This window comes from Cryptomeria japonica, chromosome 1 (genome assembly GCF_030272615.1).
Source record: "Cryptomeria japonica chromosome 1, Sugi_1.0, whole genome shotgun sequence".
Taxonomy (NCBI): domain Eukaryota; kingdom Viridiplantae; phylum Streptophyta; class Pinopsida; order Cupressales; family Cupressaceae; genus Cryptomeria; species Cryptomeria japonica.
Genome location: NC_081405.1, coordinates 203696847 through 203768935, shown reverse-complemented (window position 1 = coordinate 203768935; position 72089 = coordinate 203696847).

Genomic DNA, 72089 nt, shown 5'->3' with positions numbered 1-72089 from the left:
CATCTCTTTGAGTCATTTGCACAACACCCTACTCCATATAGAAGTCCTAGTCTACAAACATCAGGTGAAAAGAGTGCTAATAGATGGAGGAGGGGGTCTCAATATATGTACCTTAAATCTTATCCATGCATTGGGCTTCTCCGAGCAAGATATTGACCCTAAAAAGAAGATCACTATTAAAGCCTATGATGATGAAGAAAGGTCATTCGAAAGAGTAGTGGTACTACACATTTAGGTAGGACCTGTACAATGAGACATAATGTGCCAAGTCTTAGACATAGACTTGACATACAACATACTCTTGGGTCATCCTTGGATCCATGAAATGCAAGTGGTACGTTCAATGTACTGCTAATGTCTCAAGTTCCCCATACAATGGACAAGAGATTTTAATATCAGTAGGTACTAATCCCTTTCAGTACTGCAATGCTATGGAGGCAACACAAAATGTCCTGGTTCCACACAACAGGGAGGCCCAAGCTTCCTTATCATCCAACCATCAAGAAAATTTCAAGTTCCTATCCATAAACTTTGAGCAAAAGATGTAGATAAAGGACCAAGGCATGGGGGAATACTCTTTTGAACCCCTGTGTCTATCTAAATTTCCCACTTCACCAAGGTCTCATGGACAACCTTCCACATCAGTACATCAAGTGGAACAACCCATCAAGAATTTTGATGGTAAATTTATCCAAATGGGCACACTGGTGGAAGAATCAGAAGACAAGGACATCCTTAGCTGGCTATACAAGGATGAGGAAGAAGTAAGAGTTGCTGCCCTAGAAGTAGTCATTCCCACAAAACAATATGGCAATGGGTTCATAATCATACAACACATGGGATACAAAGGAAAAGGACCTATTGGAAAGAGTCAAGAAGGAATCCTAGAACCCATACAGCCTCATTCACAATTTCCAAAAGACAAAATTGGACTTGGGTATGACCAGCATGTTCAACCTATGAAAAAGAAAGATCACCATTAAAAATCCCAATGGAAAGAAAAGGTGACACATAATGAAGAATCATGGCAAGAGGCGCTACACCATGCAATAGAAAAGACAAAGAAATAACAAGAGTATGAATAAAATGAGAGACAACAAGAAGAACTCGCTATCCAAAGGGAGGAGCCTTCTTATAAAAAAGTACATCATGTACAAGCACCTGATCAAACCGAATGTGAGCCACAACTCGAGGAGATTACTACTCAAAGAAGGGAAACCGTGTATGAGAAAATCCAAAGAGTACAAGACAACACAAAATTTGAATGAGAACAAGCTACCAAACTTGTGTCAATTATCAGTGACCTTTTCTCACCCTATAACATACCTGTCAGATTCAATGAAGTTACCTGGGATAGCGATTCTAAAACAGATTCCAATGAGTATGAGTGGGACACTTGTTCTGATATTACTAAGGATATTGAGGTGGATACAATCCATGCATACACACCCATTCCTTATGAGGGACAAGACTTGAGCTCTAGATCATTTGAATTCAGACCACAACATATCTATGAGGCTAGTGAGAATGAACAACTTCAATATGAAAGAGGCAATATCGATGAGAGTACCATCGAAAACCTTGAGACTGTTATAGACCTTACCCATGCTACAAACAACTATGACAATATCTCTATCATGAACCTCACAGTGGCAAACCTTGAACCACCAAATTACTCTCTACTGCTTATATATCTTGACCTCATAGATTGTGAAGAACTGGATCATATTATATCAATATTCCAAAATGATGAGGCCATTGTTCAATACCTCTTCTCTATTAACCTGGAAACATGCTCCACCAACAAGTTGCATAATGATATCTACAATCAAGGGAGTGCCAAGTCTCTCAGTCACAAAATGAACAAAATGAAAAATCGATCTAATGGTGAAAACCATCTAATGGCAACATTAGATCACAAAAAAAGAGTAAAACAAAGGACACATCTAATGGTGAAAACCTCTTTGAGGCACTTGAAGATGGGAGACTCAATACTCTTCCTGAACATTAGCAGGAAAGATCGCCAATCTTCATTGAGCCAAATCAATCAATAAATATCAACACTCAAGTAGTAGCTAGAAACATACATCTGGTAGAATCACTCACAGAAAAGGAAAGACCAGACTTTGTCAAATTCTTCGATGAGAAGTAAATCAACTTTGCTTGGTCTTATACAGACATTTCGGGGATAGATCCAAATCTCATCATGAATCACTTGTCAATCACTCCTAGAGCTAAACTTGTCAAACATAAACTAAGGAAGATGAACCCACATGTCTCCATCTTGGTCAAAGTAGAGCTAAAGAAGTTACCTGATGTAGGATTCATCTGACCCATTGATCTCTAACATTGTGCTAGTTTCTAAACTAGATAAAAGCATCGAGATTTGTACAGACTTCAAAGATCTCAACAAAGCTTGTCCGAAGGATGACTTTCCTTGCCAAGCATAGACACCATTGTTGATCTAACTACAGGACATTCTATGTTATCCCCCATGGATGGTTTTTCTAGCTACAACCAAAGATAGCTCCTGAAGATCAAGATAAAATTGCATTCACATGTCCCTAGGGTACATACTACTGGAACGTCATGCCTTTTGGTTTGAAAAATGTTGGTGCAACTTATCAGAGGGCCATGACAACAATCTTCCATGTCATGATGCACACTTTTTATTGGCATTATATGGATGATTTGCTAGCTAAATCATTCACAAGAGTGAAACACCTAGACATCCTAGATAAAATCTTTCAAACACTAGAACAATTCAATGTTAGATTAAACCCTAAGAAGTGTGTCTTTGAGGTAACATCCGAAAAACTTTTGGGATACATAGTCTCAGAAAAAGGCATTGAGGTGGATCCCACCAAAGTTCAAGATATCATGGAAAGGCCACCTCCCAAGAACATTTGTTAGCTATGATCTCTTCAAGGTAGGCTATAATCTATCAGACAATTCATTGCTCAATTGTCTGACAAATGTCTCCCACTCAACCATCTACTTCATAAGAATGTACCTTTTAGATGGGAAGACAAATGTGCAAAATCATTCCACCAGCTCAAACAATATCTGATGAATCCACCAATTTTGGTACCACCAATAGCAGGCAAACCATTCATCATCTATATATTAGCTACTAAAGTGTCACTAGGGGAACTGCTAGCAAAAGAAGATCCAACAGGAAAAGAAAGGGCTATCTACTACATCAAAAGGACTTTGAATGGATATGAAATCAACTATACATTCATTGAAAAGGCTTGTTTAGCAGTGGTGTTTGCCTCAAAAATTTTGCCCCTACATGCTAGCCCACACAATCAAGCTACTGGCAAAGATCGACCCAATAAAATATCTACTTAGTAAAGCCACTCTCATGAGAAGGTTAGCAAAATGGGTTATGATCCTAAGTGATTTTGACATTCAATACACAAAACAATGGGCCATCAAAGGACAAGTAATTGCAGATCAACTGGCAGAAGCACCACTCCCAGACCAACACCCACTACATGTGGAATTTCTAGATATGGATGTGCTCACTATCACACCCAAGCAATGGACCCTATACTTTGATGGAACCTATACACACCATGGATCAGGTGCTGGCATCCTATTTGTTAATCTAGAAGGACATACGATTCCAAGATCCTACAGATTGATGTTCCCTTGCACCAATAACATTCTTGAGTATGAAGCCCTAGTGATTAGTATCAAAATAGTCATAGAATGGAGAATCATAGAATTGAAATTCTATGGAGATATCAATTAGATCAATAATTATTATCAAACAAAAGATGATAAGCTCATTCCCTACAAATGCATGGTGGATGATTTCAAAAAGTACTTTGTGGACATCACCTTTCAACAGATTCTAAGGTTGGACAATAGAAATATTGATGCAATGGCCACTATCACCTCTCTCTTGAAAATTATAGATAAAAAGAATCGTTATGAATTCCTGGCGGAGCAATTGTTTTTCCTGACCTATGACAATTCAGGATCCCAAGCCATCTATGCCCTGAACAATTCTGATTCCCCCTTATACAGAAATATATATGCTTATCTCAAATACAATACCCTCCCAACTGACCTATCTCGCAACCAAAAATGAAGCTTTATATGACAAGCCGTTCGCTATACCTTAACCACCGACACACTTTATCGCCGAGGTCTTGATGGTACTCTTCTTCGATGCCTCGATCATAACGAATCTGGCTCTGCCTTACATGAGCTTCACAAAGGTATTTGTGGCACACATTCAAGTGGTCCTACTCTTCCCAATAAAATTCTAAGGATGGGATATTATTGGCCGACAATGGAGAAAGAGTCCTATCACTTTTCTAGGAAATTCCCTAAGTGCCAAATTCATGGCAATCTCATACATTCATCAGCACAAGAGTTGCAACCATTCACCACATCATGGCCTTTCTGTCAATGGGGACTCGACCTAGTAGGAAATATTCATCCTTCCTCATCAAATGGACACAAGTTTATCTTCACAACCACTGAGTACTTCACAAAGTGGATTGAGGCAGTCCCATTGACTATAGTTACCAACAAGCAGATATTGTCCTTCATCTTGAACTACCTCACCTGTCGGTATGGAATCCCTGGTTCTATTATCACATAATTGGATGACCTTTCAAGAATTAGGATGTACAAGAGCTTTGTGAGCGATTCCATATCTAGCCTCATTTTTCAACACCATATTATCCGCAAGGGAATGGCCAAGTAGAGGCCTCAAACAAAATGATCTTGAAGATCCTTAAGAAGACAGTGAATGATGCTGCTAAAGATTGACATGTCTAGCTTAACCCTTCACTTTGGGAATACAGAACAAGTATCCACACACCCATAGGAGCTACACCATATTCATTGGTGTATGGATTAGAATCTATCCTACCTATTGAGGTAGAAATTCCATCACTCAAGGTATCCTTGAAAAGCCTCATTCCAGATGAAGAGTATCGAGTCAATAGGTTGCAAGAGCTAGAGATGCTAGATGGACGTCGACAATGTGCCTTTGATAATCTCAAGGCATATCAACAACGAATGTGTCAAAGTTACAATCACAAGTTCATACCAAGGGCATTCAGAATTAGTGATCTAGTCTTACAAGAAAATCCCCGAAATCTGCAAGATTGAGAAAAGAAGGGAAAATTTGAACCTAACTAGTTAGGACCCTTTGTCATCATATCAACTTCAGAAGGGGACGTGCTTGATGAACCAGCCAACAACATCCATTTGAAGAAATTATACGCTTGAGTCATCCAATGCACGGATCAAGCAAGAAAGCAAAAAAATAAAAATAAAAGTATCAAAAATCATCACTAGGGTAAAAACCTGGCAAACAGGCACCTTGTGACACAAAAAAAATAAAAAAATCGAGAAAAATGTGAAACAAAAAAAAAATGAATTAATGAAAAATTTAAAAACAAATCAAAAAGTGCAATAAAAACAAGTGGGGAAAACCTAACAATAGGCACTATTTGTGATAGAGAGACTCCTCTATCTATCAGTACTTGTATCATATCTTTGGCTCCATATGATAAAAGCCCATAGCCACTACAACACACTTATACATGCAGCATTATCCCAGACATACTTTCATAGTTACTATCCTTGACCATCTGAATTAGTTATCTCGATCATATCCCACCATGGCTTGTAATCAATGTAAATATCCATATCAAAGTAGTATCAACAACAAGTGGCAAAATCCTGATCTCGTTGGGGGTATTTTGCCTTGAGGGTTTCAGACATTATACCAAACATGTAGCAGGACAACAAAGATCAGAACAACCAACAGTGACCACAATAATGCAAGAAGGCTAGACATCACAAACTTGAATTGATTTCAACTGGACAAAAGGTCTATTTGCCAGATGTTTTATTTGACAAGAATATATTTTAGATAGCATGCATGTTTACTTATGGTTGTTGATCTTTTTGGTTATCATATCTCCTAAGCGACTCAAGGATGTCTCAAAGACTAAAGAAGTAAGGGAGGAATGTGATGTTTTCTTTGCCTATTATTTGGGAGTGAAGCCTTCTACTATACAAATTTATCTTACAATGTGATCAGGCAACATATCACTGAAGACATTTCGGATTTGTATTCGACTAAGGTTAAGTATTGTCTAATTTACGCAAGCAACACTCAGGTCGTCTTGGTTCAATTATGTACCTCGATGCTTGTGTCATCTTGCAATATGAAAAATCATTTAAGTTATACTCAGGTCATCGTGGTTCAAATATATCATGCTGCTTGTATTAACTTTCAACATATGAAAGGCTTAATGATGATAAAAAGGAACCACTCCTAATTTGATCAAAAGGATGACTATCTTAGAGGGTACACTTCATTGCATTATCATATAATTTTAAAGTGCATTTAGTTGCATTATCATATCATTTTAAAGTGCATTTAGTTGCATTATCATATCATTTAAAGTGCATTTAGTTTCATTATCATATCATTTAATTTGAATTAAGTCGTATTATCAGATCATTTAAAGCATTCAAAAGCATGTTAAAGAGCATCATCATATCAACAACACATCTGTATTTCACTATACATATCATCTGCACATGCACATCATCATCATTGCATATTAGTTACACATCATCATACATAAGCACATCAAATCACCTTGTTGCTCCCCTAGATGCACCAACATCAACACATCTAAATCTACCTACAAGGTGATATCAACAAAATGTCAATTATCTATCAATCGATCAAATCAATCAATGAGTTATCCTATCTAGTCACATGAGATCTTATTCAATCTCTTTGAGCACCTATCAGTGATGAAAGTCACGCTATCATTTGAGAGCTTCAATCATAAAATCATATCAATCAGGAGGGTTCATCTTAGCCTATCCTATCAGTGATGAAAGTCACACTATCATTTGAGAGTTTTGATCATAAACTCTTATCAATCAGGAGGGATCCTCTTCTCCTATCCTATCAGTGATATAAGTCACGCTATCAATCTAGAGTTTCGATCATAAACTCTTATCAAATCTGTCCTATTAGTGATGAAAGTCATGCTATCATTCGAGAGTTTCAATCATAAACTCTTATCAATCAGGAGAGATCATCTTAGCCTATCCTATCAGTGACATAAGTGATGCTATCATTCGTAAGTTTTGATCATAAACTCTTATCAAATCCATCCTATCAGGGGAAAATCCATACAATCATCAAACTTGGAGTTAAATCAATAACTCTTATCAATTGGAAGGTTCATCAAAACTATCCTATCAAGGGCAAAGCCATACAAAATTTAAAACCTAGAGTTAAATCAATATTCAAGTCGGTGGTCAAACAAACCTATCCTATCAGTGACGTGATCATGATCATTTATCTTTCTCTTATACAAGATGTATCCTTCCTGAAACCAAACATGATCATCTATCTTTATCTTATACATGATGTATCCTTCCTGAAACCAGACACGATCATCTATCTTTATCTTATACAAGATGTATCCTTCCTGAAACCAAACATTTTGAACTATCTTTGTATTATACAGGATGTATCTTTCCTGAAACCAGACTCAATAATCTATCTTTGACTTACATAGGATGTATCCTTCCTGAAACTAGACGTGAACTCAATCCACTCAATCCAATCAATTTTACCAATCATCTAATTAAGAAAACGCATCAATGCACTCAAGCAATTGACATTTTCTTGGGAGATCATATCAAGTTAATCAACAACATCAAGTACTTAATTGGGAAATGAATCGATTGTCCAAATCTCAAAAATTCAGAACTCATCGATTCATCTCCCGAGGGGGCATCATCATCGCATCATAATCATATCAAATCCAACAATCAATATCAACATCCAAATCAATATCCGGGGCATCATATCAAAAATTTTGGCAAACAACATCATATCAAAAATTTTGGCAACATATCAGATGATTTTTCTTTGAATCAATGTTTGCACACACATCACTTCAAAGAGGGGAAAAATGTAGACCCCTATTTATGTCCACTTGATTAAATGATTTTTATATTTGTTTAATTATTATTTATCCAACTATTAATTAAATTTATATTTAATTAATCGTTTCCCCTTTTTCAACTATTAATTAAATTAATATTTAATTAATTCATCCCAACCCTCTTCTCCTATTAATTAAATAAATTATTCAACTTATTTGACTTAATTCACTCAACCAGATTCAGACCATTAATTAAATAAATAAATCATATTTGTTTAATTAAATCTTCTCTCACATTTAAATAAATTAATATTTATTTAAATCCCCCAAAATCATGGTGCAGGGGCACAAGCCTCAATTTGATAATTTATTGATTTAACACTTCATGTTTTTGATAGCAAGGTGTTGGGAAGGATCGAAGAATCCTTTGTTTATGTTTTGTTTTGTAATAAGGTCCTAATTGTCCATTTTGTAAGGCCTAGTGGCCTAGGGTGCATTATAAACCCTATGGTCAACTATGGTCAAAGGGACATAGGATGAGTAGAATTAGGGATTAAAGGTTTTTTTGGTCTATTTAGATCCATTCCAATGTGTTTAGGTCCCTAGGTTGATGATAAAATTAGTTTGAACGGCAAAATGCAAAAATTGTCAAAAATTGACAAAAGTTGTCAATTTTGTAAAGCAACTTTTCAAAAAGTTGTTGTAATTGGTTGCCCAACATTCATAAACATATCCAATCAGTTTGAAAATTTTGGGAAAACTATAAAATGCCTCAAAAAACTCGTGTGGGGGTTGTTGTGGGTGAAAATTGTAAAAATTGCTATTTGAAAACAATAAAATCTGCATTTTTGCTGTAATTTTGCTGCAAATGTGCTTGGTGCAGATCTGTATGGCCTCCAATGTGAAAAATATTTTCATGGTAATATAGGTGGTTGAGTTACCTTTCATTTGAGCCAAGGGGGAGGTTCTGAAGTGGAGTATTGAGGGAGAAAAGGCGCTGCAAACCTCTGCAACCCGTGAAAGTGCCCTAGGCTAGGGTTTTTACTTCCTTTCCTCATTCCTACCATTTTAACCATGGGAAAAATCTGATTCTTGGTTATGTGGAGGATTGGGGAGTTTATTTTAAGATTCAAAAGGTTTCAAACCGAAAGGATGCAGTTTGGGTGAGATTTTGTTAAATTTGGCCAGGCATCTCTATGTGACTGGTTGTGGGAATTGAATAAAATTCATGAACAGTCCCCATAACTTTAGTTTCAATGAAAACCATAAGCTATAACTTGGTATTTGGTGATTATTTGGATACCCCAAGGTGATAAAAGAGTTTTTTTTATGGAGTTTCAGGTTTGGGGGGTAGTTCCTTTGTTAAGTGCTTAAATTAGCCCTTCTAGCCATAGATGAGGGTTCATTAGTAATGGTACTTGCAGGAGGTTCTAGAACCTGTCCTTTTCAATAAAGTGTTTTCATAGGTTGTTGATCAACAAAATAAAATAATATTGGCCTATCCTTTGGAGTTTTGGGTGGGAAGCCAAAAAGTGATTTTTGAGGGCTACTAGGTCTAAAGAGCCAAATTGCACTTTGTGACTTTTGGGACTTGAACAACCAAATCAAAGGGTTTTTTGGAATCATTTGAGTTTTTAGGAACCTATTTAACCTATATTGAGCCTTTTTAGGCCTATCAAACCATTTGGAGGGGTTGTGAGAAATTTGAGTCATTTTGAGCACTTTTGCCTGTGGGGTTTGAAACCAAAATTTGATAACCTTTGCATGTTTTCCCTTTGTGGGGTTATTGGGATTAAAATAGGTGATATGGGATGTTTAATTGGTACTCTTAAAGGTGTGATTTTTGGTTGGAGTGAATCCTTAAAAGGAGGGTTTGTTGTTTGGTTGAGCAAGTGAGTAACTTGGAGCATTTTCAAGTTGTTTGAACCATACCTCTACATCAATTGGTATGAGAGAAAGTGTGATCCTTAGGAGAAGTATTTTTTAAGTTTATCCATGTTAGGGGAATAAGTTGAGGGTGATTTGTCTTCAAAGATGACCAATGCACAAATAGTGAAGTTTTTGAAGGATAAAAACTTGGTTCACCAGATTGATTCCTTGCAGAAGGAGGTTGAGAGACTTAATGGGGAGATTCGTAAGAAAAGTGGTGGAAACTTTGATGTTGTTGAAGAGGGGAGTGATGAGGAACCCCTTGACCAGGGTTATGAAGAAGAAGTGCCTACTGATTAGAGGCTACTTGTGAAGACCCTGAAGGCCATGGAGAGAAGGACCATGGATGTTAGGTTGGACCTACCTTCCTATGATGGAAAATTGAATCCAAATTTTCTTTTGGATTAGATTGATTCCTTCACAAGATTCTTTCAATGTGAAGACATACCTTAAATTTAGAGAGTTAAGATTGCTAATTCCAAGTTGAAGGGACCAGCCTGGTGGAATTTCACTCAAGATGATAGGGTGAAGGAGAAGAAGAATCCAGTGACCACTTGGAAGAAGATGGTTGCATTGATCAGGGATGCATATGTTATTGATGATTATTAAGTCCAAATTCATAAGAGGAGAATGATTTTGGGACAAAAGGAGACGAGTGTCTCAGATTATACTCAAGAGTTCCATAAATTGGTGATGAAGTCCAATGTGGTGGAGCCTGAATGTGTGAAGCTTGCAAGATATTTGCAAGGGTTGAGGGTTACCATACAAGATGAACTCAGTCTAAGCATCCCTCCCACAGTCCAAAAATGATTTCAACTTGCCTTGAAGGTTGAAGATAAACCCAAGAGGAAGAGTGATCAAAGTGGAAGAGGGAGGGGACAAAAAGACTTTGGAAATAGGGGCAGAAGTATGCCTCAAGGAAGAGGACAAGGTTCCAAAGACCTTGGTGAAACAAATCAAGGAAGTGAACAAGGGGAAGGTAGTTCTAGAGGATCTTTCAGAGGAAAGAGAGGAAAATTTAGAGGAAGAGGTGGAGGAAGTGGCCTAGAAGGCATAAAGTGTTATAGATGCCATCAAATGGGGCATGTTGCATCCAAATGTCCAGAGAAGGCAAACAACCAAGGTGAAAGGAGAGAAAATTTGGTGAGAGATGAGGACACACATAGTGTTCACTCTCATGGATCCTTTGTGCATCTTGAACAAGGAGAGATCATGATGATGAGAAGGACATTGATCAAAGCACCTAGTCCACTAGAGCCACCCCAAAGGAAGGAACTTTTCAGAACTACTTGTAGAAGTGGTGACAAGTATGTAGTGTGGTGATTGATTCAGTTTCTACTGATAATTTGTTGTCCATTGAGGCAGTAGAGAAACTGAAATTGAAGAGGATTAATCATCCAATACCCTACAAGGTATCATGGCTTACAAAGGGGCAGCAAACAATCATTGAAGAGAAAGCATGGGTGGAGTTTTCTATTGGCAAGTACAAGGACAAGGTACTTTGTGACATTTTACCCATGGATGCATGCCATTTTCTTCTTGGAAGGCCATGGCAATATGACATGAAGTCAAAACATGATGGTGAGAAGAACACATACACCATCTGGTACAAAGGTGAGAAGGTAACACTACTACCCCTACCTGATAATGGTGAAGAAGAAAAAGACTAAGTTTTTATTTGTAGGAGAGAAAGATTTTTTATAATGTTTGAAGGAGGATACTCCTTGTTATTCCTTGGTGGTATTGCAAAAACAGGAAGAGAGAAAGGTGCACAAGAAAAAGGAAGAACCTACGAGGGTAGGATCAAAAGAGGTGGCTGATTTTCTTGAGACCTATAAGGACATTGTAACCAAAGAATTTCCTAATACCCTACCTCCAATCAAAGAGATTATCCATAATATTGATCCAATCCAAGGGGCTACACTCCCAAATAAGGCTGCCTATAAGTTAACACCCCAACAGAATGAAGAGATGGCTAGACAAATCCAAGAACTCTTAGATAAGGGTTTGATTTCCAAAATTTTGAGTCCATGTGCCATTCCAACCATATTAGCACCTAAGAAGGAGGGTACTTGGAGTTTATGTATGGACTCAAGGGCCATCAATAGGATTACTATCAGGTATAGGTTCCCTATGCCTAGGATTAAAGACTTGTAGGATCATCTAGGGGTGCAAGGTGGTATTCAAAGGTGGCTTTGAAGAGTGAGTACCATCAAATAAGGATAAGGGTTGGAGATGAATGGAAAAAATCCTTTAATACTAATGAAGGCCTTTATGAGTGGAGAGTGATGCCATTTGGCTTGTCCAATGCACCTAGTACATTCATGAGACTCGTGAATGAAGTTCTAGAACCTTTCCTTGGTAAATTTGTTATTGTTTACTTGGATGATATTCTTATTTTCAATAAGAATAGAGCTGAACATATGTAGCATTTGAATTTGGTCCTTAAGAGATTGCAAGAAGAAAAGCTCCTAATCAATGTGGACAAGTGTCTTTTTATGCAGGAAGAATTGGTGTATCTTGGTTTCATAGTTTCAAGTGGAAGCATCAAGATGGATCCTAAGAAGGTGGAGAGCATCTTGAATTGGCCTTCTCCAAGGTCAATGACTTAATTTAGAAGCTTCCATGGCTTGGCTTCATTTTACAGGAAGTTTATAAGAGGTTTTAGCCAAGTTTGTGCACCTATCCTGGAAACAATCAAAGGGGGGAATAAGTGCAAGTTTGTATGGACCAAGGAGGCTGAGGAGGCTTTTCAAAGTCTCAAACAAAAGATAGCAAAGAAACTTGTACTTTCTTTTCCATATTTCCAAAAGGTTTTTACAATTGAGGGTGATGCATCTAATGTTGCAATAGGTGTTGTTTTGAGCCAAGAGTGTAGGCCCATTGCATTTTTTAGTGAGAAACTCAATGAGGCAAAGAGAAAGTATTCCTCATATGATTTGGAAATGTATGCCCTAGTTCAAGCCTTGTAAAAGTGAAGGAATTATTCCTTCCAAAAGAATTTGTTGTTTTTAATGACAATCAAGCACTTAGCTTCTTGAATAGCTAGGAGAAGTTGAGTCAAAAGCATATGAAATGGGTAGAATCTATCCAAGCATATACCTTTACAATCAAACCCAAAAAGGGAGTTGCAAACAAGGTGGTAGATGCCTTGAGTAGAATATCCTTGACAGTGCAAGAGGTGAAGTTGCAAAGTGTGGGGATTGACTCCTTGAAAGGTATGTATGAAGGTGATGAAGACTTTCATGAAATTTATAAAGTTTGTTCTGATTTTTCCGAAGCATACCATGTTGAATATGTTGATTACTTGATCCAAGATGGTTTATTTTTCAAAGGACATCAACTATGCATTCCTAGGTGTTCAATGAGGGAGAATATTATGAAAGAAAAGCATTGTGGAAGCATGAGTGAACATTTTGGGTTGGATAAAACCCTTGAGCGGGTAAGAAGATACTACTATTGGCCTAAGATGAAAAGTGATGTGAGAAGATTTGTTGAAACATGCACTATTTGTCAAAAGGCCAAAGGTACTTCCACCAATGTAGGTTTGTATTAATCATTACCCATACCTACAAGGCCTTGGGAAAGATGTAGTATGGATTTTGTAATGGGGCTGCCTAGGACTCAAAAAGGCTTTGATAGCATCTTTTTTGTTGTAGATAGGTTCAGTAAGATGCCACATTTCTTTCCATGTAAGAGTACTAGTGATGTAGCCTATGTAGCAAAAAAAAATTTCAAAGAGATTGTGAGGATTCATGGACTTCCCCTAACAATTGTGTCTGACAGAGATGTGAAATTCATTAGCCACTTTTGGAGAACCTTATGGAAGAGGTTGGGAACAAACTTGAACTTTAGATCAACCTACCATCCACAAACAGATGGGCAAATTGAAGTTGTGAATAGGTCCTTGGGAAACCTTTTGAGATACTTGACAAAACAATATGAAGAGAAGTGGAATGTTGTACTTCCACAAGATGAATTTGCATTCAATGACTGTGAATAGGAGTACAGGAAGGAGTCCATTTTAGATTGTGTATGGGCAGAATTCAAGAGGCATCTTGGAGTTGAGAGACCTCCCACATGATGGGAAAACAAGTGCTCATGGAGAACAATTTGTTGATAGCATGAAATAAGTGCATGATCAAGTAAGTGTTGGCATTTTTGATGATGATGTTGTGATTGTCATTGATGGACACACACTTGCTTTGAGATCATTTTTTGTATGTATGAGTTATGCTCAACCGGTATTTGTTCCAATCGGTATTATGTATTATAGTCTTTAGACTATTGGTGTTTTGCCAGAAGTGTTTACCGATCTCAAGCGGTATGAAGACCTCAAGCGGTTCAAGGATCCCAAAGCAGTACAAATGAACAAATAGGTTGTTATTATTTTTCCCATTCTTCATTTTGACAAACCGATAATTGGTAAAATATGTGAACTGGTAATTGGTTAAATGTATGAACCGGTATTACTCTGTGATGAGTTACCAACCGATATTTTTGTGATGAGTTATCATCCACCGACACTTTGGCGGTGATTTTGTGCCATGTTACCAAATGTGTCCAGATGCACTGAACCTAGGAACTTGCAATGTAATCCTATTGGACCGACATGAAATCATATTCCTTTATAAGGACATCATGTCTCGGGTTTTAGAATTGTTAGGGTTTTAGGTGGTTGATGAGGTTTTTGTATGTGCGATTACAGAAGAAGATTAGGTCTGTGTGAAGAAACAGAGTGTGGAGATATTGAAGACTGAAGTAATGCTACGTGTGAGTTAACAATGAGATATCAAGGATCTAGCCAAGCATACTATGCTAGTATTTAGATCACTCACTTGTTGATTACTCATATCTTCGACAAGTCTAAAACCCTTAACTGGCCTGGAAAAGCCTTTGTAAATCCTCTAACAAGGTCGTTCACAACTATGGATCTGAAATCCTCTCACAAGGTAGTCTTTAATTGGACTTATCTCCTAACAGAGATTGAGATTCCTAATAGGATTTGTTCTGGTGAAGAACATTGTATGACCTTAACCGGTTTGGTTACTATTCTACAGATAGTTACTTGTGAGTTTCATCTCACCATGGTTTTTCCCATTTGGTTTTCCATGTCAAAATCTCTTGTGTTATGGTGATTGTGCTCTTGTGGGTGAATGCTTTATTTGCTATTTGGTTTGCATTTGTCTTAACTAGGTTGTTAGTAAATCTGTTATACCGGTTAACTGCTAAATTGTTTAAGTGTTTGAGTTCAGTAATTTTTGGTATACTAATTCACCCCCCCCTCTTAGTATTCATCAATTGGTATCAGAGCCAACCTTTCTAAAAGTCTAACCACTTGGAAGGAGATATGGGGGAATACACTGTGAGGGAGCTTACTCACGATCTCACTCAGACTAAGAAAGCCTTTGATGAACTCAAGGTCAAATATAAAGCCTCTCTGGAAAAAAGAAGAGAGCATGCTGAGAAACTGATGGAGCTTACTGAAAACAGTTCTTCTGATGAAGCAGACATGGAAGCCCTAGTTGAAGAAGTTGAAAAAATGAATGAGTCTAATTCTAATCTAAGAAGGGAACTAGAAGGACTGACTATCATAATGTGTCAAGAGCTTGAGAACCGAAGGAAAGCTGAAGATCTGGTAAAAGACAAAAATCATGAGATCTCCAAACTAAAGCAAGAAATCAGTGCACTTACCGCTCATCTCCAAGAGAGTAAAATGGAAAAAGAAGAAATGCAAGGTGAACTAAACATGGCTATTTCTGAGAATGCAACCTTGAAGGAGTCCAATGCTTCTATTACCAAGGAACTCACTAAAACAAAGGAGATACTTGCTAAATTCAATCAGAGTGTTGCTAAGTTAGAGAAAAAGCTTGAATTAGCCAAACTGGTAAATAATACTAATGGACTTGGCTTCTCTAGTTATGAGGTAGGTGAGACCTCTGAAGTAAAATATGTAGCATCAAAGAAGCAACCGACACTAAAGGATAAAGGTAAGAAAATTTTTAAACCTATTTTCTTTAATTATCTCAAGGAAGGACACACTACCAATGTATGTAGAAATAAGGCTTACAATAATTTTCCCTATTTTCTAAACAATAAGCCTAGATCCAATAGATTCAATGGTAACTATTATGCATGCAACAAGTTTGGGCATAGAGCATTTGAATGCAGGTCTATTGTGCACAACAATGGAAGATATCCTCAAAGGAGTCAAGGAGTTTTTTCTGAATCCTCTATGAACCGGAATCCAAACTGGTATAATTCCTATGACCATCAGTCAGGTAGTGGTGGCTATCAAGCAGCAACCGGTTGCAGAGCAACCTATTTGATCTGTCATGGTAGCGGTCACACTGCTGCAACATGCAGAAGGAAGAATGGAAACATGAATAATGGACCATGGAGAGCACCTAGAATGGTATGCTATCACTGCAACAAACTAGGTCACACAGCTAGAATCTACAGGATGAGAAAGAACATATCAGATGATATATCGGTCACTCCGGAAGGAAAGATTGATGTTGAAACTGTTCAAGCGGATATGAAGACAACATGGAAGAAGAAACCTAAAGAAGTGTCATAGGAAGAATCGGTTTCTGCACCTAGTGTAGAAGTCTCTGAACCGACAAACTGAGCTTCAGAAAAGCTTAGGGGGAACAAATCGGTGAAATGTTTCAAACCCCCTGTTTACACCAGTAAAAGACCTTAACTAGTATGTGTTACCTGTCAATCGACAGAAGACTGGAAATGGTAAAAGGCAAAATTAGGGTTTATAACCTAATGGTGGAGCATTTATTATGGTAGGTGAAGAATTTGTTTAAAAGGGATTTTCAAGTCATTTTCACTTATCAATTTGCAAGCGAAGAAATTCTCAAGAGCAGAGTGACCAAAGACGATTTGTTTTGCGATTTAGAGAGATTTCAAAAACTTTGAAGTAGAATTTGGAGATAGTATTAGTCAGTCAAGTGAAGAACACTAAGTGGTGTTCCAAGTGACCGAAGTGGTGTGTTGACAGCTACAGTATCAAAGCCCTAAATCTCAATTCGCGAAGGTATTTTTCTAGTTTCTTTGTTTATCATGGCTTCTGCTTCGCACTCTAGTTCAAGTGCACCTATTGATTCAACAGATTTCATACAAAGGAAGATGAAATATAATACCCTATCCCAGATACCCACTGGTGTTATAGTTGAGGAAGGTATTTCAGATTATATTGATTGCAAAATAGAAGACCTAGGATCCCTAGTGATCCATTCTCAGTTAGGTCTATTCTGTGGGGATGACAAGAAGATCAAACTAGAATATAGCATCCTTGAAAGAAAGAAACTTCACAATGCGGTCTATTTTCTTGAAGAATTCATAGAAGATCACATCCGCGTCATCCTAAGAAGAGTGCACAGTGAAAAAATGTATCTTGAGCAAACACATGACATCACACTAGAAGTGATTCATGTCATCACCAGTTTCTATAACATTGGAGAAGTGCGAGCCCTAAGGAAAGTCATTAAGATGGAAATGACCAAGCTCACTGGTTTTGTGAGTGACTAATGGGGAATGACCATCAACACCATCAAGGATGATTTGGTCAAGTATGCTGCATGGTGATCGGATACCGGACATTCTATGCTAGTAGAATAAACTCTGTCTCTATAGCTACAATGAATGCTGACTATAGAATGATCATGGAAGATGCATCATTTGATCTATACACTTGTATGCAGAGGCAACTTCTGGTTAACCTGAAGTCTATCAAACAAGACAATGCCTTAAGATTTAAATTTGGACAACTATTGGTAGGTTTGTTTTTTCTATTTTCAAGGCTATTTTTTAGGAGTCAGTGATATTCAATGGTCTGTTGACCAACCGGTTACCAAGAAAATTAGAGAAAGTCTTCAAGTGGTGGGAACCAGTTATCCTGAAGTCTTGAACAAATACTTTGATGAATTCAAGCAGAAGATGAGCTAGAGGATGAGGATATCTGGTGATATTGTCAAGAAGTATGAAGAGGACATATGCTTTACCATCAGAGTAGATGAGTGCATAATGGAGGTGGTTGAGCCCGGAAAAGAAAAAGTGGAGCCCATGGGATATGAGGTGATGTATGACATGCTCGATGGGTATGCCTCAACCCTAATCGCCTCACCTCTTGATCCAAAGAAGAAGAGAACTGGCACCTACTTAGAAAGAGTAACACTGGTTGAAGAACCTTCAGTGAAGAAGGGAAAGGCAGTGCCATCAGTATCAGGACCGGTTACTTTAGAAAATCCTAAAGTGACCAAGCGGTCACCTACCAAGAAGAAACCAGAAGTTGCACCCACCAAGGTTTTTGAAAAAAAGCGGAAAACTAAGAACAACTCACTAGATTCTAAGGATACAAAACTTGAAGTGCAACCTAAAAAGACTAGGCAAATGAGGAAGAAAGCAAAGACAACCAGCAATGAACTGACATCATCAGCACCGGTAAATATAGACATTTCCTCTTACGAACCATTGACACATTGTCAAAGAACTATCAAGAATATTAGGAGAAAAGTGCTAAGTGATTTAATAGATCATTTTGATGATTTTAATGACAATGAAAAGGAGGAAGTTGAATAGGAAGTTATTCAATATCTATGTATTAATGACTAGTCGCCATCAGAAATTAGATCTGTGACATCGGATTCTTTATACAATTCTTTAGATAACAAATGGCACATTTCCATAGAAAAGGAATAGGAAATAAGAGAAGAAATTTTTGCCCAATATTTTCCTCATGTGTCAAATTCAGAGCTCTATGAAATTATGGATAAGTACAAAGGCCTCTTCTTCATGAGAAGAAGAAGATTCTTGTTACTAGAAGGGAAAGTCTTTGAAGTGGTGAAAGATACACACTCACATGCCAAAGCCACTCTGAGATTGCACCAAGTGTCTGAAGCCAACAAGAACTAGAAACCAGAAAACTAGATGAGGTATATGACAGTGAAGAAGAACCGATTACTGAACAGATGGACACAATTGACGTTGATGCTTTGGATGGTGAAAATGTCACTCTAGATGCAGCAAAGAAAAAGGTTGATAAAGAGAGAGCGGACAAGGAAAAATAGGACAAAGAAAAGGCTGATAAAGTGCAAGTGGAGAAAGAGAAAAAGAATCAAGAGGAAGAGAAGAGGAAACAAGAAGAAGAGGAGAAAAAGAAATAGGAAGAGGAGAAGAGAAAAGAAGAAGAGAAAAGGAAACAGGAAGAGGAGAAGAGGAAACAGGAAGAGGAGAAGAGAAAAGAAGAAGAGAAAAGGAAATAGGAAGAGGAGAAGAGGAAATAGGAAGAGGAGAAGAATAAAGAAGAAGAGAAGAAGAAGGATGAAGAAAGGAAGAAGGATGAAGAGAAGAGAAAGAAAGAAGCAGAGGAACAAAAGAAAGTGAAGAAGGAAGCGACAAAGAGCACACATGTGGAGACACCAAAGGAAACGGGTAGTCAAGCCAAACTGGCTAACATTACTAGTCCTATTGACCTCCAATCTGCAAATGAATCGGAGCTTCTCCAAAGCATTAATCTTGCATAGGAGCGACTGGAAAAATTAAGGAGGAAAAAGGAGCAAGATGTTATTCAAACTGCGGTTGAAACTCTTACCAGTTTGATTCTCGGTACTAACCTCCCCAGTACCGATTCCTCTCTAGCCCAACTAAAACTTCTATGCACAGTTGTGGAGGACTAGGTACAATGCCTGGAAGAGGTTGTTGAAGCTAATGCACAGTAAAAGCATCAAAAGGCACTAAACACTGCCTTAACCGAGTGGACTTAACAGTCTTATATGTAAATCCTCTAACAAGGTGACATTCTGATTGAGTGTTTGAAATCGTTTGACAAGGTCACTTCTAACAAAGTGAAGATCCTAACAGATTTGAGGGAAATCCCTTAACCGGGTCACATCTAGCAATGTGTTTGTAATCTTTAACAGGATTTGCTTTTAACTGAGCATACTCTAGAAGAGTATATTTCTTAGTGGGTCCAAAATCCCACAGTGGTTTTTCCCTATTTGGGTTTCCACATTAAATCTGGTGTTATGAGGTTTATATTGTTCATATGCTTTTGAGTTTGCATGTTTGACGGTTTTTGGTTATATGACCGATATATATGTTACCGAGGTTGAATCTGATGTTTTTATGGAAAATTAAGTTTCTATAATTCACCCCCCCCCCTCTCATCTTGTTGGCTATTGGATCTGTACTTATATTAAGTATCAGAACCATCAAAGACACCCTGTGATTCCTTCACTACATATGGGCAAACTGTTCATTGGTTTCAGCTCCAGTCTGCTAGGATTGAAGTAGAGATTAGCAACTGGATGAGAGATTTGTAGGAACTTCAACTGATTCTACTAGCCAGACTGCAAATACTTCATAAATGCTATCTCAATCTAGATGCCTTAATGGTCACTCGAGATGAGCACAATTGATGCCATCAAAGAACATGTATCCCAAATGCAAACCGAAAGTGAGGTGGCTACCTCATTACTTGAATCATGGTCTTTATCCATGAAGACTTTTATGCAGGATTTTAAATCGGTTTTTGATAAGTTTCACTCATTATTGTCATAAACATTTATTATATTAATGATAATGAGAAACAGGGGTTATTCTGTAGTACTTTGTCATTGTTGGCAAAGGGGGAGTACTATTTTGTATTTAAAATTTTGGTGAATGCTATGTATACTTTCATGTTATCTCCTTAAGCAAGTAGTATACATTGTTTTTTCTACAAAAGGGATAGTGTATATGCTTAGGGGGAGTAATTTTGATTATGACATTTTTTTTGTTGTTGTAAAAACACTTAGATGTCAAAATTTTCCTAAGTGTTGCCATCAATGCCAAAGGGGGAGATTGTTGGAATTTTTGATGATGATGTTGTGATTGTCATTGATGGACACACACTTGTCTTGAGATTAGTTTTTGTATGTATGAGTTATGCTCAACTGGTATTTGTTCCAACTGGTATTATGTATTATAGTCTTTAGACTATCGGTGTTTTGCAGAAAGTGTTTACCGGTCTCAAGCGGTATGAAGACCTCAAGCGGTTCAAGGATCCCAAAGCGGTACAAAGGAACAAAGCGGTTGTTATCATTTTTTCCAGTCTTCATTTTGACAAATCAATAATTGGTAAAATTCATGAACTGGTAATTGGTTAAATGTATGAACCAGTATTACTCTAAGATGAGTTACCAACCGGTATTTTTGTGATGAGTTATAATCCACTGACACTTAGGCGGTGATTTTGTGTCGTGTTACCAAATGTGTCCAGATTCACTAAACCTAGGAACTTACAATGTAATCCTATTAGACCAACATGAAATTAGATTCCTTTATAAGGACAGCATGTCTAGGGTTTTAGGTGGTTGATGAGGTTTTTGTATGTGCGATTACAAAAGAAGATTAGGTCTTTGTGAAGAAATAGAGTGTGGAGATATTGAAGACTGAAGTAATGCTAAATGTGCATTAATAATGAGCTATCAAGGATCTAACCAAGCATAATGTGCTAGTATTTAGATCACTCACTTGTTTATTACTCACATCTTTGACAAGTTTAAAACCCTTAACCGGTTAGGCCTAGCAAAGCCTTTGTAAATCCTCTAACAAGGTGGTTCACAACTATGGATCTGAAATCCTCTCACAAGGTAGTCTTTAATCGGACTTATCTCCTAACAGAGATTGAGATTCCTAACATGATCTGTTCTGGTGAAGAACATTGTATGTCCTTAACCGGTATGACCTTAACCAGTCTGGTAACTATTCTGCAGATAGTTACTTGTGAGTTTCATCTCACCATGGTTTTTCCCATTTGGGTTTCCACATCAAAATCTCTTGTGTTATGGTGATTGTGCTCTTCTGGGTGAATGCTTTATTTGCTGTTTGGTTTCCATTTGTCTTAACCGGGTTGTTAGTGATGAATACTAAGAGGGGGGGGTGAATTAGTATGCCAAAAATCTTAGTACTTAAACACTTTGTTAGACTAACAGTAAACCAGTAAAATAGTTTAGCAAACAAATCGGTTAGCAGACATGCAAACCAAATAACAAATAATGCATTCACCCACAGAAGCACAAACACTATAACACAAGAGATTTTGACATGGAAACCCAAATGGGAAAAACCACAGTGAGATGGAACTCACAAGTAACTATCCGCAGAATAGCAACCAAACCGATTAAGGTCATACCAGTTAAGGTCATACAATGTTCTTTACCAAAACAGATCCTATTAGGAATCTCTTCCGATTAAAGACTACCTTGTTAGAGGATTTTAGATCCACAGATGTGAACCACCTTGTTAGAGGATTTGCAAAAGGCTTTTGGACCTACCCGGTTAAGGGCTATAGACTTGTCGAAGATGTGAGTAATCAACAAGTGAGTGATCTAGCTAATGTCATAGATTGCTTGATTAGATCCTTGATAGCTCATTCCTAATGCATTCCTGCATTACTTCAGTCTTCTACATATTCATACTCCCTCTAACTCATCAACCACCTTAAACCCTAGCAACAACATCAACAACCTAAAACACTAGACATGATGTCCTTAAAAAGGAATCTGATTTCATGTTAGTCCAATAGGATTACAATACTGTAGACGTATAAAAATGACCATATTCCTAAATGAATATTTTATGTTCATTTCTCTATTTTAATTAAATCCAATTTAATTAAATTATCCACATTCTTCTATTTTATTAAGTAAATTACTCAATTTATTTAAATAAAATTCACTATACCCATTTAATGAATAAATCATTTTATTCAATTAAATCCCCCTATCCACTTTTAATTAAATTCAAATTTAATTAAATAGTTATCCTAAATTGAATAAATCTAATTTATTTAATTTCCCTAAATTACAACCAAATTGAATTAAATTACTTTATTTCAATTAAATCCTATTATCCCTCCATCCACTTGCAAAATCCCAAACCCCTTTCTAATCCCTTCTAGAATCTTCTAAGCACTTCTAATTAACCTAACCCCTCCTCTAAACTTTGTCACATCCCTAAGCAAAGGGAAGTCACTTCTCAAAAACCTCAAAGTTTTTGATAACCATTAAAGGCTTTCAACCTTCAACCACTAAATTTCTTAAAGTCTTTGATAACCTTTGAAAGCTTCCAACCTTCAACCACTTAATCCCCCAAAGTCTCCAAACACCATTAATGGTTAACTCAAACCCTCCTACATGGTTAAAACATTTTTTTTGACTCAACCTTTACCCAACCCAAAGGTCTCATCAGGCCTTTAATGCTTTGACCATGATTATCTCTTAATCATTTGCACAAAGGTTTATCCTTGGATTAACTCTTAATCCAGTGGGTAATCCTAACTTAGACTTGACCCTTAGCCTCTAGATAACCATGAGGTTTTCTCAGGCATTCAATGTCTCCAACCCCTTCTTTCAACCCAATCTTATGTTGACACTTGTCACCATTTCATTGGTGCAATTTTCAAACATGGATCCCCAACTTTCAAACTCAACCCTTGATTAAACCATTCAATCTTGACCATCCATTGCCCTATTTTTTCTATAAATAGAGCTCTCACTCCTCCATTTTCATAGATCATCCTCCAAATTTGAAGCATCACACCTATGCTCAAATACTTTCAAGCTTTCATATCATTTTTATGCTCATCATTTTAGCCTCTTTTAAATTAGGAATTAGACTAAATATGCATGTTTAGAATACTCTTTTATCATTTAGCTCAATCATAGACTAAATATATCACATTAGGATAGTATTCATACTAATCTTGTCATCTTATCATCTAGTTTCTTGCATTTTTAGAATCATACATAGCTTAAAACACATCTCATACTAAAATCTATCAAAGCATCTCTCGTTCTCACATTTTCCATCCCTAAACCATTTTGCTCAGTGATCTGAGAGCAAAAACATTGGTTTGAGGGACATTGTGAGATAGAGAACCATGGGACCCTCCTTGGAAGCTGAGTAACACGTCGTTACTCCATAGCTTGCATCAAGAAGTCCTGTGTGTGTGAGTGGACTAGTATTTTATTAAATTTTCACATATTTAGTTTTATCAGCCCACTTTTCCCGCATACAAATACAATTTCCTAGGTCCAATGCATCTAGACATATTCTGTAACACGACACAAAAAGAACCGTTAAAGTGTCAACACCATCAAACAATCAGTGGATGGTAACTCATCACAAAGTATTACCGGTTCATACAAGATATTGGTTTAAGAAAAATACTGGTTGCCGGTTTGACAACATGAAGACTGAGAAATATGTGTTTTGCTACTTTGATCCTTCGTACTGCTTGAGATCCTCTAACCACTTGGGGTCAACATACCGCTTCAGATCGGTAATCACTTTTTGCAAAACACCAATAGTCTGAGGACTATAATGCATCATACCGGTTGGAACAAGTATCAGTTAAGCTTTAACTTATACATACAAGAATGATCTCAATGAAAGTGTGTGTCCATCAATGACAATCACAACATAATCATCAAAAATGCCAACAATCTCCCCCTTTGGCATTGATGCCAACACTTAGTAAATTTTGACATCTAGGTGTTTTACAACAGAAATATGCCAGAATCAAAATTACTCCCCCTAAGCATATACCCTATCCTTTTTGCAGAACATACAATCTATACTACTTCTTAACAGAAATAACATGAAAGTATACATCAAAACATTCAAAATTTATACTTCTCCCCCTTTGCCAACAATGACAACAAAATATTACAGACTAACACCTGTGTCATTAGTATTAAAAGAATGAGAGTTTATTACAATAAGGAATAAAACTTGTCAAAAACAGATTTAAAGTCCTGCAAGAATTGTTTCATAGATAAAGACCAGGACTCAAGGAGGGAGGTGGCTACTTCTTTCTATGTCTTCATCTGGGAGACCTGTTATTCCATGTCGTCTATTGTGCTCATCTCCTGTGTCACCATTAAGGAATCCAGATTAAGATAGCACTTCTGAAGTATTTGCAGATGTGGGAGTAGAACCAGTTGTAGCTCATGCAAATCTCGTGACCGAGTGTTGATATCATGCTCTATTTTATTAGACTGGATATGAAACCGGTGAATGGTTTTCCCATAAGCTATAAAGGGGGTTATATGGCGGCTTGAAGGTGCTCATGTATGACTGTAAATCAGATTGAAGCTTTTGCTTCTGTGCAAGCACATCATCACAGAACAAATGGGGTTGGCAAATCTTGCTGAGTAGAAGATTCCCCTCATCTAGAGTATCCCTTATATCCTTTTGAGATTTTTGTAGATCGGACCGGAGCTCATTTAACTTTTTCACCAGAGCAATGTTTAGATCTTTTTTATGCTCTTTCTTGGCATTTTCCTTTGCTGCCTCTTCTAGGCTCTGCACCTGATCATCACTACTATGCATTGGAGCTTTAGTTGAGCCAGTGATGAATCAGTATTCAAAAGGTTTGTACCGGGTATCAAACCAGTAAGAGTGTCCACCACCGCTTGGATCACATCTTGCTCCCTTTTCCTTCGTATCACTTCAAGGCATTCTTGAGCAACCTTGATGCTCTGCAGTAGCTCCATTTCACTTGTAGACTGGAGGTCAATGAGATTGGTGAGGTCAGCTGGTTTGGATTGACTACTGGTTGCCTTAGGTGTCTCCATTTGTGTGCCCTTTGCCGCTTCTCCTTCCTTGTCCTCCTCTATTTTCTTCTTTGCCGCTTCTCTTCTCTTTTCCTCTTCCTCATCCTCTTCTGCCTTCTTCTTTTCTGCTTCCTTCCTCTTCTCCTCTTCCTTCTCTTCCTCTTCCTTCTTCCTTTTCTCTATTTTCTTCCGCTTCTCCTCTTCCTTTTCTTCCTCTTCCTTCTTCCTTTTCTCTGTTTCCTTCCGCTTCTCCTCTTCCTTTTCTTCCTCTTCTTTGTTTCCTTCCGCTTCTCCTCTTCCTTTTCTTCCTCTTCCTTCTTCTTTTTCTCTGCTTCCTTTCTCTTCTCCTCTTCCTTTTCTTCCTCTTCCTTCTTATTTTTCTCTGCTTCCTTTCGCTTCTCCTCTTCCTTATCCTCTTCTTCTTTCTTCTTCTTTGCATCTTCTTGTTTCTTTTTCTCTTCATCCTCTTCTCTTCATTTCTTCTCATCCTCTTTTCTCTTCTCCTCCTCTTTCTGTTTTTCCTCATCTTCTTCCTTTTTCTTCTTCTCTACCTGTTTCTTTGCTATCTCCTATTTGTCTTCTGCTTGCTTTTCAGCCTATTCAGCCTGCTTCTCCTGTCATGTTGCTTCAGATGGAGTGCCCTGAGCAACATCTTCTACCTCTAGAGCATCGACATCAATGGTGTCGATAGGTTCAACAACCGGATTTCCTTCATCATCAAACACTTCATCTGGTTCTGTCACTGTTGGTTCTTGCTCAGCCTTCTTGCTAGCTTGAAACACTTTATGCATATGAACCATTGTTGTCATATGCAGATGAGTGTCTTATTCAACATCATCAATTCTTCCTTCCAACAACTAGAGTCTTCTTCATCTGGTGAAGAAGAGTCCTTTATTTTGGTTGATGACATCAAATAACTCTGAATTGGACAGGTCGGGAAAGTATTAAGCAAAAAATTTCTCCTTGATTTCCCATTCTTTCTCTATGGCAATGTGCCATTTATTATCTAGGGACTTATACAAAGAATCCGGTGTCTCAGACCTAATTTCTGAGGGCAAACGGTCATTAGCACATAAATACTTTATTATTTCTAGCTCTACTTCTTCATTCTCATCATCATTAAAGTCATCAAAATGATCTACCAAATCATTTAACAATTTTCTTCTAATATTTTTAATTGTTCTTTGACAATGTGTCAAAGGTTTGTAGGAGGAAATATCAATATTTATCGGTGCAAACGATGCCAGTTCATTCTTTGTATTTTTTCTTGACTGTCTCACCTTCTTGGGTTGTTCCTCAGACACTGTTTCTTCTAAGTCCGGTGAGTTGGTTTTAGTCTTCCTCTTCCTCTCGAAGACTTTAGTAGGTGCCAATTTCTAATTTTCCTGCAGTCTCAATGTGGGAGAGAGAAAAAGACAGAACAACACTTCCGACATACAGAATAGCGCATTCAAAGAACAATGTAGCGCGTTGATTCTTAAGTTTAGTGCATCAGGAATATATTGTAGCACATGCAGTCTATTTTCTAGCGCATCAAGGACAGAAACAAAAAAAAAATTGTAACCAAAAAATGAAATTTTAGACTTGTTGAAGTCCACAAAATCCTTTATTTTTCTAACTATTGTGTTGGTATTTTGCAGGATTTCTAACATTTTATTGCAGGGGGGGGAGCTTAGTGATTTTTTTATTTTTTTTTAGAATTATAAATTGTTTAAATTTTACTCGTTTGTTCAAGTTAGTTAAAATTTAAAGTCTTTTTAATTCTAGTTAAATAAAATTGAACTCACCTTACTTTGGACTGTAAAAAGAACCACAACAAAAATCTTTATTTTCAACAAAGGGATTTAAAACGAACTTCACCATCCTTTGATGCATAAAAGGATTCACTTCAAATTTCTATCAAGTCAAAGAATCACACAAAGTTTAGAGTCAGTTACAACTAAAGAGGGAAGATCTTCCCCTTTTATGCGATTTCTTTTGCTGACCAAAAACATCGAATTTGCTTTGTTGACCATTCCTTTTCATAGATCAGACAATCATTTCTTTGACAAGGTAAAATGAACATCATATTTTTGTGGAGCAACATCTCCGCATAGATTTTAGCAAATCACTGAATTGCAAGAATAAAATAAACCAAATTGATTGCTTTGTCTCGAAAGTGGAAGGAATATGCTCTCCCCTTAACTGGGTGATCAAAAATCCAGATTACTCTTACAGCTTTCTTTAAATTCAAGCAATAAATCCTTTAGCAGGCCTGCCTTCCCGAGGAGTTGCAATAAACTCTTAAAGCCATTTATGGTCGGTGTGAAGGGAACGACTTAAGTGGGAAACGGCTTTGATGCCAAGAATTCCAACCCACTATAATCAAATGTGGAAAGTGATGAAAGTCCTTTTCAACAGTTGCGCGCAGTGATTAGCCTTCCCCCAGTATCCTCGAGATACGTAAAGCCTTTGTTCTAAAGGTTGGGAAGCCTCCTAAGGGAGTTTATCACCGACGGCCGAACGGAAAGCCTGATTACGAACCATAGAAATAGAAACTTTGAGCCGAGTCAGTAACCAGACATTTATAACATCATAGTGCAAGGGTGGGGAAGAATCTGCCCCCAAGATTACTCACCATATAGCCCCCAAGATAACTACTCAACTGTGAAGCGATTCACTTTGGGTTAATTTCTAGCAAAAGGTAAAAAAAACAAGCACCTTCTAGGGGGTGACACGGCTGTTTGAGCTGATGGAGTATCGAGACTAGTGAGCTATGATGTTATTTATGACCCTTGACTAAAGAGTCTTTCTGAAGTGTATTACTTGTATCCAAACCTGTTAAAACATTGAGGATTTGAACACATCCTCACAGAACATACACTTTTGTTAGATTAGGCAAAAATGGTTGTAATTTTTGTGCCATGCTTACATTTATTATTTCAGAAAATCATCCATCCAGCTTGAAAAATCCACAAAAAAATTCAAAATCAACAAAAACCGGATCATAAAAAAATCATTAGGGCAGTTTAGTGCATCAGAGCAATCTCTTAGCGCATGGAATACCTCTGTTAGTGCATCCAAACCTCAAATTAGCGCGTGGGGTTAAAACAGTAGCGTTTCCATCCTAAAGAAAAACAGTGTAACATCCTTTAGCGCATCCAAACAACAGTCTAGCATGTGGAAGCAACAACTCAGCGCGTAGGAACCAAACATTAGCGCATAAAGTCTAAAAGTTAGCACGTAGAAGACCTAGGATAGCGCATAAACTTTTTCAACTATTAGACCACAATTTTCAGAAAGTTCAAACTTTAATGCATGGAAGCAACAGCTTAGCGCATGACATACAAAAATTAGCGCATAAAGTCAAACAGTTAGTGTGTCGAAGACCCAGGATAGCGCATAAACTTTTTCAACTGTTAGACCACAATTTTCAGAAAGTCCAAACTTTAGCGTGTGTGCTTATTCTTTTAGCACATCGAGTAAATTCAGTAGCGCATGTAGACTCTGTTCTAGCGCGTGATCCAAAGCCGAAAAACAGAGAACAAAAACCGAATTTTTTTTTTGAAATTTCAAAAACATTTTTGAAAGACTTTTTTAATCAAAAATCATCTTTTATCAAACCAGAGTGACAAAAACAAACCATTAAAACTTTCTCTCAAGCTAAATTTGTGTCAAACGAAGTTGTTAGAATCCTAAACAAATCGCGCAATAGAGGATGTCTCTCCTATCATAATCCGGAAAATTTCATCATCAGTATCAACAGAATCCTTTACCATGTTACGGATTTTTATCTCAAAACACTTGTTTAAAATTTTCAAATTGTCAAATCCAGTTTCTAGATCGGGAAACTTTTATCCATATCATTTGACACGCTTTGTCGTGAAGGGGCATCTAAACCTTCACTTTGATAAAGTACAATTTCAAATTTTCAAAAACAAGAATCAACTGAATCCAAACCAATCAAAGGAAACCATTGATCACTCATGCATGACTAATCCCCTTATTCTGAGAAGAAAGAACCTCTATCGTAACATCACGTTGAAGAAACAGCAACCTAGTTTTTCCAAATTCATCAAGAGAAATAAGTTTTTATACATCAATCATCAACTCTTCAAATCTCATCGGGTATTCCTTCATCACGTCAAAAAGTATATCCAAAAAAAATCTAGCGAATTTGACAAAGAGCCCTTAAAGACAAGAGCATACTGTCAAAAGTCTGCTTTTAATCAAACCATAAACCACGGCGGAAAAATCAATCCAGCATTCTTGCCTGACGAGTGCATCACATATAAAACATATCGACCAGAACCACCAACCCCCGAACAACACATCGAAGAGACTTTTGTCCCTTTCATCACTAAAAGTTTCTACTAAAATGCTTGTTACTCGCTCTCAACGAGACAAACAAAGCGAGACACACGCTGAATCAAGTATGAATCGCATATTATCAAATCCTTTTGAAGTTCCACCCGTAGAAGAACCTGAAATTACTAAAGCACTTCTTCGAGAATGTCAGGAAAACCCCTCATTCCAAAAACTTGTAGAAAATCTCATGGAAAATGACAAAGAAAAGTATCTGCTCATGCTTACAAGTAAAGGCGTTAAACTTCTTGAAGATTTTGACGCAAACGTTTTTCAAACCGGGTCTCGACAATATACCTATCAAGAACAACAAAGAGAAGAAGAAACTCACATACCTGAACAACACGTTCCAGAACAACGCATGCCAGAAATGCGTATACCTGAGCTAGAAACTCTAGAACAAAACATACCGTTTACCACACCTTTTTAGCTAAGAACAAATACGAGGGAAGAACTCTTCCCTCGGCAAGATAATGTGCCTTTGGTTGCTCTTACGCAACAAATGCAAATGTTGCAAAGGCAAATACAAGATATGCAACAAGGGAAAACAGTACGGTACTCTTTAAACGAAATCTGTCCTTATCCATTTGACAGAAGATTGAACATGGTGCCTTTTCCTCCAAATTCAAACGTTCCCAAATTTGATAAATATGATGGGAAAAGTGATCCCCGGGATCATGTTCGAGAATTTTGCACACTGAGCCTTGAATTTGTTCATGATGACACCTATTTGATGAGGTTATTCCCCAAAAGCTTGGGAGGGCAAACCATGGAATGGTTATCCAAAATTTTGCCACCTGTCAGATCATTTGATGAATTGGTTAACAAATTCATCACGCACTATTCCTACAACATCCAACATGCCATAACTATGCTAGATGTTTGCAACACCAAACAAAAGAACAACGAAACATTCATGGTGTTCCTTCAACGCTGGCAACGCATGGTATCCAGATATCCTCGAGATATTCCTGAAAAGGAGAAAATGGAAATCTTCATCGATAACCTGAATGGCGAAATGAGTTACAGACTAAAACTTCAATGCATACCATCTTTCGCTAAATTGATTGAAAATGGCATTCAGGTAGAAGAAGCATGTGTCAAAAAGGGGACACTCAAATTCTACAAGGAAGGAACAAACTCATCAAACTACAATAATCAGAATAGCACCAACCTTGACAAATCTAAACAACCAGTGCTTGCCTTATCCGGAAATCCTCAAAATGTGAAAAATCCTAAAAATGCTACTCCCAGTGCTAACACATATGCACCAAACACTGATCAGGGACAACTCAATACGAACAACACCAATGATGCTCAAAGAAAAAACATGAATCCAGGACCTAACAAAAATTCACGCAACAACACGAACAATTTCCAAAAGCGTATCTTCACACCACTGGGACAATCATTAGAATCCACATTCAGAGAACTTTTGGCAAACAAGATTCTCTCTTTGCCTCCCATCAACAATTATGAACCCCCAATCAAACCACCTTGGTGGAATGATTCACACTATTGTGATTTCCATTGCAACAAGGGTCATAGAACAAATGAGTGCATGAGATTGAAACACATAATACAGGACATGATTGATCGCGGTGACTTAACGGTGGATGGTCTCAAAACAAATGGTGATCACGGAGCCTTCAAAAATCCTCTCCCAAATTACAACAAAGATGGAGCATCAACTTCAGATGATACATGCAGAGCTCATATTAATCACATCTACAACAACACCATCAACCACATATCAGTTGAAGATCATCAAGTCAATGTCATCACCATTCGAGATCGGCAAGATCATGAATCTGTCAATGTAACAACCCGAACTCAGAAATATGTCTTGAAGGGACATATTGCACCTACAACTGCCACACCAAAACTCCAATATGACTTGGTTAGCCAACTATGCAAGACTCCAGCTCAGATATCTATCCTGGAATTATTGAAACTATCACCAAAGCATAAAGACATCTTGGAGCAAGCACTTTTGGAAACAAATGTACCTCAAAATCTAGATACAGACAGATTTCAAGCCATGGTCGCCCATATGACAGGGCCTCATAACCTCACCTTCTCGGAGCATGACAATACTTCCTTGAGTCATCCGCATAATACTCCTCTCCATATTGAAGTCATTGTTTGCAAACACCGCGTCAAAAGAGTCTTAATAGATGGAGGAGCTGGACTTAATATATGTACTTTAAAGCTTATCCGTGCATTAGGCTTCTCAGAAGAATCTATTGATCCTTGCAAAAAGATCACCATAAAAGCATATGATGATGAGGAAAGGTCCTCTAAAGGAATAGTGATATTACCTATTCAAGTAGGACCAGTACAAAAGGATACTATATGTCAAGTCTTAGATATTGATCTCACCTACAATATCTTGTTAGGATGACCTTGGATACATGAAATGCAAGCAGTACCTTCTACGTATCACTAGTGTGTCAAGTTTCCTTATGATGGACAAAAAATCTCCATATTAGCTAATCATAATCCATTCTAGCATTGCAACGCCATGGGGGCAGCCCAAGACAGTTTGGTTCCTCATAATAGAGAAAAGCAGCAATCCTTGACATCAGCTCCACCAACAACAAAATCCAACTCCTTATGGGGAGACTTCAAGCAGAAAATGCAAATCAAAGACCAAGGCATGGGAGAATACTCTTTGGAGCCTTTATGTTTGGCCAAATTGCCAACATCACCTAGATCGCATGGTTTGCCCACTACATCAACACATCTGGCTACTCAGCCTATCACTAAATTTGATAGTACCTTCATCCAATTGGGTACTCTAGCACATGAATCAGAAAACAAGGACGTTCTTAGCTGGTTATACAAAGATGAAGAAGAAGATAATAGAGCAGCCGCTCTGGACATTGTTCTACCAACACACCTGTATAGAAAAGGCTACTTAATCATGAAGCAAATGGGATATGGCAGTAAAGGACCTATTGGGAAACGCAAGGAAGGAGTCACTGAACCTATAGATCTTCCTTTGCAACCTAGCAGAAACAAAGCAGGATTGGGCTCTAAACTCACATTCCTATTGAAACGGCCGCCACACACACCTACAAAACCTCAATGGAAGGAAAAGAAGAAGTACAAAGAAGAATCCTGGCAGGAAGCACTCTTTGAATCAGCAGAAACAATCCGCAAGGCACGGGAACGTCAAGATCAGAAGTTACATCAGGAAAAGATTCTAAGTCATAAGAAGACCCTATCTGCAGCAGTAGCTCATATTCAAACACCAATATCTCAAGCACAAATCATACCATCTCTAGATACCGTTATTCCTCCCCAAAGAAGCACAGTCTATGAACAAATCCAGAAAGTAGAAGACGGATCTGATACAGAATCAACAAAAACCATCAAAATGGTATCCATCATCAAAGATTTGTTTTCACCATACAACATACCTGTTTATAGCACCGATAGAATCTGGGATGGTGCCTATGAGACAGATTCAAATGAATATGAATGGGGTACCTGCTCCAATGCTACTATAGATATCCTTGATGATACTGATTCTATATCTCTTTCTTAAGAAGAACATAACGTAGAAGATAGACCCCTTGAATTTGGACCACAGCATATCTATGACGCCACGGAAAGCGAACAGAAATATTATGCGCAAGTCTATGTGGAAGATAATACCATCGAAGACCTCAACGAAATCCTGAACTTCTTTAAAAACAAGACCCATCACAATGAAAACTCTATCCTAACACTTACAGTAGCCGAACTTGATCCGCCCAATGATTCCTTACCGCTTGTCTTTCCTGACCTTATCGACTGGGACGAACCTGAAATACACGATATACGAATTTTCCTAGATGATGAATCTATTATCCATTACCTATGTATCGTAAATCCAGAAACAGGCTCTATCAGTGAACAAAATAATGATGTCTGTCAATCAGGGAGTGCCAAGTCTCTCAGTCGCAAAAATACAACAAATACAGGATTTGATGCTGAAAACCAAACAATGGCAGCTCTAGATCACAAAAAAGTAAAAATAAAGGACGCATCTGAGGGTGAAAACCTTTTTAAGGCACCTAATGATGGGAGACTTGACACTCTTCCTGAACACTTTCATGAGCGATCACCCATTTTGATTGAGCCCACTCAATCAATCAACATTAGTACCACAGAAGCAATCGGAAACATACACCTTGCAGAATCCCTGACAAAGGAAGAAAGATCGACATTCATCATCTTCTTTAAAGAACAACAAATTAACTTTTCTTGGTCATATGCTGATATGCCCGGAGTGGATCCACACTTAATCATGCATCACTTATCCATCTCTTCAGGAGTTAAACCAGTCAAACAAAAGCTACGAAAGATGAATCCATAGGTGGCACTCATGGTCAAAACTGAACTTAAGAAATTATTGGACGTCGGATTCATTCGACCCATTGACTATGCAGAGTGGATTTCCAACATTGTTCCAGTATCAAAACCAGATGGTAGTATCAGAATCTGCACTGACTTCAGAGATGTTAACAAAGCTTGTCCAAAGGACGACTTTCCTCTGCCCAGTATCGACATAATTGTAGATCTCACAGCAGGCCATGCCATGCTCTCACTAATGGACGGTTTCTCAGGCTATAATCAAATCAAGATAGCTCCTGAAGATCAAGATAAAATAGCATTCACCTATCCTTGGGGAACGTACTGTTGGAATGTTATGCCTTTTGGCTTAAAGAATGCAGGGGCCACTTATCAAAGAGCAATGACAACAATCTTCCATGACATGATGCACACATTTATGGAAGACTATGTGGATGATTTACTAGCTAAATCCTTCACTGGAGCTGAACATCTCGGCATCCTAACAAAGATCTTTGAACAATTGGAGAAATTCCAAGTCAGGCTTAACCCTAAGTGTGTCTTCGGGGTAACATCAGGCAAGTTAGTAGGCTACATAGTCTCAGCTAAAGGTATTGAAGTAGATCCAGCAAAGGTCCAAGCTATTATGGACATGCCACCACCACAGAATATCAGTCAACTCAGATCTCTATAGGGACGACTTCAGTCAATCAAGCGATTCATCGCTCAGCTAGCAGATAAAATTCTACCATTTAACCATTTGCTACACAAAAATGTACCATTCAAATGGGAGGCTAAATGTGCAGAATCTTTTTACCAAATCAAATAGTATCTAATGAATCCACCAGTTCTGGTACCACCAGTCCCTAGAAAGCCACTTATCCTATATATCTCAACAACAGATATATCACTGGGGGAACTATTGGCACAAGAAGATCAACAAGGGAAGGAACGGGCTATATATTACATTAGTAGAACATTGAATGGCTATGAGCTCAACTATACATTCATTGAAAAGGCTTGCCTAACAGTGGTCTTCACATCTCAGAAGTTCCGACATTATATGCTAGCACACACTATAAAGCTAGTGGCAAAAATTGATCCTCTCAAATATTTACTCAGCAAGGCCACTCTTACAGGTCGATTGGCTAAATGGGTGATGATTCTCAGTGAATTTGACATCCAATATACAAAAATACGTGCCATCAAAGGACAAGTAATTGCAGATCAACTGGTTGAAGCACCGCTACCAGGAAAACAAACCACGGATGTCGAATTTCCAGACAGGGACGTTCTTGCTCTTTCTACTAAACAATGGACCCTATACTTTGATGGATCCTATACACAACATGGTTCAGGGGCCGACATTCTATTCATCACTCCTAAAGGACACACTATGCCAAGATCATATAGGCTTATGTTTCCATGCACAAATAATGTAGTTGAATATGAAGCATTGGTCATAGGCATCAAAATGGTCGTTGAATGGAAAATCACAGAGTTAAAAGTCTATGGAGACTCACAACTAGTCATCAATCAAATCAACGACAACTATCAGACAAAGGATGACAAGCTACTACCCTACAAGCGAATGGTGGATGACTTCAAACAGTATTTTGTGCACATCACCTTCGAGCAAATACCAAGGTTGTACAACAAAGCAGCTGATGCAATGGCTACTATTGCTTCATTACTACAAATTCTAGAGCAACAGAGTTGTTACGAGTTCCTGGTAGAGCAACTGTTCTCCCCCGCCTATGACCACTCTGAATCCCAGGTTATCTATGCCTTGACTGGTTCAGATTCTCCGTTATATGGACCAATATACGACTACCTCAAGCACAATATCCTACCAATTGACCAATCCCGTAACCAAAAATGTAACGTTATCCGACAAGCTGCCCGTTACACCCTTACTGCTGATACTTTATATCGTCGAGGTCTCGATGGTACTCTTCTTTGTTGCCTTGATCGTAATGATTCCGATTCTTCTTTACACGAGCTTCACGAAGGTATTTGTGGCACACATTCAAGTGGCACTACTCTTGCTAAAAAGCTTCTACGGATGGGATACTACTGGCCTACAATGGAGAAAGACTCATATCATTTCACCAAGAAATGTCCTAAATGCCAGATCCATGGCAATCTGATACATGCACTAACACAGGAACTGCAGCCATTTACAACATCATGGCCCTTTTGTCAGTGGGGACTCGACCTGGTTGGAAAAATTCATCCTTCATCATCAAATGGACACAAGTTCATTATAATTGCAATAGAATACTTTACCAAATGGATAGAAGAAGTTCCCATGACCATAGTGACAGGGAAACAAATTGCCTCTTTTATCCTCAATTATCTGATCTGCAGATATGGTATTCCAAGTTCAATCATCACAGATAATGGATGACCCTTCAAGAATCAAGATGTCCGAGAACTATGTGAAAAATTCAAAATCCAACATAGGTTCTCTACACCATATTACTCACAGGGAAATGGTCAAGCGGAAGCATCTAATAAGACAATACTAAAAATCCTTAAGAAAACAGTAAATGATGCAAGCAAAGATTGGCACGTACAACTCAATCCAGCACTTTGGGCATACAGAACCAGCATTCGCACACCTACAAGAGAAACACCATACTCCTTGGTATATGGATTAGAAGCCATTTTACCCCTAGAGGTAGAAATCCTATCTCTCAGAGTCTCTTTGAAAGGCTTAATCCCAGATGAAGAGTATCGAGTTAACCGGTTGCAAGAACTTGAACTATTAGATGAAAGATGCCAACATGCTTATACTCATCTCAAAGCATATCAGCAATGCATGTGCAGAAGCTACAATCACAAGGTCATTCCTAGAAACTTCAAAGTTGGTGACCTAGTCCTCAAAGAAAATCCAAGAAATCAGCAAGATCGAGAAAAGAAAGGGAAATTTGAACCTAACTAGTTGGGTCCCTATGTCATCATATCAGTCAATGGATCGGGTGCCTATTAGCTAACAAATTCTGAAGGAGATGTGCTTGACGACCCAACTAACAGCATTCATCTGAAGAAGTACTATACTTAAAGTAGCCTAGTGCACGGACAAAGCCAAAAAAAAACAAAAAAATCCAAAAAATCCAAAAAATCCAAAAAAAAAAAAAAAGAGCAAAAAGCAAAAAGCACAAAGTGCAATAAAACCAAATGGTGAAAACCTGGTAAATAGGCACCCTTGTGAAAGAACGGCTCCTCTATCTAATCTCCATACCATTTTATCCGTCAAAACACTATCGGCCATAGCCCGACACTTAGCTTATATTCATTCAGGATATACTTAATGTAGTCACTATCCTGGGTTATCCGTCTGTATCTATCCTCTTCCCATATCCCACCATGGCTTGGTAATCACTGTACATGATCATATCCAGAGGCACACTCAACTAGGTGCATTAATTGGTTCGCAAACTTGCAAACATTCCAAACATCACAATTATCGCAAAACTCAGAAGCATGACATCCAACAAACAAAACTATACTTCATCGCAAAAACCAAAACACAACAATTCACAAAAATGCCAAGGATGGATGATTTTCTGAAGTACTAGATGTTGCATTCTTGCATAAAATCTTAAACTAGTTTTGCATTTTGAACTTTTTACATTTTTGGATTCTCTTCCTTGTCTCAATAAAATGCTTTACAGCTAGAGATCATGGGGAAACTCCAATATTTTCTTAGTCTTCTGTCTGGGAGGCGATCACTTGTACTGTGTGAATACTTGCCTTGAGACGTGATACGTCGAATATCACTAAAGGCCTGATTCCACTTCACGCATACAAATGATCAAATCTTGTCTGTTTCCGCAATACGCACTCAGGTCGTCCTGGTTCAATTATACCTTGATGCTTGTGCTATCTTGCAAAATCAAAAATCATGTAAATTTTTCTCAGGTCATTATGGTTCAATTATACCATTATGCTTGTATAAATTTTCAACATATCCTAAACAAATCATTGCTCAATGATGATATTTACTAAGAAACCAAACAAATGGCTATATCGGATGGCAAATACAGAATGAGGATGCTACCAAAAACATAGTTGCATATCATTTTATTGTTAGTTACATATCATTTTACTGTTAATTGCATATCATTTTACAATAATTGCATATCATTTTACTATTAGTTGCATAGCATTTTACATCATTTTAAAATCATTACATATCATTTTACATTTAGTTACATAGCAAATCATACATCTCATTTTTAAGATACATCTCATAGCATATAAAAGCATACATCCTGCATCATACATTATATCATCTATGTAAGCATTGCATCATCATAAAGAAAGGAAATAGCCCACATAACATGCATCCATATACACACATCACATGATCAAAAATGGTGCCATATATATATATATATATATATATATATATATATATATATATATATATATATATATATATATATATATATATATATATCTCAAAAATGATCAAAAGGTACAATATGTGTCAAAACTATGTCCAGTACAAAGACTAACACTGATCCAAAAATACAATGGAGACCATGTCTCTCAAGTATGACTATTTCTTGACGAAGATGGTCTCGCTCCAGATGCACCCGCCCCTGGATCTCCCAGAGGGTCCTGTCTCGGTGGTCTCGTAACACCTCGGCTCTCAGACTGTGACCCAGTAGCTCGAGATCGGCTGGATCTTGACTGAGAAAAACTCTGTACGCGCCGGTCCCTAGGTACTGCCGCCTCATAATGCCGCCTATAGTACTCTGCCTCTTGGGCTCTCAGCACCAGCTCTCTCAGGGTGTCTCTCATGGGACCACCCGTTGCTGCTCTCTGCATGCTGGCCACCACCTCCTCCACTCATCCCCGCCTCTCTATCTCAGTATCTCACTCAGTAGTCAACTGGGAGATTTGCCGCTGATAAGTCAAAATCTGTGCCTGCAGGCACAGTAATCTGTAACATCCAGATTTGAGCGTCCTCCATATGACTCGGGACCTGAACCCGTAGTGGTACCTGTGCTGGAGGAACCCCTCCCACTCGGCCTTTCCTCAATGCTAGAGGTGGGAGCACATCTGTCCTCCTCCTCTGAGCTGGTCGCACGGCCTCCTCTGCACCACCCACTGTAGCTAACACCTCTCCCCCTCTCTATCCTCCCCTGTCTAACAGCTCTATCCACACCTCTCCTCCCTCTATCTCCCCGCCTCCCTTTGGCTCCTCTACCTCCTCCATCCTCTCCATCATCTCCCTCGTCTCCCCCGTCTCCCTCCTCCTCATCTGAATCAAAGGCTAGCCTCATCTCCTTAGGATCAGAGATCCTAGCCACCGCCTGTGCAGCAAACAAACTGGCAAACTCATCTGTCATCCCTGCATCCTGGATCTCTAGGGCATAGTCCCATATTTGCCCAGCTAACCCCACAAACTCCTCAACCGCCACCGCACTATCAATAGTCAGCCCTCAATCCGCCACATCCTGCTGCCGCCGTGCATATAGGCACACTCCCTAAGGAATACCCTGTTGGTGCCCAAACTGCCTCAAAACTTAGGTAGCCACAAACCTCTCAATAACAAACGGGGTCCTCCCAATCAGGTACCTCATCATAAATACAAAGGGCATCTCCAGCCCATCCTCAGCCCACACCTCCCATCCTATGTACGGTCTCTAGGTGACTGTATCTATGTCATCCAGCACTCTCCTCCAATGCTCTAGTTTGCCCAGCTTGCGCTGGACAACTAGGCCCCTGTATCCATAGGCATAGGCACATCCTACGGGCCTATCCCTGTTTGCTAGTGGCCTCGCTGCTGGAATGTGCTCCCAGCACCATACTTGTAATAGGGTCACGCCAGCTGACAAGCTACCGTAATCGAGGTATACTACCTCATGCAGAGCCCTGTATAAATGAGCCAGCATCGCTAACCCCCATGCAAACCTTCGGCCCTATGTGACTATCTCCTCCAAAACCAGCCCCCATCCCACTGAGAATCCTTTTGACCTATGATCAGGACAAAGGAATCCCCCAATGAATCCTGTCAGTACGAATGGCAGCGGTGCATAATCTAGGTCTAGAAACTCCTGCCATGGAATCTCATAGCCACAGACTGTATCATCCTGGAAGATACACCTCAGTGCCTCTGTGCCACCCTCCTCTGACTGCTCATATGGTAGTAGTGCACCTACCACCGGAATGTGCAAAATCCGGTAACAGTCCTTAGGAGTGACTGTCATCTCTCCTGTGGCAAAATGGAAGGTGTTCGTATCACTGTGCCACCTCTCTGCCAAAGTTGTCAAAAGCCCCCGGTTCACAGTGAACCGAGGCATATCCAAGAGTCAGGTCAATCCACATCTCTCAATAATATCCAAATCAGCCTGCGACAACCGCGGTATCAATGTCCACGGTCTGGGAAATCTCTCCCGTGACTGTACCACACCCAATCGCTCCTATCAACAAGCAAAACAAATCCAATATCGGTTTCCACATCAAAACACAGATATCAAAATCAAACTTACATCAACAACATGAAACAATTTGCTCATCTATATCAAAGTTCAAAATCCTATCATTTCATATCAACTTGTAAAACAACTCAAGTTCTCAAAAACCATATCAAAACTTGTAAAACAACTCAAGTCTCCACAATCACATAAACTTGTAAAACAACTCAAGTTTCCCACCCATATCAGCTTGTAAAACAACTCAAGTTTCCAACCCATATCGGCTTGTAACACAACTCAGGCTTTCACACACATTGAACTTGAAACAGAACACGCAAATAAATCATATTTTGATCAATACAACACATTGATATCTATACATAACTTGGAAAATCGCCAATCAAAACAAGTTATATCAACACTCATATTGGATAAAAGCATAACATCATGACAAGCAAGCCACACAAATTTTCAAATCGGCCCCTCCTACAAATTTTTTTCAGATGTGCTAAATAGATCCTCAATGCGCTAAATAACTCCCACGCGCTAGGTTGTCTCTCCTATATGCTATTCTTTCTACCCTATGCGCTAGGTAACCCCTACGCGCTAATCTTTTCCCCCCATGCACCACCTAACCTACCCTATGCGCTAGAATGTCTCTATGCGCTAATCTATCCATCCTAGGCGCTACCTGTCTGGCCCTATGCGCTAGGTTAACCCTACGTGCTAAACCCCCTTACCTATGCGAACCCCTGCGACCCCTATGCGCTAGGTCTACACTATGCGCTAACCTTTTGACTCGACGCGCTACCCAACAGCTGCCATGCGCTATTTTACCTGCACGCGCTAAACTATGAGTTTTATGCACTATCCTATCTAGTTCGGATGTGACCCCTAATATTAAACTTGATGCGCTACTCTAAACTTCGTATGCGCTAAACTAAGCCTTAGACGTGCTAACACGTTACACCCGAACTTTAAAATTCAAAAAATGACTAAAAACGACGAAATAAAAAATCAAAAGAGGGTCAAAAACGTTGACTTATTGGTGGTCCCCGCACTGCAGGTCTCCGATACCTCCGAACGCGCTTGAACCAGTGTCTGTGATAAGGAATAAGCATTTTCTCTGCAGAGCAAATTCTCTTTCTTCAAAGTCAATAAAGCACAAATAAATCTAAATCAAGCCCTTTTCCCCTTTTATAGGACGAAAATGAAATTAGGGTTAGCCAAATGGACCTGTAATATGGTCGTGGTCTTCCCTATACCAAAACATTTGTAACTTATCGAGAGATGAATCAATTTACACACATTCTACATACACGAAATCATACACATCATCCGCACTTCATCAAATTAAATAAAAAAATTTCAAACAATATTGATTCATCTCCTGAGGGGGCATCATCACATCAAATCAAATCTGGGGAACGACTGGCAAATCATAAGAGCGACACAAAAATTGCATTTGATCATAAAATCATGATAAGGCATCATTTTCTTTGAAATAACATGTGCACACACGTCACTTCAAAGAGGGGCAAAATGTAGACGTATAAAAATGACCATATTCCTAAATGAATATTTTATGTTCATTTCTCTATTTTAATTAAATCCAATTTAATTAAATTATCCACATTCTTCTATTTTATTAAGTAAATTACTCAATTTATTTAAATAAAATTCACTATACCCATTTAATGAATAAATCATTTTATTCAATTAAATCCCCCTATCCACTTTTAATTAAATTCAAATTTAATTAAATAGTTATCCTAAATTGAATAAATCTAATTTATTTAATTTCCCTAAATTACAACCAAATTGAATTAAATTACTTTATTTCAATTAAATCCTATTATCCCTCCATCCACTTGCAAAATCCCAAACCCCTTTCTAATCCCTTCTAGAATCTTCTAAGCACTTCTAATTAACCTAACCCCTCCTCTAAACTTTGTCACATCCCTAAGCAAAGGGAAGTCACTTCTCAAAAACCTCAAAGTCTTTGATAACCATTAAAGGCTTTCAACCTTCAACCACTAAATTTCTCAAAGTCTTTGATAACCTTTGAAAGCTTCCAACCTTCAACCACTTAATCCCCCAAAGTCTCCAAAAACCATTAATGGTTAACTCAAACCCTCCTACATGGTTAAAACATTTGTTTTGACTCAACCTTTACCCAACCCAAAGGTCTCATCAGGCCTTTAATGCTTTGACCATGATTATCTCTTAATCATTTGCACAAAGGTTTATCCTTGGATTAACTCTTAATCCAGTGGGTAATCCTAACTTAGACTTGACCCTTAGCCTCTAGATAACCATGAGGTCTTCTCGGGCATTCAATTTCTCCAACCCCTTCTTTCAACCCAATCTTATGTTGACACTTGTCACCATTTCATTGGTGCAATTTGCAAACATGGATCCCCAACTTTCAAACTCAACCCTTGATTAAACCATTCAATCTTGACCATCCATTGCCCTATTTTTGCTATAAATAGAGCTCTCACTCCTCCATTTTCATAGATCATCCTCCAAATTTGAAGCATCACACTTATCCTCAAATACTTTCAAGCTTTCATATCATTTTTATGCTCATCATTTTAGCCTCTTTTAAATTAGGAATTAGACTAAATATGCATGTTTAGAATACTCTTTTATCATTTAGCTCAATCATAGACTAAATATATCATGTTAGGATAGTATTCATACTAATTTTGTCATCTTATCATCTAGTTTCTTGCATTTTTAGAATCATACATAGCTTAAAACACATCTTATACTAAAATCTATCGAAGCATCTCTCGTTCTCACATTTGCCATCCCTAAACCATTTTGCTCAGTGATCTGAGAGCAAAACCATTGGTTTGAGGGGCATTGTGAGATAGAGAACCATGGGACCCTCCTTGGAAGCTAAGTAACACGTCGTTACTCCATAGCTTGCATCAAGAAGTCCTGTGTGTGTGTGTGGACTAGTATTTTATTAAATTTTCACATATTTAGTTTTATCAGCCCACTTTTCCCGCATACAAATACAATTTCCTAGGTTCAATGCATCTAGACATATTTTGTAACATGACACAAAAAGAACCGTTAAAGTGTCAACACCGTCAAACAATCAGTGGATGGTAACTCATCACAAAGTATTATTGGTTCATACAAGATATCGGTTTAAGCAAAATACTGGTTACCGGTTTGACAACATGAAGACTGAGAAATATGTGTTTTGCTACTTTGATCCTTCGTACTGCTTGAGATCCTCTAACCACTTGGGGTCAACATACCGCTTCAGATCGGTAATCACTTTCTGCAAAACACCAATAGTCTGAGGACTATAATGTATCATACCGGTTGGAACAAGTACCGGTTAAGCTTTAACTTATACATAAAAGAATGATCTCAATTCAAGTGTGTGTCCATCAATGACAATCACAACATAATCATCAAAAATGACAACAATCTCCCCCTTTGGCATTGATGCCAACACTTAGTAAATTTTGACATCTAAGTGTTTTACAACAAAAATATGCCAGAATCAAAATTACTCCCCCTAAGCATATACCCTATCCTTTTTGAGGAACATACAATGTATACTACTTCTTAACAGAAATAACATGAAAGTATACATCAAAACATTCAAAATTTATACTTCTCCCCCTTTGCCAACAATGACAACAAAATATTACAGACTAACACCTATGTCATTAGTATTAAAAGAATGAGAGTTTATTACAATAAGGAATAAAACTTGTCAAAAACAGATTTAAAGTCCTACAAGAATTGTTTCATAGATAAAGACCAGGACTCAAGTAGGGAGGTGGCTACTTCTTTCTCTGTCTGCATTTGGGAGACCTGTTCTTCCATGTCGTCTATTATGCTCATCTCCTGTGTCGCCATTAAGGAATCCAGATTAAGATAGCACTTCTGAACTATTTGCAGATGTGGGAGTAGAACCAATTGTAGCTCATGCAAATCTCATGACCGAGTGTTGATATCATGCTCTATTTTATTACACTGGATATGAAACCGGTGAATGGTTTTCCCATAAGCTATAAAGGAGTCATATGGCGGCTTGAAGGTGCTCATGTATGACTGTAAATCAGATTGAAGCTTTTGCTTCTGTGCAAGCACATCATCACAGAACAAATGGGGTTGGAAAATCTTGTTGAGTAGAAGATTCCCCTCATCTAGAGCATCCCTTATATCCTTTTGAGCTTTTTGTAGATCGGACCGGAGCTCATTTAACTTTTTCACCAGAGCAATGTTTAGATCTTTTTTATGCTCTTTCTTGGCATTTTCCTTTGCTGCCTCTTCTAGGCTCTGCACCTGATCATCACTACTATGCATTGGAGCTTTAGTTGAGCCAGTGATGAATCAGTATTCAGAAGGTTTGTACTGGGTATCAAACCGGTAAGAGTGTCCACTGCCGCTTGGATCACATCTTGCTCCTTTTTCCTTCGTATCACTTCAAGGCGTTCTTGAGCAACCTTGATGCTCTGCAGTAGCTCCATTTCACTTGTAGACTTGAGGTCAATGAGATTGGTGAGGTCAGCCGGTTTGGCTTGACTACCGGTTGCCTTAGGTGTCTCCATTTGTGTGCTCTTTGCCGCTTATCCTTCCTTGTCCTCCTCTGTTTTCTTCTTTGCCACTTCTCTTCTCTTTTCCTCTTCCTTATCCTCTTCTACCTTCTTCTTTTCTGCTTCCTTCCTCTTCTCCGCTTCCTTCTCTTCCTCTTCCTTCTTCCTTTTCTCTATTTTCTTCCGCTTCTCCTCTTCCTTTTCTTCCTCTTCCTTCTTCCTTTTCTCTATTTCCTTCCGCTTCTCCTCTTCCTTTTCTTCCTCTTCTTTGTTTCCTTCCACTTCTCCTCTTCCTTTTCTTCCTCTTCCTTCTTCTTTTCCTCTACTTCCTTTCTCTTCTCCTCTTCCTTTTCTTCCTCTTCCTTCTTATTTTTCTCTGCTTCCTTTCGCTTCTCCTCTTCCTTATCCTCTTCTTCTTTCTTCTTCTTTGCATCTTCTTGTTTCTTTTTCTCTTCATCCTCTTCTCTTTGTTTCTTCTCATCCTCTTTTCTCTTCTCCTCCTCTTTCTGTTTTTCCTCATCTTCTTCCTTTTTCTTCTTCTTTGCCTGTTCCTTTGCTATCTCCTATTTGTCTTCTTCTTGCTTTTCAGCCTATTCAGCCTGCTTCTCCTGTCATGTTGCTTCAGATGGAGTGCCCTGAGCAACATCTTCTACCTCTAGAGCATCGACATCAATGGTGTTGATAGGTTCAACAACCGGATTTCCTTCATCATCAAACACTTCATCCAGTTCTGTCACTGCCGGTTCTTGCTCAGCCTTCTTGCTAGCTTGAAACACTTTATGCGTATGAACCCTTGTTGATATATGTAGATGATTGTCTTTTTCAACATCATCAATTCTTCCTTCCAACAACCAGAGTCTTCTTCATCTGGTGAAGAAGAGTCCTTTATTTTGGTTGATGACATCAAATAACTCTGAATTGGACAGGTCGGGAAAGTATTGAGCAAAAAATTTCTCCCTGATTTCCCAGTCTTTCTCTATGGCAATGCGCCATTTATTATCTAGGGACTTATACAAAGAATCCGGTGTCTCAGATCTAATTTCTGAGGGTGAACGGTCATTAGCACATAAATACTTTATTATTTCTAGCTCTACTTCTTCATTCTCATCATCATTAAAGTCATCAAAATGATCTACCAAATCATTTAACAATTTTATTCTAATATTTTTAATTGTTCTTTGACAATGTGTCAAAGGTTTGTAGGAGGAAATATCAATATTTACCGGTGCAGACGATGCCAGTTCATTCTTTGTATTTTTTCTTGACTGTCTCACCTTCTTGGGTTGTTCCTCGGACACTGTTTCTTCTAAGTCCGGTGAGTTGGTTTTAGTCTTCCTCTTCCTCTCAAAGACTTTAGCAAGTGCCGCTTTCGGTTTCTTCTTAGTCGGTGACCGCTTGGTCACTTTAGGATTGGCTGTAGTAACTGGTGCCAATGTTGAAGGCACTGCCTTTCCTTTCTTTGCCGCTGGTTCTATGATCGGTGCAACCCTTTCAAGATAGGTGTTGGTTCTCTTCTTCTTCGGATTAAGAGGTGAGGCAATAAGGGTAGAGGCATACCCGTCCAGCATATCATTCATCACCTCATAGCCCATAGGCTCCACTTCTTTCTCTCTAGGCTCAACGACCTCCATTATGCATTGATCCACTTTGATGATAAAACAGATGTCCTCTTCATATTTCTTGACTATCCTCAGGCTCATCTTGCCTCTGAATTCATCAAAGTACCTGTTCAGAACTTCAAGGTAGCCGGTTCCAACTGCTTACAGGATTTATTTGATCTGCTTGGTAACTAGTTGGTCCGCAGACCACTGAATATCTCCCACTTCGGGGAAGTAACAAAAATAGTCCTACTAGAAGTTATCCAAACTTGAATTTTAATGCATTATCCTGTTTGATTTATTTAAGATTCAACAGGATTTGCCTTTGCATACCGGTGTAGAGGTCAAATGATGCATCTTCCTTGATCATTCGGTAGGCAACATTTACTACTGCAACAGATACAGAGTTGATTCTGCTGGCAGAGAACATCCGTTATCCAATCACCATGCACACATATTTCACAAGGTCATCCTTGATGGTATTCACCATCATTCCTCGTGAGTTACTCACTGAACCGGTGAGCTTGGTCATTCTGGTTTTGATGATCTTCCTCAGGCCTGGCACTTCACCGACATTGCAGAAACTAGTGACGGCATGAACAACTTGTGGTGTTATATCATACGTTCTCTCTAGGTACATCTTGTCACCATGAACTCTGCTCAGGATGATCCTAATATGGTCATCTGTGAAATCCTCTAGGAAGTAAACCGCATTGTGAATTTTCTTCTTCTCCAAGATGTTGTACTCCGGTTTGATCTTCTTATCTTTTCCACAAAATAAACCTAGTTGTGAGTGGATCGCTAGAGACCCTAGGTCTTCAATCTTACAATCTATATAATCGGAGATTCCCTCTTCTACTATTACTCCAGTAGGAACTTGTGACAGGGCATTCTATTTAGACTTGCATTGAATGAAGCTTACTAAATCGACAAATTCACTAGAGCTAGTATGAGGTGCGGAAGCCATGATTAAAACTAAAAACTTGAGAAATACCTCTTGGAAATTGTGAATTTAGGGCTTTCAGATTCTACTTCACCTCACACTCCATCGGTTGCAAAATCACCGCTTTGCTTTCTTCTCTTGACCGTTTGCAATTTGCTTTCCTTCAAGGTTTCCAACTTTCTCTGAATCACAACACAAATCACTTTATCGTCGCTCTGCACTTGAAAACCTTCTTCGCTTCGAAAAATGATAGTGAGAAATGATTTGAAAAACTCCTTTTAAGCATATTCCTCACCAACCATAATTAATGCTCCATCATTAGGGCGTAAACCCTAATTTGCCTTTTACCATTTTCGGTCTTCTGCCAAATTATAGGTATCGCATACTAGTTAAGGTCTTTTACTAGTGTAAACCGAGGGTTTGAAACATTTCACCATTTTCTCCCCCTAAGCTTTTCTGATGCTTAGTTTGTCGGTTCTTTTATTTCCACACTAGGTGCAGAAACTGATTCTTCTTGTACCGCCGTTGGTTTCTTCTTCCAGGTTTTGTTCATATCCGCTTGAACAGTGTCAATATCAATATTTCCTTTCGAAGTGACTGGTATATCATCTGATATGTTCTTTCTTGATCTGCAGAGTTTGGCAATGTGACCTAGTTTGTTGCAGTGATAGCAGACCAATCCAGGTGCTCTCCAAGGTCCATTATTCATGTTGCCATTCTTCCTCCTGCATGTTGCAGTAGTGTGACCATGATTATGACAGGTTAAACAGTTTGCTCTCCATCTGGTTGTCGCTTGATAGCCACCATTTCTTGACTGATGATTGAAGGCATTAAATCGGTTGTGATTCCGGTTCACAAAAGGTTCAGGACCAGCTCCTTGAGTCCTCTGAGGATATCTTCCAGTGTTGTTTATAACAGACCTGCATTCAAATGCTCTATGCCCAAACTTGTTGCATGCATAATAGTTACTTTTGAATTTATAGGATCTAGGCTTATCATTTAGAAAATAAGGAAAATTATTGTAAGCCTTACTCCTACACAAATTGGTAGTATGTCCTTCTTTAAGACAGTTAAAGCAAACAGGTTTAAACCTTTGCTTACTTTTATCCTTTGATGTCGATTGTTTCTTTGATGCTCCAGCACTTGTACCAGAGGTCTCACCTTCCTCATGACTGAAATAACTAAGTCCATCAGTATTCTTGATAGGTTTGGTAGATTCAAGCTTTTTCTCTAGCTTGACAGTACTCTTGTTGAACTTAGCAAGTATTTCCTTTGACTCAGAGAGTTCTTTGGAAATAGCAGCATTTTTTTCCATCAAGTTTTCATTTTTCAGAGATGGCAATGTTCAGTTCTTCTTGCATGTCTTCCTTTTCCACTTTGCTCGCATGGAGTTGAGAAGTTAGGGCACTGATCTATTGCTTCAGCTTGGAGTTCTCATGATCTTTGTCTTTGACCAGATCTTCAGCTTTCCTCCGATTCTCAAGCTCTTGACACATTCGAATAGTTAGTCCTTCCAATTCTTTTCTCAAGTTGGAATTGGATTCATTTAGCTTTTCTAATTCTTGAATCAGGGCTTCCATGTTTGCTTCATCAGAAGAACTATTTTTAGATAGCTCCATCAGTTTTTTAGCATGTTCTCTCCTCTTTGCTTGAGATGCCTTATATTTGACCATAAGATCATCATAGGCTTGCTCAAACTGAGTGAGTTGATGAGTAAGCTCCCTCAATGTATATTCCCCCATATCTCTTTCCAAGTGGTTAAACTTATAGAAAAGTTGGCTCTCATACCAATTGATGAATACTAAGAGGGGGGGGGTGAATTAGTATGCCAAAAATCTTAGTACTTAGCACTTTGCTATACTAACAGTAAACCGGTAAAATAGTTTAGCAGACAAATCGGTTAGCACACATGCAAACCAAATAGAAAATAATGCATTCACCCATAGAAGCACAAACACCATAACACAAGAGATTTTGACGTGGAAATCCAAATGGGAAAAACCACGGTGAGATGGAACTCACAAGTAACTATTTGCAGAATAGGAACCAGACCGGTTAAGGTCATACAATGTTCTATACTAGAATAGATCCTGTTAGTAATCTCAATCTCTGTTAGGAGATAAGTCTGATTAAAGACTACCTTGCTAGAAGATTTTAGATCCACAGATGTGAACCACCTTGTTAGAGGATTTACAAAAGGCTTTTGGGCCTACCCGGTTAAGGGCTATAGACTTGTTGAAGATGTGAATAATCAACAAGTGAGTGATCTAGCTAATAGCACAGATTGCTTGATTAGATCCTTGATAGCTCATTCCTAATGCATTCCTGCATTACTTCAGTCTTCTACACATTCATACTCTCTAACTCATCAACCACCTTAAACCCTAGCAACAACATCAACAACCTAAAACCCTAGACATGATGTCCTTATAAAAGAATCTGATTTCATGTCGGTCCAATAGGGTTACAATACAATTTCCTAGGTTCAATGCATCTAGACATATTCTGTAACACGACACAAAAAGCACCGTTAAAGTGTCGGCACTGTCAAACAATCAGTGGATGGTAACTCATCACAAAATGTCGGTTGGTAACTCATCACACAGTATTACCGATTCATACAAGATGTCGATTTAAGAAAAATTCCGGTTGCCGGTTTGACAACATGAAGACTGGGAAATATGTGTTTTGCCACTTTGATCCTTCGTACTGCTTGAGATCGTCGAACCACTTGGGGTCAACATACCGCTTCAGATTGGTAATCACTTTCTACAAAACACCAATAGTCTAAGGACTATAATGCATCATACCGGTTGGAACAAGTACTGGTTGAGCTTTAACTTATACATACAAGAATGATCTCAATGCAAGTGTGTGTCCATCAATGACAATCACAACATAATCATCAAAAATGCCAACAGTTAGTAAATCTGTTATACTGGTTAACTGCTAAACTGTTTAAATGTTTGAGTTCAGTAATTTTTGGTATACTAATTCACCCCCCCTCTTAGTATTCATTAGTAAGGCTAGCCCTCCAAAAGAGTTCACAAAAATACAAAGAACTTGCTGATAAGAAGAGGAGGAATGTACAATTTCAGATTGGTGATATGGTGTGGGTGTACCTGAGAAAAGAAATATTGCCAAAGGGGAAGCATACAAAGTTACTCATGAAGAAAGTGAGTCCTTGCAAGGTTTTGAAGAAACATGGGTTGAATACCTATGAGATATCCCTCCCCTCTAACCTTGGTATTTCTCCTATCTTTAATGTTTGTGATCTAACACCCTATAAAGGGCATGTTGCTGCAGGTACAGAGTTTCATGTTGAGGAGATTCAAGAGGACATTGCTGATATACCTCCTCATGCACCAAAGAGGCCTGAAAAGATGATTAATGAAAAGGTCATTAAGAAGACCAGAAATAAAGAATACAAACAATCCCTTGTGAAATGGGTAGGACAACCTATTGAAGAGGCAATATGGATGGATGAGGCAAGAATTCTGAATCATGGCACTTCATTGGACCAACTTATCTCATGTGAAAATGAGATCAGCCCACCCTGGAAGTATGGTGCAGGGGCACAAGCCTCAATTTCATAATTTGTTGATTGAACACTTCATTTTTTTGATATAAACATGTTGGGAAGGATCAAAGAATCCTTTGTTTATGTTTTGTTTTATAATAAGGTCCTAATTGTCCATTTTGTAAGGCCTAGTGGCCTAAGGTGCATTATAAACCCTATGGTCAACTATGGTCAAAGGGACTTAGGATGACTAGAATTAGGAAGTCAAAGTTTTTTTGGTCTATTTAGATCCATTTCAATATGTTTAGGTCCCTAGGTTGATGATAAAATTAGCTTGAATGGCAAAATGCAAAAATGTCAAAAATTGACAAAAGTTGTCAATTTGTAAAGCAACTTTTCAAAAAGTTGTTGTAATTGGTTGCCCAACGTTAATAAAAATATTCAATCAGTTTTAACATGTTGGGAAAACTATATAATGCCTCAACAAACTCATGTGGGGTTTGTTGTGGGTGAAAATTGTAAAAATTGCTATTTGAAATCAATAAAATCTGCATTTTTGCTGTAATTTTGCTGCAAAATCGCTTTGTACGGATCTGTACGGCCTCCAATGTGAAAAATATTTTCATGGGAAGATAGGTGGTTGCGTTACCTTTCATTTGAGCCAAGGGAGAGGTTCTTAAGTGGAGTATTGAGGGAGAAAAGGCACTGCAAACCTCTGCAACCCGTGAAAGTGCCCTAGGCTAGGGTTTTTACTTTCTTTCCTCATTCCTACTATTTTAACCATGGGAAAAATATGATTCTTGGTTAGATTGAGGATTGGGGAGTTTATTTTAAGATTCAAAAGGTTTTAGACCAAAAGGTTGCAGTTTGGGTGAGATTTTGATAAATTTGGCCAGGCATCTCTATGTGACTGGTTGTGGGAATTGAATAAAATTCATGAACAATCCCCAAAACTTTAGTTTTAATGCAAACAATAAGCTATAACTTGGTCTTTAGTGATTATTTTGATACCCCAAGTTGATCCAATAGTTGGTTTGGCGGAGTTGCAGGTTTGGGAGGTAGTTCCTTTGTTAAGTGCTTAAATTAGCCCTTCTAGCCATAGATGAGGGTTCATTAGAAATGGTACTTGCAAGAGGTTCCAAAATCTCTCCTTTGGTAGAAAGTGTTTTCCTAGTTTGGTTATCAAAAAAATCAAATAATTTTGGCCTATCCTTTAGATTTTTGGGTGGGAAGCCAAAAAGTGAGTTTTGAGGGCTACTAGGTCTAAAGAGCCAAATTGCACTTTGTGACTTTTGGGACTTGAACAACCAAATCAAAGGGTGTTTGGAATCATTTGAGTTTTTAGGAACCTATTGAACCTATCTTTATCCTTTTTAGGCTTATCAAACCATTTGGAAGGGTTGTAAGCAATTTGAGTCTTTTTGAGCACTTTTGCTTGTGGGATTTGAAACCAAACTTTGATAACCTTTGCATATTTTCCCTTTGTGGGGTTATGGAAATGAAAATAGGTGACATGGGATGTTGAATTGATACTCTTAAAGGTGTGAGGCTTGGTTTTAGTGAATCCTTAAAAGGAGGGTTTGTTGTTTGGTTGAGCAAGTGAGTAACTTGGAGCATTTTCAAGTTGTTTGAACCATACCTCTACATCAAATCACATCTATTACATTTAAATAAATGTTAATTTATTTAAATAACCTTTATCCTCCACCCACTTTTATTTTCCTACAAATGCAAGTTGCACCAATATTTTAAATAAATAAATCCTATTTATCCTCACCCACTTGAAACCTTTAATGGCTTCCTTCTAAGAGTCTCATCAAGCCTTTAATTGTTTCCCTTAAAGTTTTCAAACTTAATGGCTTCTCTTAAAGTCTTCAAACCTTTAATGGTTTCTTTTTAAAGTCTTCTTAAGCCTTTAATGGTTTCCCTCAAAGTCTTCAAGCATTGAATGCTTTATCCCCCTTTTTCTCATTTAAATAAATTAAGATTTATTTAAATAAAATCCAAAATTCACATTCACATTTAAATAAATTAATATTTATTTAAATATCTATCCAAATGCAAATTGCACCATTTAATTGAAATAAATGATTTTATTTTAATTGTGTTGGTAAACGGATTTGTTGCTTTAATAAATTTTCTTGAAAAACTTTGTTTTGCCCTATAATTAGCAACAAAGCGTTCACAATAGTTGAAGAATCACAAAGAAATGGTAATTCTTCTCTGCGTTTGAGAGGGGCAACTCCCTTGTGTAATGGGGGTATTTGGATTTTTCAAAAATTTAAAGAATGAACAATAAAGAAAGATTGAATGCCAAATAAGGTATGAATCTAGATTAAAATAAATTCCATATAATCAAGTTTGAGATACCACAACTTGAAATAAACTTCTTCACATTCAATGTTAAAGGGAAAGCATTAGGTAATCATCAATTAAACATAAGAACATTGATAATAACCCATGAGAATAAGTTGAACACACATCCAAATTGATCTCTATTGCTTAATTTCTTGAATAATACTATCCAAGTCTCTCATACAAAGCTTGTGAAAAAGTGGAATCCCCTCACATTGAATAATAATGAGGTATATATATAGGTGAAGTGGTAACCACCTGAGGTAACTACCCTAACCACCTTTATAACTACTTTATAACTTCCTCAACTACTTGAAATAACTTCCTCAACTTTGGGAGAAATAACTACTTAGAATAACTACCCAAAATGAGAACTTAGGATAACTACCTCATATGAAAAGAGCCAAGATTATCCTTTATTACAATACAGAAATAGAGATGAGAGAAAGAAAACTCGATCATGAGAGTTATTTACAAAGAAAGACAAAAAAATGATGCGAGTAACACAACAAAAATGAAGACTATACAAAATGCAACTCTACACTTATTCTAAGCTAACTCCTTGCATTGCCAATGAGGCTGTCGTTTCTGTAGGCACATTATGTTATCCAGGTCCTTTGTCTCTGAAGATTCTGAAAAGTCAGATGGCTGAAGTGACAGATTTTCCTTTGGGAATTAGGATGTTGGCTATCCTCATTTTCCATGTCTTCAAGTTTCTATGAATGCCACTTAGTTCTGTCACCATGCTAAGTATCTGAGACATAGAGATTCTCAAGGAAGAGTAAATATCAATCAATTTTTCCATGGTATTTTCATTGAAGTTTGTCCTGTTAAAAAGCTGTTGATCTACCATTTCCTGGAAGCTATTCTGTAACACCTGCAAATCTTCCATCAATGTCACATCTGGGAGAAGAGTAGTGAGTTGTCCTTGGAGTTTGGTACACACTTGATCACATAAAAGCATGAGCTTTTCTAATTCTGATGAAACTTGATCTATGATCACTAGTTTCCAGTTAATGATTTCTATCCATATTTCTAGATAATCTTTTTCATTACTAGGCAGGATTTTCTCAGTTGCAAGGGTGTCCATTCCAATTTCTATCATTTGTTTGAAATCATTCACAATTTCCTTCCAAGTTGTTTCCTCTTTCTTGACATTCTTCAAGTCTTGCTCAATAGTATTTTTCTTTATTAAGGCCTCATCATGGATAGATTTTGCTTGGACTAGGAAATCACATGCAAGAGCTTTGACCTTTTCTACCCAACCTTCAATTACCTTTCCATAGGCTTGGTACTTTTGAAGATTATCCATAACATTCCTTTCAATTTCTCCTTCTGGTATCAATATAATTGGTTGACGATCTACACTTAGTGGCATAGTGGAGGTATCAACCACGGATTTCAAGTAAGAAGACAAAGTGTGCACTTGTTGTTTCAATTGATCCTTGGATTGCTTATCCTTTTCAGTTCTCTCCACCATTTTGGCTGCCATCGCATTAAAGTTCTGAATATTAGACTCATGAGAAGAAGGTCCCATATCAATCTTTGTCACAACAAAGTCCGCAGAGGTGGCGTCATTTGTATCCTTCTCAGATATGGGTTGAGCAATCTCTAAGCACATATTCTTTGAATTTGGATCAGTCTTTATTCTTGAGGATACTTTGAATTTCTTCGGTTTTTCAGCTCTTCCAAAAAGATCAGATATGCTACTAAATTCAGGTACCACTAGCTTTTCTACCTTCCTCTTCTTCAATAGACTTTGTTCTAACCATGGGAAAGAAGAATTTTCTGTAGACTCTTGGATGATTTCTTGTCTTGCTACCAGTGTTGTTGTCACCTCTCTGATTTCTTCAAATTGATCGCTTGAATTGCTTGGAAATGATGAATCCATGACTAAAGTATTTTGTTGTGCTTCTTGTCGTAGGGATTCAATAGGAACTGAGGGAGATATGGAATGCATTCCATCATCAAATCTTATGTCATCCAGAATTTCCACTGGAACTTGATCCTTTACTTGACTTGCAATGGAATTTTCTTCTATGTCTTTTGCTCTAGATTTCTTCCTCTTTTGTCGAGGTTCATCACCACATGTGTTCTAAAGATTGTTCCTCCTTGGAGGGTCTTCATCTCCATCACTTCCTTGAGTATTCTGGTAAGAAGGAGTATCCCTAGCTGGAGTATGGGAAGAATGCAGTGATGTAGAGCTCTCAAGCTGACTTCCTTTCCTTCTTGGAGTTTCCTTTGTTGGTCTGGTAGCAGTCATTTGAGTAATCTTCTTCTTAATCCAGGCTTCAGAATTCTTGATTACAAAACTTGTTCTTTCTCTAACATCTCTCATTTCTAGATCTACCCAATTCAAATTGGGAAGTGGCTAGGACTAGACTTGCTCAAAATAGATAGGATCAATCAAATCAGATCCATCATCTTCAATGCCTTGTATGGTCCAATCCATCTTGAAATAATTCATTTGCTTCAAATTCAACCTTGTCCAATCTCTTTTTCTAACCTCGAACTCATCTTCGCAATCCTCCCAAAAGTCTTCGAGATTAGGAAAATGAAAATAGCCAGGACCTAACTTTAAGCTGCTCTTGACATAATCCTTGCTATCAAAAGGGAACCTCATCTGGTATGGATACAAATTGATCTTGGATAAATCTTTTTCTGTCTCATCTGCTCTTGAACTTGAATCACACCTATAGTGCCCGAGACAAATGGGAAAGGCTACCCCTTTATTCTTTCTATCTCTACATTTCTTTTGAACTGAAACCAATTGCCGACAAAGCTCAACTAAAATGAGCTTATCATCAACATATCTGGGTAGCTTGTGTGGGTAACCTTCAAATCCTCCTACTCGAAGATAGGTAAATCTTGAAAACTGGATGAAGAAACTTCCATATTTCTTTATCAATTTAGCGGCTTCCTTTGATATTCTAGTGGCAATGTCTCCTTGTAATAACCTTACTGCCCACATTGTGAAAGCATCATTCACCCGCCTGAAATACACAAAGCTTTCCTCAAGTTGCAATTGCTTTTAATAATGGTAAACTTGAGTTTCTTGATTTAGGACACCATTAGTACTTAACCCTGGTCATGACCTCAAATTAGCAATAGCATATATCAAGTAAGAGATCATATGGAAGCGTTGACTTGTTTTGAAGTGCACTAACTGGTCATGTATGCAGTTGCTGATGAGATGGCCCCAGTCAATGAATTGCTTACTGACAGAGATGACTGTTATGAAGAGATACATCCACATTTCAAACTCAGTGGAGTCAGAACTTTCTGTCACTCTATGGAGTAACAAAATCAAGTAACAAATCTCTTTGATGAAAAGAGAACGATGGAGTGTTTTTGGAAGTTGAGACTGTCCTCCCCGTGGCACAACCATCCATTCTTTAGCCAGATTGTTGAGGCATTTGCTTCTATTATCGCTGAAGTATTTGTAAGCTTTTTGCTTATCGATGTGAGTGAACTTTTCCTTATATGGCAAACGAAGAATAATAGCTATTGAAATTCCATCAAGTTTGGCCATTAAGGATCCGTCTGCAGCTCTTATCTCTCTCGCATCTGGATTATATCTTTTTGAGCATTCTAGTACCAAATCTGTACATTGAATTGATATGGGAAAACATGCTGCTTCAATCAAGCCGCTTCCTGCCACTCTACATGACAACTTTGATCTGTCGCCTTCCATGAAGAACTTTTTGATTTCTTGCAAATTAATATGCCCAATCTTGGTATCATGAACCTCTGGAATCATGGTGGTGATCATCGAGGCATACTCATACTCTTGAGCCTTGTATTTCCTGTTGATGTGTTTTGCAGATTCTTATACTAAGAAGTTCTTAAAGCATCTTGTTATTACCAATTGCAGCAAATTAAACAATGTTTAAAAATATCTCTTGACTCCCTCTTATCCCATAGGTTTGAAAACTTGAAAGATCATTTAAAACAATATCATGCTACTGCTAGAATCATTGCATTATGTTTCTTTGAGATAATTTATTAAATAAATCATATCTCTCATTCTCCATATTTCATGGTATATGACACAACTCCTTCAATTTGTATTTGAAAAGAATACTCATAACATATTTAAAGCTCTTTGAGATAGCGAGCATGGGTTTTGAAGTAAACCGACCCAATATTCTTCAATGCATGAATGATATTGATTTGAACTAAAACTTACACAAGTTCTTCTTTAATCAATGTCGATGTCCCATATCCTACAGGGACACCCGAATCATAATCATGGTGTCCTATATCGTGTTGATCAAACCACATTTCAAGAACCTAAACCCCGCCACCAGTAGCTCGAGTTCCCCTCCCCCGAGCAACACATCAACAGACCCGGGTGATCATACGCCCCAGTCAGTGTCCAATCCGATAAGGATAGGAGTGATAGGAGTTTTAGAGGGGGGTAACCAGCACGCTAGAGAGTTGTTTTCTCATAGGGCATGTTCCACTCGAACCACCGTTGTAAGGTGACATCTTCTCTGAAATGCTGCAAGTAATATCATCGATGGCTAAGGAGAAACAATATCGCCTAAGGTGGCGGAATACACACTGCACTTTTCTCAAACTCTTATCAACATATTTACATCGCGTAGCAATAACAATCATGTGCTGAGAATGACAACCATTTCTTTAAGATTATTTCAATCAAACTATCTATTTCACCGAGCCAGAGGATTCATGCAATGCTCATGTAAACAGAGATGCACAACATACATTCTTCTATCTTGCATATCATCGATAATCTGCAGAATACACATCAAAACATAATACTTCATCTTTGACGTTTGCAAGTGCAAGTGGAGTTAGGGGGCACGATAGCATGAATCTTTATCGGCATGCAAAGCAAATGGCAGAAGTAGTTAGAAAACCGGTTTTCGCCTTCCTTCCTGGCCACGTGGTAGGCTTCTTCCACCAACTGGGGTTTCAAGCAAGCTTGGTGTAGCGATTTTCCAGTTAGAAAAGTATCGGCATGTTAGTCAACTTTGCCAAGTTGCCAGTAGCAACCAGAACATAACTTAAAACTGTTAGTTGGTTATTGATATTTATATTCGGCTTGTTTATCCTTTTGGTCAACTTGTCGATATCTTTCATGCATAAGTGAGTTCGATGCAGTTTCCGATTTGAATGGAGAGAGAACTTCAGGTTTGAATGCAGACTGAATGCTCAGCATACGTATCGGCCAAGGCATTGCAACTACAAAAATTGATAAAAATATCTGCAAATGTACATTCCTAAATGAATCGAAGAGGTGTTGAACCATTGGGCAGTCAAGAGTTGATATGTAACATGAGTTTGCCGACAGTTGGGAAGAATGTTCAACGTAACGACTCCACCGCTAGCCCGAGAGTAAGATTCAATAGGCATTGGACTCCAAAGAAGCCGGGTGTCAATGCTCTACATTTTCAATTCGAAGTCTTCCATTTTGACATCAGTGGAAAGAATATTTGAAAATAATTTGGTTTTACACCGACCAATTACATCAACTTGAAAATTTCTAAAGACTTCTTAATTTTAACAAATCGATTTGTGCATATTCTACAATCTTTGCTTGTCATGAGACCACATTTCTTTGAGTTATGTCGCCAAACTGTCCAAGAACCATGTCTACATTGTCAAATGATTTCAATGCTTTGTCTATGATTCCTCATTTTGCATACACGCCGACTAGAGCAATTCCAACAATAATATATGTGTGTTGCATTCTTTATTTCATTGGTGGGTTCTTGAAAAACCATTAATGGCCGATAGATAGAACTCATCGAACCACTTACCTTATTCTTTGCGGCTTCCATCATTGGTTTGCATAAACATCTTCGGCAACTTAGAAGTTATTATCAAAATATCAAATTGTTTTGAAATGATACCGGTGACTTTTTTTTTTTTTAAAAGTAGCACAAGCAACCATTAAGTTTTCTTCAAATGTTTTTTGGTGCCTTTGGAAACTAGACAAAATTTGCTGATGGATAAATGAAACTTTGGAAACATGCCACATGCAAGTATATTGGCCCTTTTTGAAAGTAAACCAGCTCGCAGATGATGAATTTCTCACTCGAAAGTGTTTTAACAAACCTCCAACTTTGCAAACTTAGGTGAATTGTCGATGATGGTGCAAATAGAATGAGATTGCCAACCTACCGCAAATACATATCGGCCCCTTCATCCTTCACTCTAACTCGTCAGTGTATCCTTCTATTGTCGAAGTTTTCCACATAGGCAGTTTCATGTATGCTTGTTAGTTGATTGAATTGGCTTATTTTATTCTTTATTCAGCTCAGCAGTAGGCCGATTGGAGTTAACCTTCTCTTGCTATTGGCATTTGATGAACTTTCCACAACTTGTGTTAGAAACTCAAGTCAATTTGGCAATAAAGACCAATCCAACATATCTTTGTCCACACTTGGAATTGATTCCACAAGTACTTGAAATGGAACATTGTCTTGAACGAGATGAATACTCATTACCATGATGTCTAACAAAATAAAAGTTTTTTTTTTGTTTTTGGAAACTCTTTATATCAACATGATTCCATTCTTGGATGATAGGAAACTTTCTAGGCGAACATTTATCATACGCAAGATTTCAAAGGCCAAAATTTCAAAATTTTCTAATTTTAAAATTGGGGTTGACAAATTGAAAATCCCAAATTCCTCCCACTTGCATTCTCCTACAAAATCCACTTGCATGCCTAAACCCCTTCTAGATTCTTCTAATCACTTCCAATTTAGCTTAATCTTATCATAATCATTGTCACATTCCTAAATAAAAGGAAGTCACTTCTCAAAAACCTCCAAAGTCTTCAATAACCATTAAAGGCTTTATGTCTTCAAATGGTTAACCTCTAAAGTCTTCCAAACTATTAAAGGCTCTTACATAACCATTTATGGTTAACTCACCTTTGACCTTTGGTTAGAGACTTTCCTCTAACTTAACCATACTTTTAACTCATGGATCTCTTCAAAGAATTTATTTCTTTGAATAAGGTAACCATTTAACCCTTGCACATTCATTTATCCCTTGGATAAAAGGAGTATCCATTAACCTAACCCTAACCCAACCCCCCAGGGTAACCATCATGTCCCCTCAAGCATTTAATGCTCGTTATCTCTCCTCTCAAGCCTCCTCATGGTGACACTTGTCAACATGGGATTGGGTTGAAAGTGTCACATGGATTGAAGATCATTCAATCCTAACCCTTGTTAAGATTACTCAATCTTAACCATCCAACTCCCCATTTCTTCTATAAATAAATCTCATTTCCTTCATTATCATCATCCCAGGTTTTTGCATCCAAGTTATGCTATTTTCTTGTGTGTAGGTTATCAAGGAGTCTCATTTGCCTCTCTTTTCAAGGTTAAGCATTTAGGAGCATTCTAGTATTAGAATTATCATGTTAGCATAGCATATCATGTTAGCATAGTATAATAGCATTATCATAGCATGTTAGTTTTTTTTTATCATAACTTAGTATTATCATAGCATTATCATGTTAGGATAACATATCATACTAGCATAATCTTCATTTTAATCTCATCATCTTGCACCATATCATGCTAAGATCTTAGTTGCACTTGCATTTAGATCTTTTATCATATATCCATCATTTTTGAGGTAGTAATCCTAGAGATCAAGTGCTCTTCCAAGCTGAGAGCCACCTTGATTTGAAGGATCCTTGGAGATAGAGAACAGTGAGATGTGCTTAGAGATTTTGTTTCATTTACTTATGTTTTATGTTTCATTGATCTCTAACATAATGTTTCATTGGTGTGCTTGAGTTGTTTGTGTCTTGTTTTGCAGATTCCACACTTTTCAGCATACAATAATAATACAAACATATTGTTTTAGAAATGTGAGTGGATAATATGGTTGTTCAATTTATTATTAAAATTAGATATTGTTTTTTATATTAGAAGGAACAAACAAGGGTGTTGACCCTTAAGATATTGTTGAAATAACTAGACAGTGTATAATAATTGTTTCTAAATGTTATAATATAATTTATTACATTAAATTTTGTGACTTTTCAATATTGAAATCATTGGCTTGAAATTCATGGAGAGCTTCCCTTTACTTTTTTGTAATACATGTAAAGAAATAGGCTTTTACTTCTATTATGATGTTGCAGTCTCTTAGAAGTATAACTTAACACTACATTAATAGGAAATTCTGAAAGCATTATAAAACAATCCACTCAAGTTACACAAGTTCAAGCGAAAAATTTCAACTGGAAGTTTGAATTTCTTATCTAGATTCTCTTTCCCACACCAGAATTTTTCTTTAGTAACACTTACAGTTGTTGAAATATGTTAGTCATATCAAGTTTCGAATGTGCATAGTGTCAATGTCAAGACTTCTTCTAAGCATATTTCTTCTTGTGCGACTATGTCAAGAAATTGATCAAGTATTTATACCCTTTATGATCAATTATAAACCTAATTTTCATAAAGTATTTATACATTCACTTATAAACTTTCTATCAAATTTATAGTTATATAAATTGCTATCAAAATAATGTTACATTTCATTTAGATGCAAGTGCTAGTCAGATAATTAACTTGGACTAACACCAAAAAAAAATCAATTTTTTTTTTTCTTTTTCGAATCCTCCAATAAATAATTGCCAAGTGTTCAGCGGCATAAATAACATACGAAATTGAAATTGCTTTTTAGGCAGTGTGGAATTTTATGATGGTAATGTTGTTGACCACGATACGCTTGTCGCCCACTTGAAAAAATAACGACAAAAAGTTTTTCCTTTATGTGGCCACCATTTGATAATAACACCCAACTTAGGAAAAGTCCCAATATACACGTTTAATACCTATCCTAAGCCCTTCTTTATTCATCTGTCAAATTTGTTATTTGCACGATAGTAAAGTGTCTCATTTTTTCCCCTCCCCACTATGAAAAATTAAAGATAAAGCATACCTTATTCTAACACCCTTAAGTTAATTATCATAGGACACATATACCAAAGATCATTATTACACAACCTTTATGGATAACATTCCACTTCATCTTGTTAGTGGAGAAATAAGATAAAACTTCTCATCTTTGTTTATCAAGTATGTCTAGTCTACATGTATACAATATATCATGAATAAATTTATTTAGTATTTAAATAGCAATATTTTATTTACTTTTGGTATAAAAGTGTAAAGATGAAAGATATATGTTTTGTATTTGTATTATATATTAAATGTGTTCAATGAGTTCAAATTAAATTGATATTCAAAAATATAATTCAATTTTTAAACAATTTTCATATATTATAATATTAGATCTTTACTAATTTCAAAGTTATATGTATGTCAATCCAATAGAAAGGTGCTTGACCCACATGTTTAAAAATAGATTTAATTCTAGCTTCAAGATAACTTAATTCTATCTAGACATATTATGCTTACTGTCATGCCAAAAATATTTAAATTGTGTGCCTAATGAATATATAAAAGGACAACCACTGGGTCATCCCAATTATTATTTATTGTCCATGAACACCCAATATTATCTAGAATCACTCACCACTAACGTTTGTGCTACTCATAATCATTGGTACCCCTCTCATAACACTATCAAATATCAACGATTTCTAATTGTATAGATATTTTTGTCAAAAAATAATTGAATCCCTAGATCTTGAACTATATTATTTCATCGCCTATCATGGTTTATTAAAGTATCAAGTTATCATTATCACAACCACATTTTTTGCATTTATTACTCGTCATCCAACTATATAAAAATTAGTGAATTGATCAATCAATCTTGATTATAGGTGCAAGGAGATAACACATTGAATTCTTGTCCCTGGCACAACAAGATCAAGTGATTTTCTTCAACACAACAACATTTACAACTACAAGTGCAAGCATAGGAAAATCTTTGTTGCAAGTATCTATATTATGAGGATCATAGATTCATAACCACATTTAAATTTTAAAACCCAATTTTATTTCCAAACTATAGGTGTGGACATCAAGGAAATCATTATAAGGTTAACCCAAGTTTTTTTATAGTCACATATTTCACATAGTTGAATTATTTTAGTGTATTTGTCTGATATCCAACATATAATTTTTGGTAGAAACATTTTGTGTATTTCTCTGACATTGAGGTATAAATTTACATTTTTATTTTATTTCTAGTTCAAATTCAATTGAAGGTGCGTGTTCTTAAACCCTACACTCTTATTTATATGCTCGTTATTAAACTTACCACTTTTTTATTTCATTAGCTCATGAATATTTATATGAGGGTTTCTTATTTACTTACATATATACTGGTTTGGTCTTGGGGTTTTACATTTCTACATCGTCATTTAAGATTATTTGTATCTTTCATTTTAGATATGATTAAAATTTGGATAAGCCCCCAATATGCTTCATTGATTTATATTGATTAATGTTTGGATTTTCATTATTGTTACCTCCTTTCTCTCTACCTACCTACATACCATTTGATTATACTTTAGATATTTTAAATTATAGCTTGTATTTATCCCCTATCATTTCCATATGTATATTACTATATCAGGGATCCTATTGTTTTTCCACTACTTGATATATATCACCTATGAATCCTTGAGGAAAATATCTCTTTCTACCACATGGAGGCTGATTTATAACATGTACATTCATTACTTGATTGTGTGTCTCATTTTTTAACTTACATAGCTTTTTAGCATGTTTGCATCAATTTTAGATTTTTTTTTTTTATATTATTCATGACTATTATATTCTTATGTGATAAATGATGATAATAAATTAGTCTCATGTTTTCATGATACATCTAGAGATCTTTCTTTAGGTGTCATGTTCTATGTAGTGATCATATCATTCAAAGCTCTAGATAGTTCTCTTGCACCTATTAAATCTTTAACATGTTCCAATCTTGATAAACACCTTTCATTGAGGAGCCTATTGATGTGCATTATATTTTTCATATTCTTGATATGTCTTTTAGAGATGATTTGAGATTACATTCATATGATGATTAGCCTACTAAGATTATTTATGATTAGTATATCATCTCTATTTTATTATATGATGATAACATATTTCATATTTATAACAATTAATATATTCTCAGTTATATGTTATCTACTTCTATTAGTCTTGACCTTACTCCTAGGGATACATATATGGTTTATGATTCATACGATAATGTTTCCTATTTACAACTTATAATATTAATTTGTCCATTGAGGATATCAATAATAATTGTGTGATTGATTATGATGTTTTACCTTATTTATCACATGGTGTTCCACATTATTACTAGTGATAAACATCTTTAAATTGTATCTCATATGTTTTGGATCCTATTCTTTGGAATTTGAGTTTGCTAGAGATCCATGTTGATGTGTTTAGTGATGATATAAAGGGACATCATATAGGTGCATAATTATATGTTAAAATATTATTCATCATTTATTATGTCTATATGACTAATGAGACGTTCCTAATGTATTTGATCTACATCATACTTCTTATGCTTTATTCATGGATATAATATATTTTCTCATATAAGATTTAACTATTAGTCTTTAAGCATGATTATATGAAGGATAATATTAATCTTTCAACATTAATTAGGGGGAAGTGCATAGATATGGGGCACCAAAAATTGGTCACTCATCATTTTGGGCCAATAGAGACCATAATATGAGCATATTATAACATGCTCATATTATCATTTTTTTAACCATAAAAATTAGAAACCTTTAACCTTAGAGAAAGAGAAGAGAGAGGGAGGGTGAAAGTGGGAGAGAGAAAGGGAGGGAGGAGGAGAGGGAGAAAAATGGAGTGAGAGAGAGGGAAAGGAGGGAGGGAGAGGTAGACCATCAACCCTCCATTATCAATTGTAAACAATAAACCTTAAACATTAGGCCCTAAACCCTAAACACTAAAGCCTAAGCCCTAATCTCTAAAAGATAAACACTATGCACTAAATTAATCCCTAAGCCCTAAATATTTAAACACTATACACTAAACCCTAAACCATGAACCCTAAACAATATATAGTTAACCCTAAATCATGAACATAAGCCCTAATCCCTAAAAAATATGTGTTGAACTGTAAACCTTAGACTATAAACTATAAACAAAAATTACATCCATGAAAAAACGTGAACCATATAGAGAGAGGTAGGATTTAAGGAGGGGGGGAGGTAGTGGTAGAACCTCATCCCTCCATCCTTAATCATAATTCCTAAACCCTAAACCCTAAACATTATACATTAAACACTAAAGCATAAGATATAAACCTTAATCCCTAGGAAATAAAACCTAAACACTAAACCATAGACCATAATTCTTAAACGTTAAACCCTAAACCATGAATAATATATACCTAGAGAGGGGTGAGAGAAGTGAGAGACCTAGAGAGTGTAAGGAAGTTAAGTAGCGGAAACAACTTCCTACACTAACCTTGAGAGGAGGGTAATGCAAAACTTTTCAGATCATTACAACAGTTACAGAAAATAGAAATAGATATAATAACAATCATACCACAACACAATGATTTATGTGGGGAAAACCCTTTCGGGAGAAAAACCCCACCCTCCAAAAGCAGCTCAATATTTTATTCAGCAATCAAAAACAGATTACAAAATACTTGCAGAGCAAGCTCTTCGCAGGAGTACCATTAATCAGAGATTCAGAGGCAACTCAATAGCCATAAGACTCTTACACACAACCTCTATCTCACACACCTCATAAATAGGAGATACAATACAAGAAACCGTCAAACAGTATTACAAAACCATGGGCTAAAACCACCCAACAAGGTGTAGCCGACCTTATCTCCCTTCTATGACATGTTAAAGCACACATCAACACGTGTCGCTCCCTTTTATAGCTCATTTATGTATCCGATACAAATTATTTTTCCTATTTCAGAAGTACAAACTTTCGGAGGCCATAACTTGAGAACCGGGTGTCCGATTGACGAACCGTTTGAAGCGCCGGAAAGCTCGCAAAGTGCTCTATCACCTCGTAACCCGCTTCGCCGGTTACGGCAACTTTTCAGGGCGTTTCGGAGCCTCTAAAGTCCCCAAAATTAAGTTTAAACATTTTATTGCACCCCTCCAAGACGAAAACTTTAATATCTTCAAAACTAGCTATGACCTTGCGACGAAACTTTACCGGAATGCTTATCTAGCCAACCAGAAGCTTCAGGGAGAGTTTCGCACCATTTCGTGCTCAAATGAAAACTTACTATAAATAGTAACCTCGCATAAATGCAAGGTTGAGACACCATTTTTCCCAACAAATCTCCCACTTGTCGAACACCTTGCATGAGCGGAAGGGAATGTCAACACAATGAATCAATTGCTAGGGGCCATAAGGCCCATAGATTTTGAACACCATCTGAACTTCGCTGTGCTCACAGCCTTAGTTAAAGCATCTGCAACATTCATCAAAGTGTCCACCTTAACCAGCTTCACCCTACCATCTTCGACCATATCTCTAACAAAATGATACTGAACATCAATATGTTTGGTCCGGGCATGAAATGTCGGGTTCTTAGCTAGGCTAATTGCACTCTGACTATCACAGTAAACTGTCACTGTACCTTGTTTTATTCCAATATCCGAACACAGTCTCTTAAGCCAAATGGCCTCTTTACAAGCATGAGTAGCTGCCATATACTCTGCTTTAGTAGTGGATAAAGCAACCACAGCCTGTCGCTTACTCATCCAACTAATTGCACCACCAAACAAAGTAAACACATAAGCACTGGTGGATCTTCTGCTATCAATATCACCTGCCCAATCTGAATCTACATAACCATGGATATCAAGGGAAGTCATGTCTCCAACTGAATTACCATGATAACACAAAGAATACTCTGAAGTACCCTTCAAATATCTGAAGACTCTTTTGACTGCATCCCAATGAACTCTACCAGGATTAGACATATATCTAGAAAGTACTCCCACTGCTTGGGCAATATCTGGTCTAGTACAGACCATAGCATACATCAAGCTTCCAACTGCACTCTGGTAAGGCACTCTGCTCATGTCTTCCATCTCCAATGGGGATGTAGGACAATCTGAAACGGATAGTCTCGTTCCAACTGTAAAAGGAACACTCAATGGTCTACAATTCTGCATGTTGAACCTCTGTAACACTGAATTCACATACTTACTCTGGCCTAGCCATAGCTTTCTGTTCACCCTATCTCTTCTAATTTCCATCCCAAAAATGTGTTTTGCTGCACCAAGATCTTTCATTTCAAATTTAGCAGCGAGCTGAGACTTTAGTTCTGAAATCATACCTTTCCCTTTGCCAATGAATAACATATCATCAACATACAATGCAATGAATAAGAAATGATCACCATAAGATTTATAATAAACACAGTGATCTGATTTAGAACGTTCAAATCCCAAACTCAACACATATGTATCAAATTTCTGGTACCACATCCTAGGACTTTGTTTGAGGCCATACAAAGATTTCTTCAATTTACAGACCAAATTACTTTTGCCTTTCACCACATAGTGCTCCGGCTGTGTCATATAAATATCTTCCTCCAAATCACCATGAAGGAAAGCAGTTTTCACATCCATTTGCTCAACCTCTAAATCATAAGCAGTAGCAATAGAAAGCAAAAATCTAATTGACGTCATTTTTGCAACAGGAGAAAATATCTCACCGTAATCAACACCCTCAACCTGAGAGTAGCCTTTTGCAACCAACCTTGCTTTATACTTCTCAATGCTTCCATCTGAACCAATCTTTTTCTTGAACACCCATTTACAACCAACAGGTTTTCGTCCTTCAGGCAATGGTACAAGATCCCATGTATCATTCTTTTTCAAAGCTGCCATTTCTTCCTCCATAGCAATCTTCCAGGATTCTGCATCATTCATACCTAATGCCTCTTCTACAGATTTCAGTTCATCCACACTAGTATTCAGAGCAAAAATACATCTCCAATCATCAGGTGAATACCTTTCAGGTGGTTGTCTATGTCTTGTAGACCTTCGAACAAGCTGAGTTGGAGGTTCTTCCTCTTCTTCTGAAGATTCAGAGCTAGACGAGCTCTCCTCAAATTCTTGCCTATCTAGGGGTCTCGATTCAATTCTTTCAGGTGTAGAAGGAAGTTGAATCACATCTTCTTTTTTAGTCTGTTCTGGCTGCAATGTAACAGAAGGAGACTTAATTTCTCTAAAAATAACACTTCTACTGTGAATTACCTTTTGTGCAACAGGGTCCCAAAGCTTGTATCCTTTCACACCATAACTATACCCGATGAAGATACATTTCACAGCCTTGTTCTCTAACTTTGTTCGCTTCTCCTTTGGCACATGTGCATATGCCTCGCAACCAAAAACTCTAAGATGTCTCAATGAAGGCTTGTGACCTGACCATGCTTCCATAGGCATTTTATCAACAAGAGCTGATGTAGGAGACCTGTTAATCAGGTAGCAAGCAGTGGCAACAGCTTCAGCCCAAAACTTTTGTTCGAGACCAGCACCACTCAACATACTCCTAGCCTTCTCCATCAGTGTCCTGTTCATTCTTTCTGCAACTCCATTCTGCTGTGGAGAATATGGAGTTGTCTTCTGCCTGTTAATTCCACAGTCTTTACAGAATCTATCAAAATCATTAGAGCAAAACTCACCGCCATTATCAGTTCTCAAACATTTTATTTTCTTTCCAGTCTGCAACTCAACCATTGCTTTAAATTCTTTAAAATGACTAAAAACTTCAGATTTACTCTTTAGAAAATAAACCCATGTCCTTCTACTAAAATCATCAATAAATGAAACATAATATGTGGATTTTCCAATCGAAGAGACATCTACTGGACCAAACACATCAGAATGGATAAGGTCCAAAACACCACAAGTTTTATGAGAACTCGAGTAAAACTGAACGCGGTTTTGTTTTCCATAAATGCAATGCTCACAGAAATCAAAGTCAAGATTACAATCATTCAAACCTTCAACAAGGTTTTTATTTTTCAAGGTCCTTAGACCCTTTTCTCCAATGTGGCCAAGTCTCTGGTGCCATAACATAGTCTTCTCTGCAGGTAACTTTGCTTCAGATGAAAGTGCACCCTTAGGTACCCAAAAACCATTTCCATCTGCTGAAGGTGAAACCTTCAAATCTTCCAGTGAGGTATCCACAGATTTACTTTTTACAGAAGTGCTATTACACTCAACAGTGTATGCTTCAAGCTTATACAAAGTGCCAAACCTGACACCTCTAGCAACTACCATAGCACCCTTAATCATCTTACATCCTGTTTCAGAAAAGACTACCTGCACACCTGCATCTATTAGTTTGCTCACAGATAACAGGTTTCGTTTTAATCCAGGGATATGCAGCACACCATTAATCCCTTTTATTCTACCATCAGAAAACCTGATTCTAACTTTACCTCGACCAACAATGTCTAGAGGTGAATCATCACCCAAGTACACCTTACCTCCATTAAATCCTTCATATTCAGAAAACCAATCTCTATTGGAAGTCATATGAAAAGATGCACCTGAGTCAATTAGCCAAGCATCATTACCTGTATGAGTCGCCAAAGCCGCAATAAATGCATCGCCATCTTCCTTGTCGGACTCAGAATCAGAATCGAACTTTTTCTTTTTCTTCTTCTTTTCTTCTTTGCAGTCCTTATGGATGTGACCCGATTTACCGCAATTCCAGCAAATGACTTTGGACTTTCCAGGAGATTTTGATCTCCCTTTGGATTTGGACTTGCCGCGCTTCTCATTCTTCTTGCCTTTCTCCTTAGGTCTTCCACGAACAGTTAGGGCTTCCTTTGAACTGATGGATACCTTCCTTCGCATCTCTTCACCGAGTAGGGCACCCACCACATCTTCAGATTTCAAAACAACAGAAGTACTACCGATAGCCATAACAAGAGAATCCCACGAATCAGGCAAAGAACAAAGCAAGATCTGACATTTCTCCTCCTCATCCATCTTAACACCGACGGATACTAATTGAGCCACAATCATATTGAATGCTTCTAGGTGGTCTGCAATTCGTCCACCCTCTTCCATCTTCAAGGAATACAATTTCTTTCTTAAGAAAATTTGATTTAATAAAGATTTCACTTGATACATCTCACCAAGCTTAGTCCATAGCTTCTTTGCAGAGTTTTCTTCATGGACATTGATTAGAACAGAGTCTGCCAAGCACAGTCTGATTAGACCCTTGGCTTTTCGGTCCATAACATCATACTGAGCTGCCGCAGTAGGATCTGAGGGCCTTTGGACATTCGCATCAATAGCATCCCAAAGATCTCGATCTATTAGCAGATCTTCCATCTTCAGCTTCCACATCTCAAAATTACTTCCATTAAATTTTTCCACCTCTATTCTCCCTGACGAACTCGCCATCTGAATATTCCTGCAACAGGATCACAAAGTGTCTTCTGCACAAGCTCCCACTCAAATCTGGATTAGTTCAAAAAACCCAACTGCCCACAATTGAAACCAAAGGTGATCAGGCTCTGATACCACTTGTAAGGAAGTTAAGTAGCGGAAACAACTTCCTACACTAACCTTGAGAGGAGGGTAATGCAAAACTTTTCAGATCATTACAACAGTTACAGAAAATAGAAATAGATATAATAACAATCATACCACAACACAATGATTTATGTGGGGAAAACCCTTTCGGGAGAAAAACCCCACCCTCCAAAAGCAGCTCAATATTTTATTCAGCAATCAAAAATAGATTACAAAATACTTGCAGAGCAAGCTCTTCGCAGGAGTACCATTAATCAGAGATTCAGAGGCAACTCAATAGCCATAAGACTCTTACACACAGCCTCTATCTCACACACCTCATAAATAGGAGATACAATACAAGAAACCGTCAAACGATATTACAAAACCATGGGCTAAAACCACCCAACAAGGTGTAGCCGACCTTATCTCCCTTCTATGACATGTTAAAGCACACATCAACACGTGTCTCTCCCTTTTACAGCTCATTTATGTATCTGATACAAATTATTTTTCCTATTTCAGGAGTACAAACTTCCGGAGGCCATAACTTGAGAACCGGGTGTCCGATTGACGAACCGTTTGAAGCGCCGGAAAGCTCGCAAAGTTCTCTATCACCTCGTAACCCGCTTCACCGGTTACGGCAACTTTTCAGGGCGTTTCGGAGCCTCTAAAGTCCCCAAAATTAAGTTTAAACATTTTATTGCACCCCTCCAAGACGAAAACTTTAATATCTTCAAAACTAGCCGTGACCTTGCGACGAAACTTTACCGGAATGCTTATCTAGCCAACCAGAAGCTTCAGGGAGAGTTTCGCACCATTTCGTGCTCAAATGAAAACTTACTATAAATAGTAACCTCGCATAAATGCAAGGTTGAGACACCATTTTTCCCAACAGAGAGAGAAATAGATGGGAGTAATGAGAGAGGGACAGGTAATGACCTAGAGAGATGAGAGATAATAAAGGGAGAGAAAGGGAAAATAG